At 33.9% G+C, this 72089-nt stretch overlaps 1 protein-coding gene across 3 annotated transcripts; it reads right to left on the reverse strand.

Moving 5' to 3' along the window:
- Positions 1-17653: 17653 nt before the first annotated feature.
- Positions 17654-37531, reverse strand: LOC117908615. 3 transcript variants are annotated; one of them, XM_034822269.1, is made up of 7 exons: positions 37336-37531; positions 34833-34925; positions 31156-31290; positions 30966-31055; positions 28023-28172; positions 19001-20592; positions 17654-18731 (listed from the first exon to the last, which is right to left on the reverse strand). In XM_034822269.1, the coding sequence occupies exons 1-7, from the start codon at positions 37399-37401 to the stop codon at positions 17837-17839; spliced, it is 3021 nt and encodes a 1006-aa protein (XP_034678160.1). In that variant the 5' UTR covers positions 37402-37531; the 3' UTR covers positions 17654-17836. The 3 variants fall into 3 exon arrangements, with proteins under 3 accessions (XP_034678160.1, XP_034678162.1, XP_034678161.1); XM_034822271.1 differs by lacking the exon at positions 34833-34925 and having other exon boundaries at positions 31156-31295; positions 37336-37364; XM_034822270.1 differs by lacking the exon at positions 37336-37531 and having other exon boundaries at positions 31156-31277; positions 34833-34919.
- Positions 37532-72089: the final 34558 nt, after the last annotated feature.

A 72089-nucleotide genomic window follows, 5' to 3' on the forward strand; every position in this document is an offset into this window, starting at 1 on the left:
TTGGGAAGAATTTCCTAAAAATAGTTTTTAGAAAATTTTGGAGGCACACATGTTTTTACCTAAAAAAAAAAAGTGTTTTTTGTTTTAAAAAACTGAAAACTATTTTTGAGAATGGTTACCAAACATGTCCTTGGTCTTTTTATTCTTCTAATATCATAATTGATATACCACTCTTTCTTCCTACAAGGTTAGTTCATAAGGAATAGTTAGCTCTACCTAAACTAGCTTCTATGCAACTAGTTACTATATCTAGATTATTATGTTGAGTCCAAATAATTAGTTGTGTTTGGTCTAAATTGAGAAAGAGAGTGATAAGAAAATAGACATGATATCTAATAACAAAGAAAACAACCATGCATATGACATAATTAAGCATTCAAGGTATAATAATAGTTTAACAAGACTACATATCCTTTGGAAAGGTATCCCAGTATCATAAGAATCATGCCTACGATTGGCAAGTCATGACCTCATTACTATTTAGAGACCCTCTTAGATTGATCACCTTATCTTAACCATAGAAGACACCTTAGGCAAGATCAACATAACTTATAAGTTTAGCCATTGGACTATGCATGTGAGATTGCAGTGGGTGATTCGACCACTTCACATCCATGTTAAATATATAAATATTGTACTTGACATCAATTTCACCAAGTGAAAAACCCCACTGATGGGGTGATTGCTCCTACTATAGACATATCTAATCTTGTCCTAACAGAGAGTCTATATCATTTGGTTCCTAGGGTCCAACTTGTTGATGGGGTGGTGATGAACCCAAATCACAATGGGCTCAACAATGGTGGTAATTAAGAGCATTTTAAAACTTCAGTAATTATCTTGATGAATAAATTATCTACTTTGAGAATTTTCAAAAATATTTATTTCCTAATTGGAAACCTAGTGTAATAAGAGAATGTCAATCATGCAAAATTTAAAATTTTCATGAAATTATTTTTCAAAAAAAAAATAATTTTTGATAAAATAACTACTCTCAAAATTTTAAAATCTATTTTTATAAAAATTCTCCTTTTTTATACAATTTCAATTAATAAATATTTTATCTAGGAAATATTTTCAAAGAAATTTATTTCCATCAAATTGCTAAGTATTTTGGTAATACCCTTTAATGATAAATTATATCTAGTGAAAATTTTCATATTATTTATCCTCCAAATTGGAAACTCTAGTGTTATAAAGAAATTACCAATTTATGAGATTCTGAAAACCTTAAGAGCACTTTATCCATGAAAGAAACTTTAGATCTCATATCCAAAATTCCTCATAAATATACTTTCCTTATTCCTACATTTTTCCAATTTAATAAATATTCTTAGACATGGAAACATCATAATAATTTAGTCCATTAAAAACTACCAAAAACAAAATTTTTAATAATTTCTTAATGGATCAAATATTCTCTATGAAAAACTTTCAAAAATGTTTATTTCCTTAAAAAGAATTAAACAATTCATTTTGAAAAGTATTTTCAAAATATTTTATGCCTCCATCAAATTACTAAAACTTCCAAAGCTATCTTATCATAGATTCTCCATCATGAGATTTTTCAAATCCTTTATTTATTTCTTAAATTAAAACGTTTGTGCTAAAAGAATTGCCTTTAAATTCCTTGTCCTTGAACTATCCTTACCTAATCCTTTTTCTCTTAGGGAAAAGAGCTTAGAAAACCACATATCCCAAAACAAAGGAATGGTTCTAAATGGAATAGTAATCTATCTAGCAATAAATAATTTAAATAAATAATCTTGAAAAAACTTCTCATGAAAATTTTCTAAGAATACCAATTTTTTTTTCTTACTACCATATATGGAATATATAAAAAATATAAAATAAAAACAAGGAAATAATTAAATAAATAATTCCCCATGACCTTTAAGGATCTTGTTATATAATTAGTAACCCAAGAACTTCGATTTCTAATATCCAATCTTACCCAATCAAACTAGCAACAAATATAAGGTTAGAAAATAGACAAAACCCCAAAAGGGTTAACCAACATTTTTTAAAGGATGCTTGAAACAACGGGGCTTAACCCTAACAACATGCATTTAACACTTCATGTTTGGTAACGACATGTTAGAAGTTATGCACTTGGTTGCTTGGTAAAGGATGAGCAAGCAGGTGATTAAAAATGAAAACTTCAAAAATATTATTCTTAAAAACTAAGGTTGTTACAAATGCTACTACCTACTGGATACTTCCCTTACTATCAAGTGTTGGAATCTTCAAGACATATCATTTTTTTTTCCTCTCAAGTCTCTTTATTAAGTGCTTTAGTCTCTATTTGTTGACTTTGAACTCGTTACCAATCTTGGGATTGCAAATTTTGGCTCCAAAGGGCACACCTTTTGTACTAGATAAGGAACAATCCACCTTGATCTTAGCTTCCTTAAAAGAGACGGAACTTTGGATCATACAACACCTTTTGGCTTGGTTCGAACTCTCTCCTCAAGATTATTTTATCATAGTAGAACTTGGTCTTCTCCCTTAATCTTCTTTGGAACTCAAATTGAGGACCCATTCCTTAGAGCTTTCAATTTATTCAAGTCTTAGTTTATCTTCATCCTTACCTCATCATAATCAAAGTTAAACTTTCTTAGTCGCTCAATAAGCTTTATGCTTTATTTCCATGAGTAGATGACAACTCATAAACCAACCTATTATTGGACATATAAACCTAAACTTGTTTTATATGTTGTCCTATAGTCTCACAATGCATCTGAGAATTTGCAAGACCAATGCTTCCTTATGATGTTGAAAACCTTCATTATTATACTCATTATCTTCCTAATGGCCAACTCAACTTGTCAACTTGTTTGGTAATAGTAACATGTAGAGACTTTGTGTTTGACTCTATATTTATGCAAGAAGTTTGTGAAGGGTTTATTACAAAAAAAAAAAAAAGAACGGGATCCTCCATCACTGATGATAGCTTCATGAATCCCAAACTTTGAGAATATATTCTCCTTTGTAGCTTAAGCACTACCTTGTGGTAATTGATTTCGCATGCCACATCCTCTACCCATTTGGAAACATAATCAACCCCTACAAGAATATAGTGGTTTCCAAAAGTTAGTAGAAAAAGCTCCATAAAGTTGATCCAATCCCTAAAATCAATTTTTGTAAATCAAAGACATCAAATAAAACCAACAAAAATTCCAATATCAAATTTAATTTCTTCTAATCATTTTCGTTTAAGTTTGTATATAAGTTCCTTTTGTTTAAAATTTATCATGCCCTTTTGCCCTAGTGTCTATATATGATATGATTATTCTATATGGGCATTGTCCTCATCCATCAATTAGTGAAAAGTTCATTTTCTCCCTATTCATTATTAGAAACCGAGTTAAACTTGGGGTTAGAGGGTTGCTTTTATGCCTTCCTAATAAGTAATCTTTGTCCCTTGTACTAGATCTAGGATGATTAACTATTGCATTGTTTTCGTTTTTGGAATTAGTATGGTTTTCATTTTCTTATTTTCATATTTCCTTTAAAAGTAAATAAAATAAAATAAGTAGCAAATCCAAACCTTCTTCTTAAATAATAATAAAAAAAAGTAAATAAAAGACATTTTCAAATAAATAAAGGGAGTTTAGTCATTGAGTGTGAATGAAAATGAAAATGGTAGGTCTAAAGAGTAATTGTTCTTAAAGTTTTAAGAGATTTAATGTTTGGGCTATAAAAGGACTACCTGCTCACATCCTTAACCAATTCACCTCCAGTAGCTAGTTCTGTTATACAACATCTCAACCTTTCATAATTTAAATTCACCTAATGTAAATTCACCGACATATTAAATATCAATACGTGTAGGCTTGGTAGAATATATGAATTCAATGGTATAGCATACGTACACATCATAATACACAGTTCTCTTTCTAGTGAGACTTCTATATAAAGTTCTCGGTTTCTTTGGAGATATCTAAGAAAAAAGAAAAACAGACACCAATCATCCCCACAAAATGAAAAGATTGACCAGCTTTCTTCTAATGTTTTGCTTTTCCCTATGCATTATTCTCATGTCATTCAGGCAATCTCAGTTCTTCAGTGGCACCACCTACGATGTTCGAGTTGTCAACGGCTTCACGGACAATTCATCGTTGGTATTGGTAATTTGGTGTTCCTCCCAACATAATGATTTAGGCGGACGTGCCCTCCAGGCGGGTGATGATTTTAGTTGGAGTCTGAAAACCAACTTGTGGGCCACCACCCTTTTCCACTGCACCATGAAATGGGATCAACGGAGGACAAGTTTTGAAGCCTTTCACGTTCGGCGAGATAGTCAGCGATGTGGCCCTTTCAGGACCTGCTTTTGGCTGGTGAAAGAGGACGGATTTTATTTCAGCAATGACCAAGTAAACTGGAAGAAGGATTTTTCATGGTCATAGTTGATTCAAGTTAATTAGCCGGTATCTCCTATATATTCCAGTGCTGTTGTATCGAGGGTTGTGAGGAATAGCAACTGTAGTTTTAGATGTGTCATGGTATGACATATTATTTTCTGTTAATTTCTTTTGTTTTTGGTAGAAGTACTACTGCAATTTTGGTTCCATAGACTTTCATATCACAGAAACTCTTTCCACCTGATATTACTTGGAACAGAGAAAAAGCCAAAGTGAATGGGTAGGGTTTAAGATTTTGATTAAATGCCAATTTTTTAAGGCTGCGACTGAATTCAAATGCTGCAAGACAACGATCGATCAAGTTCAAAGATAGAGAACAGTGCAAGCAAAACCAAGCCCTTTTTGCCGCTAGCAAACTAGATTTCTAGTACCATTTCAGTATGATATTATATGATTTAAAATAAGTAAACACCTTCCTGCATGGCCCAGTTGGGACAGAACAAGATATGCTAAGACAAAACCCTCCATAATTTAAAAGAAGGAAATGAAAGAGACTTATCATCAGAAAATCTCAAGTACAAAACAGAAGAGGAAAAAAAAAACTTTTAATTTCTTTATTACTAAAGTTTTCACTTGAAGAACTTTTTTAATCTCAGAAATTAGGTCAACTCTACAGTCTTCCTTCTTATTTTTCTACAAACTTCTGGATAAGTTAGAAAACAAACTATGTGCGAAGATGGGACCCTAATGCAAGGAGAATGATTACTAGCGTCTGAACTCATAGACTAAAAAAGGTATCAATTCGGTGATTGAATATTGTTAACAGAAAGTATGGAAATCTTTTCTTTTAATCCTAAACCCTAATCTGTTTTGAGTCCACACTTTCCTTATCATATCCCTTAAAGATGCATCTTAGCCTCTTTCATTATCAAGCTTTTTCTAGAAGCTTTCTATGAGAAAAAAGCCGCATAACCAGCACAGCCAGAGATCGGGATGATCTACTGTTGATTTTGGGCCATGCAAACTCCTATCTGCGGCAAATCAATAAACTCAACAAAAGTAGTGGTGCTGGAATTGATATAGACTAGTCACTGGTCGACCACCATTGCATGATGCTTATAATGGAAGTATGTCACAGAATAGGTGACATCGACATCATACGTAGAAAAAGGCAAATGCTGCTCATACTTATTGGTATCATGGGTTCAATCTATATCTATATCTATATCTATATCCATATCTATATCTTTTCCTCCTGTCAGATACTAGATTGCATAAACAAAAGCAAGGAAAATTTGTGACATACCAAAACCCATTTATGCAATTTATAATTGTTCCTCAAAAAATATGGAATGCTTTTGCAATTAACCATCTGATTCTAGTGTTTGATAGACTCAAGAACCGTGGTTTGTCGCAAACCCTCAAAGTAATTAGTTTTTCACTAGAAGAATAATTTGTTGATTAGGAGAAGTGGTGGATATATGGTATATATATCAAAAGGTAACAAAGAAAATTCTCTTCAGTTACCTTCATGTGCATTAACAAGGAGGAGCTCACTATAAACCAAAGTTCAGACATATCAGAAACAGTAGTAATCTCTTTCTGCTGTCATAGAGAACAAAAATGGAGATGAGATTCTTTTCTTCGAGTGTTCCATCAACGGCAAACAAAAGAAGATTTCTTTTTTAAGGAAACTTTTTATCTCTAAACTGTTCCACCACTAGTGCTCCCCCATCCCTGTATTTTTATTTTGAAGTCCAGTAACATTCTACTTTATGGCTTCCTCTAATCGTAGGCCAGATCATGCAGTGGGACAGCTTCTGGAAAAGCTTGGGTACGCCATATGACCCCGCATCATTGTCTTTGTGTCCGTCAATTATGTTTCTAAACTTGGACCGGATCCTTTCAAACCGGCCCATTTTCTGATTCAAGTCATATAATTAGCTTGTTTTTCTATTAAACCAGCATTTTTTCTTTTAACTTGAACCGAACCGATTCAAACTGGCCCACTTCTGATTCAAGTCATATAATTAGCTTGTTTTTTCTATTAATTAAACCAATAATTTTCTATTAAATTTGGACCGACCGGTTCAAAGTGGTGAGCAGGCTAGTTTTTAGTTCGGCCCAAAAGGACTCTGAATCACTCTCCACTATGGCCCACATGAGTTATTCTGATGTGATTCCAAATTTAAGTCAAAAAACATATTACATCTCTCTTTTTCCATTATAGGACATTGGAATAGTTGATGTACACTCTCCATTATGGTCCAAAATATTTTTTTTGTAAAATTTTTTTAATGTTAATCATTATCTTTTGACTTGAATATATCTTAAACCTCTATTGATGAATTAACATTTGAATTTAGTGAAGAATACAACAAAAATAAGATAAAGTGATTAATGTCATATTTTGCATAAAATATGGCTAAATATTACATTTTAAGCTTGAATATATCATTAAATGCACCTTTCAACTAGGCAATTGTATGTCATTTTATGTATGCCCAACTTTTTTATATTTTCTTCGAGTTTTTTATGTTTATAGTCATATTTCATGAAGAACGAGTTGAATCGAAAGACTAAATTTGTAAAGATTGAGTTCCTCGATGCTAACCATTTTCAATCAATAAAATGTTTTGAGGTGGTTAAAGGAGCTAGACATTTCCAATCAAGTCGAAAAAAGTTATGTTTGATTCCTTACTTTCCAACTTATATCTGACCAAATTTCAGAATTTTTGGAGGTCATTTTCCTATGGAAAAAAAATGGAGAAACACCAGTGATGTTCCAACTCAAGAAAGTGACACCAAAGGCTCCATAAGGGTGCCACCAAATGCTCCATAAGGGTGCTGCTCCCTAGTGGTGTCTTTATTTTAAGGAGCACATGATTGCAGCCCATAAATAACCTTTTCTAATATTTAAACCCAAGGAAATGGGTTAAACCCAATAGCTTACTAATTTTAAATCATCCTTGGCCTTTTTCACATGAAAATGAGACGTTCTCATATGAGGGAACTTAGGGTTGGATATAAAAGAGGGAATGAGCAACCATTTTAGGGGTGGGGATCTTCTCCCTTATGGGGGAGTTCTTACATATTCTTACTCAATTCTTAGAGTCAACGTTGGGAAAATGAGTGTTAGGACATTGAATCTTGTGTAATTGTTGGCAATTTTGTTTCAATTTATGTTTGGCCATAGAAGTTTTTTTAAATAGTGACTTGCTCTCCATTGAAGATTAAGGGTTATTGTTCGTCCAACCGAGAAGTCATAGGTATGTCTAAAAAGGTTTGGCTTGTGGCATATAAAAAGGTTCGGTATCATTTTTGGACTTAAAATGTTTTTTAAATGATTTTTCAAAAAGCAAGGGACACTCAAGTGGTTAATCTCGCTCAAACGGTCAACCAACTCAAGTGGCATGGAACGCTCAAGCGGCATGGAATGCTCAAGCGGTCCAAGTCCATTCAAGCAGTCATGTCAGTCCTACCAAGTTTAGAAACATATTTTGAATAAATTCCACTCAAACTCTAATTTGGAAACTTAAGATACTAAAACTATTTTAGCTTGTGCCTATATATACCTCTCTAATAACCCCTTTAGGATTAGAGATTTGAGCGAAGAGATTAGTGATCGTAGAGATCTAAGAGTTTAGAGACCTCTCATTCTATAGATGGACTCCTTGAGAGAAAGCCTTATTGCCACATCATTCCCGATTTCTCATTCAATGATTTAGATCTTTGAATTGTTGGTTAAAGACCTAAATCCCTTTAGAGGGACCAAATAATCCACTAGGGAGCAATAGGGAGTTGTTGCATCACGAACGTGGATCAAGTTGTAGGTTTTGAAGAGTAAGTCTTTAAGGTAAAGCGACCAAGTAAATTTGTATAATTTGATTCTGAATAGTGGATTTAGATCGGTAGATCTTACACCTCGTGGTTTGTTTATCTCCATAAGTTTGTGAGGGTTTTCCAAGTAAAAACTTTTATGTCTCATTGTCTATATCTTTATATTTTTTATTATGTTTGAAGTATCTAGATTAGGTTAATTTGATTAATCCTAATATATTGTAGGTTTTCCTAAAAAGTGCATATCTATTTATTCCTACTTATTTTCTAGTTGATGACTTTGAATATCTTGGTTTGATTGGTTAATTAGTTATTAAATTAGTTGATTTGTTATCTTGGTGGTTGTGGTGGTTATACCCATAACCAATTATTAATTAATTTGTTGAGATTATAGTTGAGTTTGTTAGGTTGGTTATTCTGGTGGTTATTATTATTATCTCTAACATATCTCAACATATATTGTTAATCTTTGGATATCAATTAACCATAAAAATCAATTTTTTATTTGGAGCAAAATCTTAAGATAAAGTTTAGACATATTTTATAAATAATTTATTTAAATTTTTTTAAATCACTCATTCACCCCCCATCTTTGTGTTCCCTATTGGATTTCGATTATTATTGGAGTGGTATTTAAGCAATACTCATTTTGCAAGGAGATCTTGGATATCATTTCATTTTTTAGTTTTCTTTATTTTTCTTGTTCTTGCTTTCATTTATTTCCTTTGTCTTGAATTGGTTTTATTTAATGTATAATTGCATCTTTTTATCATCATTGATCATTACAATTTCATATTTGATATGAGGTTTCATGTTCAATTTCTTGCTTTCTATTTTATTCTTTCATTTTAATTTTCATTCAATGTTGATTGAGTAGTTATTTTGGTTGGAGAAAGGGTGTCCTAAGGCTTCCCTTCCTTCCGTTAGAATGACCCTATGCTCATAATGTATGATCATAATTCAAAGTACCTTGTTGTTATATTTCTTTTACTCAATAGAAAACACCATATCTCAATATTTGGCAAATGATGATTATAAGGTCTCAACAGGTATCTTAAGCACTTAATGAGAAAGTCGTTTTGACTTGGGATTGCCTTTATTGAGTTTTTAATGCGGCAATTAGAAAAACATGTGATATATTGAGCTCAATGCAACCATTGCATTATTATGCCCAATTAGAGATTGGAGCCTAGGTAATAGGGTATGGCGAAGCCTTTTTTACTTGGAACAATTGTATATAAGCCTAGGACAACAATTTTCAAATCATTAATACTTTACTTAAAATGAGGTAAACATAGGGGATTTCAATTGATAGGTGAACACCTGTAATAGAATATTAATAACAAGAATCATTTCGTGGTAAGGAAAGGACCCTAGGAATTCCCCTTTCCTTAATTGTTAATTAGTTACAAATTAGTTAAGTCTTTTTAACCAGTTCTTGGTTTTTGCATAACAACTTTTCAAACACTTTCTTGCCTAAAGCAAGAAATCAAAAAAGATTTTTCAACTACCATTTCCTTTGATTCTTTTAATCTTTCCACTTCACCTGCATTCCAAGATCACTTCCCTGAGGTTTGACACTTGACTCACTAGGTTTTTTAAATAATTACAATAGCACCATATGCTTGGGGAACCGCCATTTTATTCATATAGATTTTGGCGCGATCATAAAGTGTTCATGAATATGAGTATCACGACAACCCGAAGATTCAAGAATAATGGAAGCAAGGTGGGGAAGCTTTAATACACAAGGAAATGTGAAAAAGGCAAGAAAATGAGGTGTTATCAAAATTTTAGAGCAAAATTAATACCCAGAGAACCAAATTGACACCACACTAAAGCAAATCAACACATCAACTCCTAGTACTAAAATTTTGCTAGTAATTCCTTAATAGATAAAATATTATTTAAGAAAAACTTCCAAAAATGATTATTTCCTAAAAGGAATCAAACACTCCATTTTGGGAAGTATTTTCAAAATATTTTATTCCTATTAAATTTCTAAAGCTTCCAAAAATATTTTGGTAACCTTTCTTAACAAATTCTCTATTATGAGATTTTCCAAAACCTTTATTTATTACTTGAATTGGAACACTTGTGCTAAATGGAAATTGTTCTTAATTTCCTTGTCCTTGAACTTTCCTTATCCGAACATAATCCTTCTTTTCTCAAGGAGGGGAAAGCTTGAAGGACTTGACACTATCCTCCTTCTTTATGGGGGGGAGAGCTTGGAGGACTATTGTAGGTATTGTTCTCATTTTCTCAAGGGGTGAGAGCCTAAAGAATCACCAATCCCATAATAAGAGGAAAGTTTCAAAAAGAAATAACAACCCAAAAATAGCAACATCCAATTCTAAATAAATAATATTTCGAAAGAACTTCTCATGAAAATTTATTTTTTATAAGAATACCAAAATATTTTATTTTAATCTATATATGCAATCTACAAAAAAACATAAAATAAATAGGAAAATAATTAAATATATATTTCCCTATGATCTTTAATATGCTATAAAAAAATTTGGTAGTCTTAATTTGCAATAACAAGCATTCAAATTTACCAAAATAACAAAAAATAATGTTAGAATATGGATAAACCCTAAAATACCCCAAAATTGGGAATATGTCGTCACCACTGCTTGAGAGGCTAAAATTTTCTACAGGGCGCTTAAAGCTTCTTGAAGTGCTTAAGAATTCTACTTAAGCACTAATCTCAGTGCTCAAGTGTTGCCGCTTGCAATCGCACATTGAGATCAACTTCTTCACTTTTTTTGAACATTTTTCCACTGAAAAACTCACATTCGCAGACTAGTTTCTCCACTAAGGGTGTTTATGAATTATTTAAACCTTCAATCTCCATTTTTAGGCTATTGTAGATGGATAAAGATTTGAATTTTACAATACAAAAAATCCTATGCTCTACCGTAACAAAGCTTACAATCCATCTATGAAAAAAAAAATGATTTTTACATTGAAACCTAAAAATCTTGTACTCCTAACCATAAAGGTTATAACCTAATCTAGAGAAAGAAAAAAATAGATATCATATCCATTCATATTCATATAAAATAACATCCACTCATATAAAGTGCTTGCACCTTAGAAAAGATATAGCATACAAGAACCTAACTTAGAGTTCTAACACTAGTTGTTGGGAACCCCAAATTACTTCGTTCCTTAACCTTGAATCTTGAAAGGTGCATTCATTTTATCCTTGGCTCCTCTAGATCTATCACAGGGAAAATATACAGTATCAAAAATAAATAAATAAATAAATACTAGATCTAGAGATTATGAGTCCATACCTCCAATCTGAATGTTTCCAAATCGAATCCAATTTGACAAAGATGTTGAATTCATAGTAGTCATTGTAGAACTTGTCTACTTAAGGATTATTCACTTGATTTGTCCCTTCGTGGATCCTTACACAAGAGAAAGGTGTGTTTCTCTTCCTCTCTTGAGAGTTGCTAAGGTTTTTCTCAATTAGGTGTCTTGAGTTCTTGTTAATCTCTCTAGAAAATGATGGATAAAATGTAGAAAACCTAAACCCTAAACCCCTAAGAGAGACTTATACAGTTTGGGTTTAAGTAACGTGAGCTTAAATTGGGCTTGGGTTGCCTAATCTGGTCCACTTGGGTCTTAATTAATTAATTATCCTAATAGTGTTTCAATGATAACTTTGGTTTGCACTTTCAATTAAGATTTTCATTACCACACTGAAGGATTTATTCAAGAAGTGTCAACCAAAGAGTAACCATAGATCATTCCAACTTCTTATGCTCCTCAACCTTACAGTGTTGAACCACATTTTTGCTCTATCATTCAAAGTTAGTGGGCAGATGATCTTCATTCTCATGAGATCCAATAACATATTAACATCATGGAAAGTGAAACATATATATTTCCTCCACATTCTTGTTATGTGTGTAGCGGTTCTTGTTATCCATTCCTTTGAAAATGAGTAGTAAGGGTACAATATGAAGCTTGATTATGATATGTTCAATATGCATCACAAAGCCTGATAGAGTTATAGTCCTTAGAGGGTTAAGGTGATTTGGGCTAGCTTGATTGTTTTGATCTTGATTCTCTCCTTCCATGATTGGATTCGAGATTTTTGAATCTGGATCAAATCCCCTTGCTAAATTCCTAACCACTTTGCATGCAAGTTTAGCATAAAAAAGTTAATAACAAAAACAAGACTAAAAATTGAAATAAAAGTAAAAATTAAAATAAAATAAAATAAAATAAAAATTGTAACTCAACTTTCTAATATACTAAAAAGAATTGAATTAATTTTTTTTAAAAAAAGCCATAGTAATGGCAATTTGGTTGATCCCACATAGAATACTATTAAGCACCTAATGATGTAAAGACTCAAGATATTTATCTTAATTAATCTAGAATTCGATTAAATTAAAAATATTGATTTTTTTTGTTTTTTTTTTTTATAAAAAGGTAAATCATATTGTAATGATTGAAAGGTTACCTAATAGGAAATTATCTAGATTTTTAGTTCACTCTTAAGTTTGATGTTCATGAGGATTGGGTACGTGTTGATTATCATAATAATATCACTCTTTTGCATTCATTTCTCATTTGAATAAGCCCTTAACTACTCTTAAATACTAACTTAAGGGTTTCACATAGAATAATTGAACGGATCTTAATGAATTAACCTATTTTAGAAGAATCATTCATTAAATCCAGTAGGTATTAAACATACCTTATTCTGATAGATTTATCTGAGAGTTCTTATTCCTTTTGAAAACATTAAAGTTGTATGAATCTTAGAGTGGAGATTCAACTTACTATATCATGCACACATTCTCGTGTCATTCTCCCTTAAGAGATTCTTCTCATCTGGATAATAAACCACTTTGTTGCTCATACTTTGTTCAACACACACCATTAATTTAGAGAATAATGAAAACACATTAACAAGAAAGAATAGGTATTGTTTTCAATGACCATGTACCTCAAAAAAATTCTACGAAAAGTATTTATTCCTACCTCTTACCTTAAAATCATTAATAGAACACCCAAAATATTCAAACACAAACATAAAAGCCTAATAAACAAAGTCTCGAAATTGAGACGACATAAATGTAACATGTGTGGAATATTTTGATAAATATCACTATGGTGTCAAAATTCAAGTATCCTTCATCCATTTAATTGTTGTATAAAAAATCTAAGTACACGTTGATTTTGGTGTTGAAATTTGTTGTGTCTATATAAGAATTTTTAGCTTCAAAACTACCATTTCCCATGGCCTTCTTCAGTTGCCTGAGGTTTAAACACATTCTAATCAACTTAAAATTCATCCTCAAAACAATATTTGAATGGATCGAAGCTCAAAAATCAATTTTTAAAGTGTTTGTCAAAATTTGGAGCTTATATCAATGTGGTATTGACTCATTTCAATAAAAGAGCAAATTAGATTCTTCTGCTTGAAAAAGATACATGGGTCTGGTATCAATTTGGATATTGAAATTAGAGTCTTGTATCAAGATTGAGTCTAACTCCTATTTTTGCCTTGTATAAAAATTTAAGGTCAAGGTTGAATCAAGCAGTATCGAAATGTGGGGTCTCGTGTCGAAATTTAGTATTGGGTGCACCATTCATTACATTAAATATGTCTTAAAATTTCACACTTGTTAATTTAGACAAACCTTGTCTCTTAATACACTTAAACTTCTTCAATTCCCTTTATTGAATTGGCTATCAAATTTCACACCTTGTATCAAATTGGAAATTAATAAAGGCTTATTCTTTTTGTCTAACAATATTGAATATTCTATCAGTTTTAAAGATTGTGATTTTGATCATTTTAACGGAATAAATAATTATGAAAATTAAATTCTATAAGAATATTTATCAAATTGGAAAAGTATAGGAATAAGAAAAATAAATGTTATAAGGTATTTTGAACATGAGAGTCTAAGCTCTCTTCTTGGATAAGGTGTTCTCAAGATTTTCAAAATATCATAAATTGGTGATTTCCTTATCACACTAGATTTTCCCATTAGAAAATAAATATTTTGAAATTTTTCACTAAAGATAATTTATCATTAAGGGGTATTACCAAAAATATGCTTAGTAAATTGATGGAAATAAATTTATTTGAAAATATTATCTATATAAAATATTTATTAATTGGAATTGTAAGATAAGAAGAATTTTTATGAAAATAGCTTTAAAAATCTGAGAGAAAATATTTTATCACAATTTATTTTTGGACAAAATACTTTCTTGGAAATTTAAATTTTTCTAAAGGGCATTCTCCTATTACACTAGGTTTCCAATTAAGAAATAATTATTTTTGGAAATTCTTAAATAATATAATTTATTAATCAAGATAATTACTAAAGTTTAAAAAACTCTTAATTAACTCAAAAGATTAAGTAGGAGAGGGCCTAGGCAAGCTTACAACCTCAGTTGTTAAGGTCATCTCAATTTAGGTTCATCATCATCTTATCAGTGGGGTTGGGCCTTAAGAATCAAGATATGTGGACTTTTTAATTAGATAAGACTAGAGATGTCTATGATAGGAGTGACCACCCCCATCAATAGGGGTTCTTCACTTAGTGACATTGATATCAAGGACAATGGTTATACACTTAACTTAGATATGAAGTGATCGAATCATCTACCAAGGTCCCACTTACATTGTCTAAGGACCAAACTTTAAGCTATGTTAATCTTGTCTTGGTACCTTCCATGGTTAAAGCAAGAAAATCAATCTAAGAAGGTCTCTAGCTGGTAATAAGGTCATGACCTGCCCATTATAGGTTTGATTGTTATAACACTTAGACACCTTAGAAAAAGATATGTAGTCCTAACTCCTAAGAGCTAGCTCTATATTTTTGCTAAATATTTGTTAACCTTGAATGCTCGATTAGACTAGATGCATAATTGTTTTCTTTGTTATAGATATCATGTTTGTTTGTTATAACTCTCTTTTTCCCAATTACTTAATGGACCAAGCCCAACTATTCTTTTGGACGGAACGAGATATTCTAGATATAGTAACTAACGGCATGAAGCTAATTTAGGTGGAACTAGTCATCCCTTGTGAACAAACCTAGCAAGAAGAAAGAATGGGATGTTGAAGGTGGCATAAAATGAATCAAAAGATCAAAAGTCTCAGACTTAGGTCTTTAAATAATGTGTTGCAATAGCAATGCATGATTTCACTTTTCTTTTGTGTCTCATAAAATGAACTAACTTTTCAAGTATTATTTCTCCATCGTTTTTCTCTTTTCTAGGACATTTTAGATTATTCCCTTCTTCTCCATCTTCTGGTTTTATTTCTCCTTATGTTCTATGATTATGTTAGGATCTCCTTTTTTTTTATTTTTTTTTAGTTTGTTGCTTTGTTTCCTTTGGGTTTTAAACCCCATTCTACATATGAGTTAAACTTATTTCTTGTCTATACTTTTTAGTTTTAACTTGATTAGATATAGATTTTCTTAGTAAAGGAAGTATGTGCCTAATTCAAATAATAGCACGAACCAGGATTAGGGCTTAGTGGATAACCTGATTTAAAAAGAATTATTAGTGGAGTGAATGATTGAGCTTTAAAAAAAATTAGAATTAGAATTAGTGTTATTTTAAGAAGATTTAATTGAGAAAAATAATTAAAATAGTAAAAGAAATTAGAAAGTGTTAAACACCCCATATAAATTCGCATGCATAGTTGCACACACACGAGGACCAAGCCGAGAAATGATACATCCACGACCTTTTATCCCAGTTCTTTGTTTAGGAAAATGCTTTTAAAAATTTCAACTCCAAAGCCATGACTATACTTGGTGAAATAATCCAAACCCATGTCATAGAACCACCAAACCAGTTCAAAAAACCACCGAAGACGTGATGTAGAGATCAGTGACATCGGGCAGGAGCTGGGCGTGGCACTCAGGCTTTTACACGAACCAAATGGCTCGATCTTCTTTGCTCTGTAAAAACACTAGATTTCTCAACCATGCCTCCACACAAGGAAGACTGGGAGAATACAGGGGCTTCTTCTCCGAAAGCTTTTTGAGCCACTCATCTTCTGCAGCAGAGGAGAGCTCTGCGCAAGAGAAGCTTTAGAAAACTAGGGTTAGGGTTTTCCTAGGTTTGGAATTTGGGGGAAAAAACAAGGGCTTATAGCAGAGGATTTTGGCGAAAACAATGTGGCATCAACACTACTGAACTTTGGATACAGAAATGGACATTCTTTTTTGGATTTTTTATTTTGAATAGAAATCTTTCGTGGATTTTCAGAAATATTTTAGTGATTTGGATGGAGCAAAGCTCAATTTGTTATCTTCATCTTTGATATGAAGATAGTCTGGCAAGTTTGTTATATTCATATCAAATATGAAGGTGGCCTGGCAAACAGAAGAACGTTCTAGAACAATAAGACTAAAACAAAGTCGTATTGAGTGGTCTTTTTTATATTATTATTCATCTAACAAGCTTAGAGTACGTTAGATTTTTAAAAACGTTTTTAATATTTAAATGATTAAAATTTTAAGTGTTAAAAATATTAAAAATACTTTCTAAAATCACTGTCGAATTTATATGAAAGTGATTTTAGAAAATGTTTCTAACCTTTTTAATACTTGAATAATACAAGTATTAGAAATATTAAAAACGATTCCTAAAATCAATGGTAACCCACCTAAATACACATCACTTCAAAGTGCATGAAACTCTTATTATTTTGGGATGATAATTTGATATTTAAATTATGGAAAGTTGGGCTTCCATTTTTCTAATATTTCTATACGAGGACATAGGAACCCACCTTTCCCTTATATTTAATAATTACATTTTCAATCAGAAGAATCCATTTTTATATATTTATTTATTTATATTTTTGGGCTAACCATCAGCTATCCCTTTGGACCTTGATAATTTTAAATTCAGCAACTGTTGAGCTGGTTGCATGGTTTGCACATCATGCAACTTCCATATGCCCAATGCTAATTTTTAAAAACATAGACCAATGCTTTTGCCTCAGTATCTTTGGCAGCTCTTCACTGGGGTGCCCGCTTCAAATTCTCCAACTTTTGATCATTGTAAAGCTCTTTCTTAAAGAGGACGGAACAAGCTTGAGGTGAGTGCTGTAAAAGGTAGCCCGTAGCCTGTAGCCTGCATACCTAACAAACAGAGCCCAGTGATCAGATAGATTTGCTTATATGAGTGGGCGTAGAAGCAGCAGACTCATGAGGCGGTGAATATTATGATCTTAGCACAAAATAATTACAACATACTTGGCAGGTGACATTGCACTTCTGACCGGCTCTGTCCATCCCTATTTATGCTTAGGGTTTGAAAACAGAACGATAGGGAGCAGAGAGACATCAAAGAAGATGAGAGATATCGTATGGGAGGCATCAAGTTTGAGGCCCCAGATAAGATTGTATGGGATCTCTCTATAAACCTATGTTCATAGATTTATCAGAAATCCATATCTGCAATTTATAGGTCATCCGAAATCCAAGTCCTCACGCCCAATCTCAATGACTTTGGACACGCAGAGACACTAATCACTGAATCAGAAATATACAATCACTATGCAGTTCAATACACAGTTTTGACTATAGCACCTCAGCAAGTCTCATATTGAACACTACAATTTACCCACTACCAGCAAGGCCTACTAAGTGGTCAATCACATCTTTGAGGCTAGAGTAATGAGCCAGGAACTTGTTGTGAAGTTCCTTCTGGTCAAAGTTATTTTGCTGCCACTCGGAAATACCATCACCCATGACCTTCAGACCATGCTGCAGCATTTCCATTCCTTTGCTAATTCCATCAGGCAGCTTCCTTCTCTTGTTGGCTTGTTTTTCATTGTCAATCTTCATGATTTCACATCCCACAGCTTCTGTATCAACTTTTGATATCTTTAGAACCATTTCTTTCAGCATCAGACCTTCCTTCAAATGCAGCCCCAGCTGCTCAGAGCTAGGTGTAACTGTGAGTGTCATTTCCTTATCAAGAAATGCCTTGAACTCAGATGTAAATCTCTCCTCATTTGCCTCATCTCCTGACTCTAAATCAAATGAAAGAGCTGCATTTTGTGGCACAAATCTCCATAGCTGATCACAAGAAGTACGTCCAGAAAAGTATCCAAAGGCGGTGATTGCCAGATGGACAAATGCCCAGTGACGCTCACTCAGTAACATGCGATACAATTCCCATACAGCAGAGCTCTTGGCATTTTTATCACTTTCTACTATTTTCATGTAAGCAAGGCCGGCCAGGAAAGAAGCCAGATCTGGTTTGCATTCATACAATTGAGTATCTGAAGCTGCTTGCCCTGAGATAAAAAGGTTTTGAAGCTCCAAGATGACTTCTTCCATTGCATCAGATGCATATAGATGCTTCATATTTGAGACAATCCCTAATGTTTCACTCAGAAGCTTACGACAATGATCTTTCATTTGATTGTCCATGGAACTTCTGTACTTTTGAATTATTGCAACTAAAAACCTCAGGGTCTTCGTGTCAATATCAGATGTTTTGACCTCACTACACAATAAACAAGAAAACTTCACTCAGGGTCTGATCTTTGAAAGATATTGATAAATTCATGTAGGATATATTCAGGATTTAGTGTCAGAACTAACTTGAAAATTATGGTAAAACAGTCAACAAGAGAAATCAAATAAAATCAGGTTATTGTCATATGATGCAGGATCTTTTTCATAAGCTTGGTGATTCAATCACAAATGGCATTGAAGAGTCAATTTTCACTTTTAAGCAGATAATATATAGGTGTAAAGGAACATATTACTTACATGGACTGCAAGGCAGCAGACAGAGCAAAAACTGGTAGACCAAAAACACCAGAACTACACGCTTGCAATGTTTTGTCATCAAAACTATCTATGAAGCCAAAATAATCGGTCATGATTCTCCGGGTAGCAATACTCTTCATGCTATCCGATAGTAAATTCAGTGGGAAACCTTCCATGAGCAATGCAATGTGCATTACCAATGACAATTGTGATCTATCATCCCCAACAATGGAACTGTAAACTTGATCTACTATAGACTCTGTACCAGAACTCAGAATTTTGCAGATTGATCTTGCCATTTTTCTCAGAGGATAACTGGGAGCAAGAACTGGTTGTATAGATGCCACTGACTTCAATAATGAGCAAAGTTTATCAATAATGCCCACCACCATTTCTATCTCAGCATGACGCACCATAAAGCACCAAAGTTCCATAACAATCTCCCAGCAAAGGAAATGAGGATGGAAGAAGTTCTGTAGCAGAAAAAACTCAAATTCACTCCACATAGGGCTTGGAGATACCACAATCATAAATGTTTTCAGTGAAAGGATGAGAGTTGAAAACATAGGCTGCCATACTAATTCTAAGGTTTGTCCAGAACCATATAATATAGGAACTTGCAAAACAAGAACAGAAGAATACACCTCTTCATCAACTAAAACATCCAAAAGCCATCCAAGCTTTCTGGCAATTCCAAGTCTTACATCTTCTTCAAGATCACGAGAACTTTTCAGAATATTAAGGAACAAGGCAACCCGACTGAGCAACAATATCCGTGCACCAGGCATAGCTTCACAGCTTATAGTAAAGATTGTATCCATTGAAGCTGTCCAGTAAATAGTGCTAGGGTCTCCAACACTAGAATTTGAATTGTGTTCATCAATGAACAACCAATCCAGAATTTGGAACTTCAGCTCCTGTTTCACTTGAGCTGAGTTTAATAAAGCATTAAGTAAATGAAAATATGTTGGCTCCAATAGTTCTGCTAATACTTCACTTGCAGTTTTGAGATGTTTTTCTATACTTAGAGAAATTCCTAAGGTTGAGATCATCAGAACACAGAGTATTATCTCCCTATATACCAAATATGCTTGGCATGGATATTGGGAGGATATTCTAACAGCATTAATCAGGTAAAATTTTACTGGAAGGAATGTCCTTTTAGCTTCTGCTGCAGTAATGGTTTCTGTCCGTGAAGACCATGCCTCAGCTGCACATCTCAGAGATTCATTGGCTAGTGAAATTAGAGTTAGAATAATATCTGGTACATTCACTTTTACCGCTAAAGCACCCTTTCCAAGTTGAAGCAATGTAACCACACCTTTCCATGACAAATTCAGTATCGTTACTAGATTCCCACCATCATTAGCTGCAAGGATGCCCAATTCACACATTTTTTCAATTATACATTTTATTATGTTAATCACATGTTTTGTACTATTGGCCTCTTCACAGTCTATATCGCTTCTCTCGGTTCTTGAATCACATAACTCCCAGTTTACAGCTTGGGAATACACCCTGCATAGTCTCACCACAGCATCGAGGACCACTTGCACCACCTTCAGTACTTCTGAACCAAATGAATGAGTTCTCTGTTAATGACAATAATGTAGCAATTTAGTGGGAGATACCAATTGCTTTCTTCATCAGCAATGAACAGCACAGGCTCAACATTTTCACCCATTGATCTATGTGTCTCCATTTAACTTCATATAATTGCAACATTTCATGCCCAAAGATATTAAGAAACCTCCACCACCTATGGGCTCTAAGATATCATCAAACACAGTGAACAATAAAAATGGTAAACATCAAATGCATTATACAAGATATTCTTTCAAAAGGGTTCTGGTCAACCAAGAGAAAAAGAAGAAGAATATAAATGGACTAAATTTCCATTCAATAAATAAGTCCATAAGATATTCTTTCAAAAGGGTTCCAATCAGAAAAAAGACTAATTTAAAAGGGTTCTGGTCAACCAAAAAAAAAAAAAGATGAAGAATATAAATGAATTGAATTTCCATTCAATAAATAAGTTCATAAGACATTCTTTTGAAAGGGTTCCAGTCGGCAAACAAACATACATACATACTCATTGCTGCAGAAATCAGTCTTCACGGGACATAATTAAAACTAATTCAATTTTTTCTATGGGAAAGAAAAAGAAAGAAAAACAAATGAACCCTAAAAGAGGGTGCAACCCATGTACATGGCATGTATACAAGGATCCAAAAGATCACTTCTTCTTAGGTGATTTACCTCATATAAGAAAAATATAATTTAGCAAATGAAATGAGAGAAAGAGAGTTGTAGAAATATTAGTGATGGAGATTAAGATATTAAATTACACCTTCATACAAGGAGTATATATATAGGAAGTGATGATATTTTATTTTGTTATTTATTATTTATTTGAGGATTATTTATTATTTATTTTAGTAATAAAGTTTTCTTTAGAGTTAGGACTATTAAAATTAGTTTTTTATTAAAGTGGGATTGTCTATCTATATAAGCCTACTGATTTTAAACATTGGAGACTTTTAATCAATAATATTTGTTGAACTAACAATTTTTCTAAAAGCTTAAGCTTGCACCCTCCCCCACGTGTGGCCCCATACCCGCACGTGGATAGCAAACATAAACAAAGCACTGCAAATTAGGAGAGAATACCAAAGAATTAAGGAAACAAACATGAGAATTGCGGAGAGGCGGCTCAAACACGAGACCTCCCACCAAATCAAGCTCTAATACCATGTTGAATTACCAATTTTCCTAAAAGTTCAAGCTTGCAAGATTTGGGTTCAATATGCATATCATGCTCCTTAATAATATTCATAATTATTCTGAATTTTATCTTCTTCTATTTATCTCCTTTATATTGTTTTCTCTCTCCTATCTTACATCAATTGGTATCGGAGCAAGGTTGATTTTGGATGTGTTTTATGATGAGTATACTTACCACTATACTACAACAATTTGACATTCTTTCCATTAAACTAAAGGCATTAAACTATATTTGAGGTCAATTAGGAACACATTTGGCAATGTGAAATTTTCACCAGTAAACAGGAAGTACTAAACTACAGCCAAAGTCGATTTATACGCTTTGTGTTGTTGGAATCCTCATGTCAATCTAAAGGCTCAATTCCTCTAGTAAGTCTCAAAGGTAATTTTTCTACTCCTTGGAGATTTGTGTTTTTAATTTAGTTCTTTGGTTTAACAAGTAACAGGCTAGGATTCTTACCCTTATTTTCTCAATTGTTTTTTCCAATTACCCTACCAAACAAAAAAAAATGTTAAGCCTTTTATTTACCCTAAGTTATTTCATATCAGTTTCGTATATTGTGTCATTACATATTTCTTTATTTAAGTTTTTATTCCTATTGTGTGTGATCAAGTCTAGAAGTAATTTGGTATTAATTGAAGTAATTCATGTTTTATCTTAGCATTGCCTTTTTTCTCATAATTTAACTTTGTTCCCATTTTTCTTTACTTTTGTTTCCACTTAACATGAAGGTCACTAAATTAAAGCAATCACATCTAGCCCCTCAAGTGGGTGAACAAAACCTCATAACTATTGTCACAACCTCACAAGTCAACCTAAAAGAAATGATAGATATTTAAATAGGTAAAAGAAATGAACTTTTTTTTATATATATAAATAAATAAGCAAATATGTATTAAAAAAGACGCCAAAATAGCAACCTAAGGTATACAAGATCAATACATCAACCACTAAAAAGGCTCAAACAAGAGAAAGATCTACCAAACAAAAGGGCCTACAAACCTCAATAGGAGCCCAACTATTCAAAGAAACTAACTAAAGTCAGAGGACAATCATCTATAAACAACTTAGTCTCTAACCAAAGAAAGCAAACAAAAGAGTTTTTTAGCCGTTGGATTGAAAGCACATCATCATTGAAAGCAATTATATTTCTTGCCTTCTAAACCATCCAAAAGATGCATAAAGGGCCTACACTCCAAATCTTCTTGCGCTTTTTGCCCACAAACAAACCATATCAATCCAAAAGTATCTCTCTAACCAACCAGGGAAGCAACCAAGACATCGTACAAAGAGCAAAGAGCAACTCCCATAAAACCCTAATTTTTTTCACAATGAATAAGGAGGTGATCCATGGATTCTTCATGCAGCTGGCAAAGATAACATCTATTTGCTAAAGACCATCCTCTTCTTTGAACTTGATCCAAGGTTAAAGCTTTTCCTCATGTTACCTCCCACACAAAAAAGTTAACTTTAGGTTGCATCCACAAATTCCAAATGTCTCTCATTAGAAAAGAAACGCCACTACCTGACTTTAAGGCATTGTAAAGAGCCTTAACTATAAACTTTCTTCTCATGCAAACACACCAAAATCTCACAACACAATCCACCTCCCAATTATAGAAAGGTTTAGAGAAGTAAGGATTCCACCCCCACCCTACTTTTTCAATTGAGGGATTCCAAACATCCTCCACCCACCCCTCCTTGGAGTCAGCTAAAGCAAATAGAGAAGGGAATGAAACACTCAAAGAATTGTCCCCACACCACTTATCCTTCCAAAATTTCACCCTCCCTCTGTTACCCACCAAGAAAGAGATTGTATTACTCACAAAGCTTATTGTTTTCCATAACCCAACACCAGACCACCCCCCCCCCCCCCCCCCCCCCCCCTCTCACTTCCTAAGAAAACCACCCCCCTCTTTCATCCCCATACTTCCCACTAATAACTTGATTCCAAAGAGCCCCTCATGCACAAAACGCAAACTCCACTTGCAAAGGAGAGTCTTATTGAGAGTTGAGAGACTCTTAACGCTCAATCCCCTTTTCCTCTTGTCTAAGCAAACAATCACCCATCTTACTAAATGTTGTTGTCGCTCAAGCGTTCCACCTCCCCATAGAAAGTTCCCCCATACCTGCTCTAGCCTCAAAAATATTGCGATCCAATGCGTCATAGACCTAGGTCATTTTTTGAAAGATCTTGGAAAGTGGTCTAAGAGGGAAACTATAGATGAGTCTATAATGGGACAAAACTCTAGCAACAATCCTACAAGTCAATCTAAAAGAAATGAAGGATATTTTAATATGTAAAAGAAAGGAAAAATATGGTGATCAAACTTGTTGTGGACCTAGGTCATTTGTTGAAAGATCCTAGAAAGTGGTATGAGAAGTAAACAACAGATGAGTCTATAATGGGACAAAACTCTAGTCAATCCCCAAATCATGGAAGACTTAAGGATTCCCAAGCAGGTTTGCTACCTACATGTCTAGGAAAGCCACTCATATACAACTATCCACTCAATGGTAAAGCCCTAAATGAGGATGATAATATTTATGAGGATGAAGCTTTTGGTGCTGCAATGTCTATCAATGGAGATTGACAATGAAGGTCCTACAAAACCCTTTAGGCATTGGGGGCCACAAGAAGATAACATAATCGACAACGTTGACCCTCACCATTACAACCGATCTCGATTAATCCATGACTAGATACATTTCTAGTTTAGCTTACACTTCTAAAGTTACTCCTCTATCATATGAATTTAAGGGTGTTATGCCTCAGGACTTACCTGACGAATTGCCACCCATTAGAGACATTCAACATTTTATAAACTTAGCCCCAAGATAACAATTACTTAATCTTCCTCAATATAGGATGAACCCTACAAACAAAGCTGAATTAAATCAAAAAATAGGTCTCATAGCTAAGGGTTTTATTCACCATAACCTTAGTCCTTATGTTGTTCCTATTTTACTCACACTAAAAAAAAATGGATCTTAGAGAATGTGTGTGGATGGTAGAGTTATCAACAAAATCCCAATTAAGTATGAGCTTCCTATTCCAAAATTGGATGATGAGTTGGATGAATTAATAGATTACAGAAAGTCTCAATAAAAGAGTAACATAGTAGGTACCATCAAATGAGAATTAGATCTAGAGATGAATAGAAGATAGCCTTTATAAGGCTTAATTTGTCATTGACGGGGGGTAATAAGATGAATGTGGTGTTTGACTCTACCATTGCTAGGTTCAATCTTAAGCCTAAGCCCCTCCCTTGTCCATTTATACTAGCTTGGTGGATAAAACTTCTTTACTTGTCAAGGAGAAGTATCTAGTTCCACTTAGGTTAGGACCTTATTTGGAAGATATTTACTATGATGTCTTTCCCATGGGTGTCCCTCATATCTTGTTAGGACATCCTTCGCCATGCAATTATGATGTGACGAATTTTAGATAAGACGATACCTATACATTTAGGCATAGAGGTAGGGCAATTGTCTTAAAACCTACTAAGCCAACATCTAACAAGTGCAAGCCTGTCAATAAGCCTACTCATAAGGATCCACTTAATCAAAGAATTCAAATTTTGTCTCTTAGGCATTTTGAGCAAGCAAGATTTAACATTGGATTGGTATATACCCTTGTAGCTAAGGAAGGTTTTCACCTTTCATTTGAATATATTTTAGCTTACCTTTCTGAAGTTACTCCTTTGCCAAATTAATTTAAGGGTGTTACGCCTCAAGACTTACCTGATTAATTGCCACCCATTAGAGACATTCAACTTGTTATAAAGTTAGTCGTAGGATCACAATTACCGAATCTTCCTCAATATAGGATGAACCCCACAAATAAAGCTGAATTGAATCGAAAAATAAGTCTATTAGCCAAGGGTTTTATTCACCATAACCTTAGTCCTTGTGTTGTTCCTCCTTTACTGAAATTTAAAAAAAAAATGGATCCTATAGAATGTGTAGAGTAGAGTTATCAACAAAATCACAGTTAAGTATAAGTTTCCTATTCCTCAACTGGATGATAAATTAGATGAGTTAGTTGGTTCCTAAAAGTTTCGAAGATAAACTAACATAGTAGGTACCATCAAATTAGGATTAGATCTAGAGACGAGTAGAAGATAGTCTTTAAAACTCCAGATGAATTGTATGAGTGTTTAGTGACGTCTTTGGAATGTCTGATACTATGTATTACCAATGGAGTTTATCCTTTACTCTGACCATCAAGCCCTTAGATACCTTAATTCCCAACGGAAGATGAGTGAAATCATGTTGCATAGATTAAATTCCTCTAAGACTACACTTTAGTTCTTAAACATTGTTTTAGGCTAGAAAATAAGGCCACAAAGGCCCTAAGTCACATTGTCACTACTCTCCACTTTATGAGTAATAAAGAGGTAGGGTTTAAGAAAATATGGGACGAGTATCCACCTTATCTAGATTTTGGTATTATTTTTACAAATTTCTTAGATATTCACAATAGACACCATGCCAAGTTTCTCCTTCAACATGGCTATCTTTTCAAGGAAATTAAATTGTGCAGTCCTTGTACTTCACTAAAAGAGTTTTTAGTTTAGGAATCACATGCTCAAGGTCTAGCAAGGCATTTTGGTAGGGGTAAAACTCTAGCTATAGTTGAAAATAGGTTTTATTGACCTTCATTGAAAAGGGATGTTGCTAGAATAATGTCTCAATGTCATACATGTCAACTAAACAAGGCTAAGAAATAAAACACAGGTTTGTACACTCCACTATTTGTTCCACATACACCTTGGTGCTTCACATGAACTTTTGTCTTAGGGTTGCCTAAAACTGCTAGATGTCATGATTCCATTTTACTAGTTGTGTATAAATTCTCTAAGATGGTCTATTTATCCAGTGTTCTAAGACTGGCAAAGCTGTTTTGAATAAAATTGAGAGGTTTTATGGTTTACCTTCTACTATTGTGTCTGATAGGGATCTCATGTTTGTTAACTATTTTTGGATGACCATTGGAAATTGTTTGGAACCACTTTGAAGTATTCCTCTACTTCCCATCCTAAAATAGATGATCAGAAGAGTTAATTATAGTTAGGGTGACTCATTTAGATACCTAGTTGGTAAGAAACCTTGTAATTGGGATCTTGTTTTATCCATCGCTGAGTTTGCTTACAATTACTCAGTCAATCAGTCCACAAGAAAACATCCTTTTGAAGTTGTTAATGATCTTTTGCCTCACCAACCCATTGATTTTGTTCCCTGCTTATTAATTGTCGTCATTCTGATACTGCCAAAGCCTTTGCTGACCATATTTGTGAGTTACATGTTGGGATATGAAGGAAAATTGCTTTGAGTAATGCAAACTATAAACTTCTTGTTGATGCACATCGTAGGTATAAATAGTTCAAAGAAAATTATTACATTATGGTTTGCATTTGTTTTGAGAATTATCTTTAAAATTTCACAAAGAAACTTCACGCCTGCTCACTTGGCCCATTCCTAATCTTTCGAAGACTTGGAACTAATACACTTGTGCTTGATTTTTTATCACACATAGCTAAAAGTCCAATTTTCAATATATCGGATTTATTTCCTTGTCAAGGCACATTTGAACCTCCTTGATACTGTTTCCATGAAGCAATCCTTTAGTCTTACATCCCGTGCTTCCTCTACTTCATCAATGCCAACTAATGTGATTTGGATGTATTGGCAGAGCAGTATGTCACTTCCCCATCTATTGGTGATCAATGCTTCCTCGTTTGACGGAAAAACTGCCCTTCTATTGATGATACTTGGATAACTAATGAGGAGTTTCATCAACTTCTTCCTAACTTTTTAGAACAACATCTTCAATATAACTCACTGGAGTCAAGTTCTTTTTAACCATGGGGAAATGATGGAGATAAAGATATTAAATCATGCAATTATGTAAGGCGTAAATATAGGAAGTGATCATATTTTATTTTGTTATTTATAATTTGTTTTAGGGTTATTATTATATAGTGATAGAGTTTCATTAGAATTAGGATTATTAAAATTAGCTTCCTACTAGAGTTAGAATCTTCTATCTACATATAAGCCCAGTGGTGTTAAACATTGAAGACTTTTGATCAATAATATTCATAATTATTTGGAGTTCTCTCTTCTGATTCTAGTTTTATTATCTGTATTCTTTTCTCTACACACTACATCAATTAGTTCCTTAAAGTAGATGCTCCATGATTAACAAAAGAAAAATAATGAAAGTAATGGTACCTTAACCTCAGATATGGAATCTTTTGCTAGATTTAACTGTTCCAGAATGAATCTTTCAACAATAACTATCAATTCCTTGTCTTCAGAAACAGGATATCTTGCCAAAGCTGAGAAACTAGCAGCGGAGAAGCTAAAGAAGTCCAAAAGCAACTGCAACAGATATAATAAAACATAAGTGATGGCTTTAAAGGACATGTGCCACATTATGTGGTGCAGAAAAATTACATTGAGGCTAGATCTAGATAAAGTTTCAGGAACTAAACAAAATTGGTCCACATTTCTGTGCACCAACAAAATGACAAAAGAAATTCAAGGAAATATTGTTGATGGAAACAGGATCTCCTCCCAAAGCTGAAAAACTAGCAACAGAGAAGCTAAACAAGAATAAAAGCAAATGCAAAAGCTATCTAAGACACATGGTACACTATAAGGCAAAGAAAATCAAATTGAAGTTAGGTTTGATAAAATTTCAAGAATTAAAATAAAATAAAATAAAATAAATACAACGTGAACATTTCTATGCGCAAACAAAAATCAAATAAAATAAAAATCAATGAATAACAGAAGTCCTATTGTGTTTCATTGAGAGAGGAAGAGATACATCAAGGCAAGTAAATCCAAACAAAATGAAGAAGAGTCGAAGGTAAACTTTCAATACACAAAGTATCCAAAAAAAACAGTCACTGCAAATGAATAATATTGGGGGATCTGAGATTCTTTAATAAAATTTGACATCGGAATTCAGTTTTTTCCACTGATTTTGCACTTTAAATGACTTTCTTGCCTTGCCTTTTAGTACAAGATTAATAACCCCTCACTTGAAAACTTGGTTTGACAAACATTAATAGTAGATATTTTGGAATAACGATAAATATGTACACAGTTTAAAGCTAAGCAACTAAACATAAGTAGTGAGAAAACTGACACAATTAGATACATAAAGGATGAAAACATCTACAATATCTCCAATATTTCCCAAGAAGTATTTGTAATTTAAAGGTATCAATATTGAAAGAGGAGATATAGATATTTCACTGATATTTAACTATCCTCGTTCACAAATGTCATATAGAATTTTGAATATAGGATAAAGGGAAATTCCATAGTTTTAAAATGCGCAAGGCGCACCTAAGGCGCAAAAGTCTCCTATAGCTTAAGCGCAATGCGCAACACAATTCGAGCGCCTGAGTGAAGTGAAATGCGACCTAGGATACACATCAATTTTGTAAAATATGATTCAAAATCTAATCCGATCAATAAAAAATTTAAGATTCAAAACATTTAAAAGAAGCATTCAATAAAAAAGTAATGAAATTATATAAATTTCAGCATATAATTAAAAGTGTTTAAAAGGAAGAGTAAAGCTAACAAGGTGCGCCTTTTCAATGAGGTGCATATCTTGGCAACCAAGGCGCTATAACTAGGGAGTGGTGGCGCCTTGAGCTTAGGCGCGCTTAAACTATGGGAAATTCAAATAAGCTTCCATTCATGATAAGCTTTGGGAAGAAATCAAAAAAAGTATGTTTGGCCATAGAGACTATTTCATGGCATCGATGTTTGCACCTATTCTTTTGTTGTCCAAGGTTACTATACCATACTTATATTGCTTCCTTAAAAAAAAATGTTCTAAAACATGTATTATTAATTGTTTTATCATTTGTTAAAGTTTCATAAAAAAAATTTCATATATTTTAGTCATTTTTACTAACTTCTTTAAATTTTATGGAAATTTCCATTGATATTGATATTTCCATAAAATTGAACCATCAATATCTCCATCAACACTGATATTTTCCATCATTATACATAAGTACTAATGAAACTGACACAAGTTGGTACCACATATAGATTTGTCTTGTGATAAAACAACATCATGAAACTTGTTTGATTGTGGTCATGCCCATTTGTATCAATGTGTTAACAATTTTGAAATGTTGAAACCCATATTGTCAAGCTACAAAGTACATAATATTACAGTTATTCAAAAAACTTGGACAAATACTCAAGCCAAATGTTCCAAAAAGGTCCAATTTTAATAACGAAAAATAACTTGAAATATAGGTATGTACAAAAATGCCACGTTGCAGCTATATATTGCATGATTGACCATTCAGGAAGGGAGAAAAAGAAGAAGACAAAGATAAACAGATTTGACCCCCTTTACTTTCCATCAATAAAGATAATGTCCAATGAAAAGTAAAATTAATGACCAAATCCCCTAAGACTCCATAAGGATCGCGAAAATTTCAGTATGAAGGAAAGGAAATAATAAAGAAGAAAAGAAAAAATAAATAAGTTCAAGTTCAAACCATGGTTGTCCAATTGTATTCCTCTATTAAAGAGTGAATGGAGAATTTAAAAATATATAAGCTTTAAAATAATTTAGTCATATTTTGATTTCTTTTGTATAATCCATAGACAATGGATTATACAAATCATAGATTTTGAGTCTTTTCACAATCTATTTTGACTTCTTTTGTATAATCCATAGTCATATTTTCATTTCTTTTGATTCATGCATATCTAGGTATTAACAAGAAATGTTTAGTTTTGAATCTTTTCACATAAATCATAGATTTTGAGTTTTCATAAGTAGTGTCATTTGTAAAACAAAATCTTAAAAGATTATACTAATATGCATGAATTAGCTTCAGAATTAGCTGCAGAATTAGCTTCTTGAATATAAGTTTAACATCTTCGTTTGAAGCAGAAAATAAACAATTTTGGCATTTCTCTTAGAAATACTAACCAAGGATCCTTAGCCCTTGCTCAAGGAAATCCATCATATTAGCATCTAAGTCAAACATAATCAAGAAGCAATCTAAATAAGCCGCTTCTTGTTTAAAAGAGGAAATCTTCTGTTGCAATAGAAGCAAAGTAGATACAAATTATTCAAATTCTTATAAGAGACTAAGAGTCCGTGTCATATCAAATATCAATTACCTGAAAAAAGAGAGTGCAATGTTCTTCCTCTTGGGACTCCTGGATTGATAAAAGTGTCATCTTCAGATGCTTTCCACACCACATGCTTGCCTAATACAAAATGCTCAAGATATTATACAATACGCTTCCATTGTAAGTAAGAAACCAAACAGTACTGAATAAGGTGAATATTGCATAAATTATAATATACCTTGGTCCCAAGGGCGAGAAATGAACCTAGACATCCTGATATGTCTGAGTCTATGTATTTTGCAGCCACATTCAAAATGGTTTTGTTTAACAAGCATTGGGTTACATCCAAACAAGTGAAGTCTTCCCAATAAGTCCACACTGTTGTTAAGGAAAGCACAGAGTAATATCACTTAAATAGCATGTAAGAGAAATTAAACATCAAGTCAAGGCCATTTGACAACCAAACATTATGGTGCATATTTACCAAATAACCTATAGGTCTATGTGTGTGATGAAAAACCATTGAATAACTATGCAATCAGGTCTTCAAGCACACAAGATTTTAACTAACAATTTGATCTGTAGAAAGCACTCAAAGGACAAAAAACACCAAGTTATAAGAGTGCCACTACAAAGGCCTTAGGAAGTTTTTCACTAAGAATTTTCTCCCACTGATCCTAAATGAAAACGTGTTCTTAATATATGAAACCACTTAGAGGGGGTTAAGTAGGTAATCCAAACTAGTTCTGACATCTTTTAAATCTTTCCCTTTGTTCAACTATAATCATTATGCTCAAATCAATGTGATCAAAAAATAAATAAAGGAAAAGAACAATACATGGGGGCTACCGAAGGGACTTTCAAGCTTTGACTTAAAAGATTTTGAGAGTTTAAGATTTAGGGCAAAATAGTAGCAAAATAACCTTTTCCTGCACCTGCATATTAATGAAAAATCTTCAGCTATTTATAGGCATTAAAACCTAGTTGGACAAGCTTACCAAGTCTTATAAGATTTTTGGAAGTGGAGATCAATCATAAAATCAAATTTTTTTTAAATTTGAAATTATTATTTTCACGTTTCCTGAGGAGTGCTTGAGCAACCTCTAGTGGCGCTTGAATGCCTCTATCAGGTATTTAAGTGGTCCTCTTTCCACTTGTTCTTTTTGCATGTTTTAAGGCGGCTCAAGCACTCCTTTGAGCATTCAAGTATCCCCTTAACACTATTTGACTATTTTTAAGGGTCCAAGTTATACTTTAATCCCACCATTACTCTGACCAATATCTAAACTACATACTTACCTTGTCATGCCTCACAACCATGCCCTGGAGCTAATATGTCCCATTGGAAGTACATAGCATTGAACGAATGCCTTTTTAGAACAAAATTGCCTACCTAATTGATTACTACTCAAAAAGTGTTATTTCATAGCTTGTGATTAACTCTTTTAAACACTTTTGAGTAGTAGTTATCACCTTTTAACCCAATTAACATATTAAGGACCCTTGCAATCAATTCTAATCAAATTGTGTTAAGTTTTGGTGTTTTGATAGCTTTTTGATCACCAAAGCAATCCGAGATTGAGGAGAGTTCTTTGGAATCCATGGCAAAGATGTCCGAACAGGGCGTCCGGACACACCATCGGAGGGCGGCGGAACGTGGGCTGTAGCAAGGCTCGCTCACTCACTTTAGTCAATGTTTTCCATCTGGACAACATATCCGGATAGTATATGCTATCGTCCAGATGGAGCTGCGCCGGATAGCATTGCGCCGCCTTTTCCTCTTAGGGAGTCCGGATAGCATTGCGGTGCATGTCCTCTTGGGAAATCCGGATGGAGTTGATCCGGATAGCCTTGCGCACTCCGTGTCATCCGGGAGAAAGATCCCTACACCTTGCACACGTAGACGGTCCCCCTTGCGCAGCATAGCTCAGTCCACCCGGGGAGGAATTCCATGCGCCGACATTTTACATCCGGATATCTCACAACCGGATGGGAGAGGAGGACGTTTCAACTTCTCCGGATAGACATATTCGGATCCTCTGATAGCGCTTACCCTGAGAGTTTTTCTCTCAGTATACAGTGTTGCGGTGTTCTCCTGAAGCTTCCTGATATTTCCGACCGACATCTTGAGATATTTTGCTTTAGATATTTGTTGTCTAAATCCCCAAACTCTCGTTGTAATCCACCTATCATAGAATTCCTTAGTCTTTAAGTAAGTACAAAGGGTGAATAACCTCATATATATAGTTTGTAATTTTCTTTACAAAGATATCTAGTATGTAATCGACAGAAAGAAGAAATATATTTTGCAGAGCACTTGCTCTGTTTTTCCTTGAAATATTTGTTTTTTCGATAGTTTTCTTTCTAGCCAAACAAGCTCTGAGGAAGTTTCCTCAGAGAATGAGTGGCTAGACTTTTAGTTCCTTGGAGTTAAGGTTGTCGGGAAAGGTTCCAAGTGCAAGAATTAGTAGCTTTGTGGTTTCAGCCATTAATTAAGAGAAAGTGTGATCCTTTAATGATTTCTATGTTTTTAGTTAACTTAGAACATCTTCAATTCACTTGAGCCAACACTTGGTAAGGCCAGTGATCTCCGTCCATGGAGATGCACTTGTTTTTCTTGCCAACACTTGGTAAGCTTTTGGACTCCAAGGAGACATCCATTAGTTATCTCTTACGAGCTTTTGACGGGTAATCCAAAGTTAAAGATCACCTTGACTGGCAAATGCTAGGTGAGAGGCACGAGCCATTGCAAGTTGCATCAATGAGAGGGAATTAGAGCTGAAATCCATTTAAAGGATACATCTGTACAACACTGGTTAGAGAATCGACTATATGTTAATCCTCTAATGCGAGGAAATGAACCAAATGACCAGAGCTCTGTTTTTGCATAAGGAACCTCCCCTATGAACCTAAACCTCCAAGGAATGATTTTTCTTCATAAGTAATTTCCATTACTTTCTTTTTAGTTAGCTTTAAACAAACCTCATTTAAACAAAGTTTGTGTTTTATTTCTTAAGCTAACCTTGAAATGAAAAGGCACCAATTTACTTTGAATTGGTATCAGTTGAGAGTTGAAAACCTTCCAGTGAACGATCCTAGAGCCACTATGCTATATTAGCTAAGCTAACCTAATGCATGATGATTACTCTCTCAATCAAAGAGCACCAGCTGGACATGAATCAGCTGAGACACCAATTGGGAACGAATCACTAATCTAGCTATATGAGTATATTAACACTAAACATGCACCAAATGAAAATAAAATGTTGCTTACCACATTAGCCAACAAAGATCTATATGATTAGTCTTCTTGTGGTACATTTGTTTGCTTGCAGTAAAGATTGTTTCCAGATTAAAAAGAATTCCATCAACGACAAAAACAAAATATTGCCCGTGTATATTTAACCATATGATTTGTCTTCTTGTATTATTGGTCACGCTCCAGACATCTTATGGTTGATTACCCAAAAGTACAAATGGTTTGAGCATATGGGAATCACTGAATTGAATTATGAAAACACTTGAAACCTAATATCTAAATCTTAACTCTGTTTAATTTATGTTTATGTTAATTCATTTACATAATGCAACAATTCTACAAAATAAATGTTGGCATATCATATAAGCAATAGCTAAAACTCTATTCTTCCTGTTTTAACCATAACTAATAAATCATATACTTCTTTCTTTTTATAGGTATATCTTTTTTACATGGAACCAAACTTTAAACCTCCCAACCCCTTGCCATATGAGCATAACTAACCCATGATTAACAAATTCACTATAAATGAATTGATGCTGTTTATGAAGACCATTAAAGGGTCAGATGTTTGTAACTGCACATCCCTTCAGTTTTAGACACAAAGGAATAAATGGTATGGTTAAAGGAAAATGTAAAGACAGCAGACTGGATACTGTGAGGCATTCAACAAGTGTAGCCAAGTCAGATTTCTCAGATAAATTTGAATCCCCAAGCTTGGAAAGCAACCGAATACGGGTCTCAACAACCTGTAACAAATAAAGTTCAAGTTATGGACTACAACAACTCGGGAATGCAACTCTGGAGATGCAACTTAGCCAAATTAAGTCCTGCATTCCCCATGAAAAAAGTTGAGAAGTATGACAAGAAAAAACCAGCAGAAAATAAATTAAGCTTTTAATCAAAGAGCACCAAGTATCAAATTTTAGACTTATATATCGATAAAAAGAGGCACCAGATATTTCTTCTTTAACACTACTATGCTCACAATCTGAGGATAGTATAACCTGATAAGCATTGTGAACAAATATGAAAGATTATCACCTGTAGAAAATTTCAGATTAAGATGGAAAAATCATTCCATAATCTCCTTTGATAGTTGGCTCTGCCTTTCCATTAAGAATGATTACAAAATAGCTTCATTTAGAGGCACTGGGTTTCATCATGTGATGCAGAATTATTATGCTAATCAAATTCAGCATAAGAATTCAAAATAGAGGGCCTTAGTGTATATTGAAAAGAAATTACAGAAACGAAACAAAGGATTTTATCTTAGTATAACAGCAGTTAAGCAGGTTTCCTTTACTATAAGGTCAGAATGAATAATAGTTACTAATGCCCATTTCTGTTGCTGCTTGAAAGAGAAAAGAAAGTTTTTCTTCGAGATACTTTTGTCCATGTGTGTTTCTAGGAAAATTTGAGGGAAAATGAGAGGGAAAAAAAATAAAGAGAAGTAGAAGGAAAATAAAAAATAGATTTAAAATCAATAACTATTTTTTATAATCAATGAATTATTTTTATATGTTACTTCAAACTTCTTTCACTTACTTCAACTCTTCTATATAAAGATTAAATAATTTGAAAATGCAGAAGTTTCTAACTAATTTTAATTAGATTTGATTTCTTTCGTATTTCTTATAGTAAAACCAAATATGAGAAAATCATTTTCCTTATAATTTTTTTCTTTCCTTAGTACTTTCGTGAAACCAAACATGGCACTAGTGTTTAGCTTATATTTGAAATTTAAATAATTGGAATGGAAGCAAAACAACTTGTACATAGACAGACCATACAAACTTCTCAAAGAAATATAGACAAGTTAATAAAAATTTCACAAGTGTCCCATCATAACAAACTTATTCCAGGGAATCACTTTTTTGCCTTTTTTTAATTATTAATCATGATGCTCCTTTTGTAATGTTCAGCATAAGGTGTAGTGGTACACTGAAGCTTAATGCAAAAGTGAGATTAGGGCATTTTCATTATAAAATTTCAATAACTTTCAGGTTAAAAGGAATATTCCACTAGTCTTACTTTACTTGAAACTGTAGGATATTTTCATATTTCTTTATGTATCAAGTACAATAGGTGTTAGTTAATATTTTTTTTCTCCTTGTTTGAGCTGATGTATCTTGGTTGTCTGATATGAAAGCTTCTGATTCTCTGTGTTAGGGTACCTATCAACCAGTTATTTAGCTAGACAGAACCAAAGGATCCAATATACATAACAAGATCATCTTTAACTGCTATCGATTTTCATTTATTCAACTCCAACCATCTTAACTACCACAGTCTTCCTCACACCAAAGTTGTACTTAATTTTTGAGGAGCAAAGGAAAATTGCCAAATTGGACCTCTCATGGAAACCATTTGAGACCCTGATTCTCTAAAAATCCAAATAAGAAACCAAAGGAAAGCTATAATTCAGCATTTGGACCAGTATGGCAGGGAAAAAAAATCAGAAGATAAGGCCCTATAACCCTAATGCATGAAAAACTAAAATTGAGCCATTCAAATTACATTTTTCTGAACTTGTCATACTTGCAAATTAAGCCTATTTGGGTGCTGAAAAAATGCAGCAAATTGACTTAGTTAAGCAACGTTCTACTTTTCTCCCACTCTTCTAGATAGAAAACACTTGAAACATTGGACTCGCATCTCATTTTCCTTCCATTCCACTTTTTTAAGAAACCAAAGAGAGCATGAAGCAATTACAAGTGTTTTTTGTAAATTGTTAAGTTTTAACAATAAAAACCATGTGACAAAAAATTGATCTCCACAACCTGCAGGCTGCAACTCTCATCGGTAGCTCAGAAAATAGAGGAAATGAAAGAAGAAAACAAAATTTCCAAATATCATATCGGGTACTCAAAAAAAAAAAACCTCCGTTGAAATGCATACAAACTTCTTAGCTTAATTGTTTCAATTTCTGAAGACATACACAAACTACTTCATTAGATTCAAAATTTTCTCCTCTCTTCAATTCTTTTACTCGGATTTATCAACATCCAAGCAGATCATGAAGTTGATTAGCATCAAAACCCTAAAATTTATCTTCAATAATAAATAGAGAGTGAAGAGATAACAGAAGCAAAATTTCTAATGGAAATTCAAAATCAAGTAATTGAAATTTGGAAATGAGGTAGCGAAGAAGCTTACATCTGAAGATTTGAGAGCTTCTAATATACTCTGCCAGTCTCCACTACCACACCTCTCTCCCTCCATCTCCCCTCTCTCTCCCTCCGAAACTCTTCGGTTTCCCGCCTTCAACAGAGGGGTAAATTCAATTTATATTTTCGAATTTATATTTGGTAAAACGCAATTTAGATTTTCGCCCTTAACCTTTGTATATTTCCGCTAGTTGCTTCGGGTCCTAACTCACTGAGTCACTCTCGGTAGTTTAACCAGCGGCTACACGGGCCAAACCACACCCACACTTACAAGGTTTTCTACAATATTACGTCATCTTTTTTTTTAAATATTTATTAAAATATTGTCGCATTTAAACTATTTCTAAAACTACCGTAGTTTGGGGTGAGTGGGATTCCACGTAGACCTTATTTGTTGAAAAAACAAGTTTAGTGTAAAATGAGAACTCGTCAGTTGAAAATACGAGTTCAGTATAAAATTCAAATTCATCTATTGAAAATATGAGTTCAATGTAAAATTAGAACTCATCTTTTTAACAGGCGAGTTTAGTTTAAATTTAGAACTTGTCTTTTCAATAAACGAGGTCAGTGTAAAATTTATATATAACATATGAGTTCAATTCAAATTTAGAACTTGTCTTTTCAACAAACGAGTTTAGTGTAAAATTCATATATATACCTTTGAACATATGGGTTTTAATTCAAAACTCATTTGTTGAACAGATGAGTTCAGTTTAAATTTAGAACTCATCCTTTCAACAGACAAGTTCAATGTAAAATTCATATACTCAATAGTTTTGAACATATGGGTTTTAATTCAAAACTCGTTTGTTGAATATATGAGTTCAATGTAAAAGTCAAAACTCGTTTGTTCAACAAACGAGTTCAATGTAAAATTCATGGCTATAGTCAAATATCTTTCACTTAAATTGGTGCTTTTGTTTTATGGGTTAAAAGACTTGGAATGAAATGAAACAAAAGGGAGAGAAATGAATGTGTTCCAAAATTATCATAATGGGTTTCGACTCAAATAAAATCAATTTTAAATAAAATTGGAGATAGGTTGTTTTAAAGATTGTTCATGATCTTAATCTAGATTGGCTGACACTAGGCTTTTTACATGAATGTTAATAAAAATAAAAAAAAAAGGATCAACCTCACATCATGTCCTCTAAATCATTGCCCATTGCAAATCACTCCCAAAAACATATTGCAATCCAGGTTCTAACATGAAGTAATGATTCATGAACTAAAATAGAACATGGCCAGATATTGGAAGACAACCAAAAACTCATACAAATCCTCGTGCTTCTCCTATTTCAACCATTGATTAGATAGGGTAATGTCTTTTCTCTTCCCTCGTGTTTGAATTCCCATAATATATCAAATATATGATTAATTTCTTTTAGAAGTGTAAATAGTACACATACTAAAAAATTACATGAAGGTGCACTTATCCAAGAGTATTCAAATATGGTATGTTCACCATGGATATTGAGAAGTAGAAACCACCAATGAATCACACTAAAATAATTAGACAATGGAAGGCATATCAAACAAAGCAGCTTTTGCATATGTAGCTAAAATTTTTAAGATATCAACTAACTAGTCAATGTACATAAACAATGAGCAATTATTCAAGGTAGTCATTTGGAGCAAAATTTAATAATCTAGTAACTTCTAAATGATATAAAATAAATAAATAAATAAGGCATGCACAAGCAAAGTGTAAAGAAAACTTAGGTGAAACATCATTGATATTCCATACAATTGCATAGTTTATTTCACAGGCTTGTTTTCACTTGTCATGCATTCCAAATGCAACATTGCTAACATGCTTAATGCAATATGTCATTACATTAAGCAAACCAGATCACATTATGTTGCTTGAGTACATTATTGCTCACTATTCCACCCAATTGCTTGACTCAATAAAGCTTTACCAACTACTTGAAATATACCAATTTATCTAGGCATAAAATAAAACTATACCATAGTGGCTAATCTGTTATTTTGCTTAACCAACATTAGAGAGGGGAGTACTCACAACTTGGAAAGGTTAAGTTATGGAGTAAATGAGAAGAAAAAATTCACAATATAATCATGCTTTTAAATGTCATAGCTCCAGCAAGGCTGCTATCAACAAGTGATCGAATGAAAACAAAAACAGAACTTGTTCACATTTGACAATGCTTAGAATTATAACGCAATGTCAATACCAATTAAGCAACAATAAACCTTACAACTCATTTCCACAATGTCAATACGAATTATCAAAAAATAGGATTTAGAACCATCTCATAGCAATCTTGAGAGAACACAACACAAGAATTCCATGTTGGCTAGAACATGATTTAATCCCAATTGGAATAAACTAGAATCTGTACATATGAAGAACACCATAGTTTCAATTTTAGTGTAAGGTTTTTGCAGTCTCATTGGTTTAGGTTAATTCTTTATATTTAGTATCTATAAACCGGTATTGGTCAATGCCAAACCCCTTATTTCACCATGTAGGTTAATGAAACATAAAGGAAAAAGAATAAAATAACTAACAACTTAAAAAAATAGTCTTCAATGAGATATAATTACCAAGACAAGAATTGAACTGTTATACCAGTAGTTATGGAATTTGACACTCCACCAAATAGTCTCCACAAAGGGATGCTCATGCTATTAGCAACGACATCAAAATCAATATGCATAAAACAAACATTGCCAGCAAAGCATTACAAAAAACACTTACAACCTACCTAAATAGGAAAATGAATATGTTGACCAACAGAAGCAAATGATGTTTCCTCAGGACAAGTACTCTTTAGACGACAATTGGGAAAGATGTAATTAGCCTCTTATGATCCCTTGTAAAAATAGAATGACATTAGCAACTACCATCTTAATAAGGAAATAAACTATGAAAAAACCATCAAAGTGCCTAAGAAATAATCCACTTACTGTTAATAGTCAAACAAAAGAGAACTTGACAAAACCTTGAGCTATCTAAAAAGAAAAAGTTAACATATGATTATTATGAAACTACACCTAACACTATCTACTAAGCACCATAGGCAACATTTACAATACAATCATCAATTGGAGGGATCAAGTGCCACATGGAAGGGCTCTTCTCTTACGTCTTGGACATCTCTAGTAAGTCGCATTAATAGAAGCATGGACATCAAATGTAATGTGGACATCAAAAGGAACATCATAACCAGGCTGAACCTCAGAAGCAACCGAAACATCTGAAGCAATAGAAACATTTATATCAATTAGAACATCGGAAGCAATTAGAACATCATAAGCAACTAGAACATCTAGAGCAATCGAAACATCAAAAACAATTGGAATATCAGTAGCATTTGGAACATCAAAAACGACATTGGTATCCTCTACATCATCGATAAGGTCTACTATGGCATCATCAAGAGGAAAATCAATAACATGAGAAACTAATCCATCATGCTTTATATATGCACTCCCTCGTCCTCAACATCGTACTTGACCTTGGCCTCTATGAGGTGTTATTGGAGTTAAAATAGATAAGGATGATATTATGACTGATGTTGATTGTTGATGATACGTTGTTGGGGTGCTATAAGGCTAAACAAGTGTCTAACATGATGTGGATGGTTGATTCTCTATAGGAATCTGCTCCTTGCTAATAGGTGCTATAGGAGTCTGAGAGTGTTGATGCTGCTCCATAACATGTCCTCTACATCTTTCTCTTTTCCCTTCTCTCCTAACTCATCGTGAAGATAACTGTGAGATTGTGGTAAGGAGACTAATATGTAATCGACTCATCTCATCCATTGTTTGCAATGTCTTATAAGACAATGAATGTATATCTTCTTTGTTGTTGGTGGAGTATTTGACCTTGACAACTCATTTATTCATTCAAAGTATAAAATGTTACTTACAATGGAAGGAAAACCAAAAAAGAATGAATGAAAAAGTAATATTCTTGAAATTACCATAAGCTCATAGAATGATCTCTGCTTAGTGATAGATTGACGTGTGGTTGAAAGATACCATTGCATATAAGGATCATAATATGAAATATCCTTAGATACTAACTCACTACTAACTACATGATCACGACAATGGCTCCATATCTCTATGTACTCTTGATGCTCAACCCTCCAATCAAAATCATGTTGACCTTTATGTCAATGCTATGTAGTTTAATGCTAGTATCACATGACTCTAGTATATGCTGACTCATTCCAAATTGGCGTAGAACCTTGTCTCGCCTATGCCACTCAACAATATGGAAACAAATAAGTGGTGACACAGTACACCAAATGTCATTTCCAACATTACAATAGTTTGGCAATGTAGATATAATATCAGACGTATAAGGATGCCATATAATGTGACTTAACCTTTGTATATCAAAGGTAAATCTATATTAGCCAAGGACATGCGTGGATGCCTCTATGATAGAGAAAACATCTTTCCACCTAATATAAAGTAATAACATGTTAGTTGAGAACAAATGTGAGTGAAGTTCTCAATGAAAGTTTTACAAGTTCTCAATCAATTGTTGTATATACCATGTACCCAATGGAGGTGGCGGGAATGGAATGCATTATCACCAACGATATTGTGTGGAAATACCTCCAATCTTTGAGGGGCAATACATGGAAATCTCTCCCATGCCCATAGTTGTAATAATATAAGTAGGCTAGTTACATCACATGTCTGAACATGGGATGCTCGACATATCTCCCTATAGAGCTAAGCTAAGTAAGCACTACCCCATTTATACCCATCAACAACCCTAAAATCTGATAGCAATGGAAGAAGCATGAGATGCACAAAACAACCAGACTTGTTTGCAAATAAACATCCTCCAATAAGTTGCAAGATATATGCTCTGGCATAACGATGAATAGCAACGTCACTAGCATCAAGGGATAGAGTGGGAAATTTCATTGCTAACCATGTCATATTAAGTGGTGATCCATCCAAGCCATCTTCCTCAGGTGTGTGTCCTAACAAAGACTCACATAGCTTAGGCCACTCTTGCAACGTCAAATCAATAAGGGCAAGTCCATCAACTGGTAGTCCAAGGATAATAATGACATCTTGTAGAGTAATCGTCATCTCTCCATGTGGCATGTGGAATGTATGTGTCTTAGGGCGCCATCTCTCAACCAAGGCGGTGACCAAGTGCCAATCTAATGTAACAAACCCATGTCGCGCTATGCCATAAAAGCCCGTTTGCTGCAAATATGGAATAATTCTTCGATCTAGTGACATTGTACAATGAAATATAGCCTCACGTCATCTACAATGAAGAATTTGTGGCATGGCTACCTCTATATCCCATAAAATGCGTGATCGATGTACATGTTGTGAAGACAGCATTGATGAATCATAAGATTGAAGATCCATGAGACCTATAAAACAAGGTTTCTTATTATATGTTTTTTGATATTTTAAAAGTTCATACATCGTTAAGAGTTTACATTGGTAAGAGTTCATACATTACCAAAAGTTCATACATCATTAAGAGTTACATTGGTAAGAGTTCATGCATTATCAAAAGTTCATACATCACCAAAAGTTCATACATAATTACTTATTTCAAAAGTAATTCAAAAAGGATGTTAGAGGATTGTCCTTGATCTTTGTTATGACACTTAAGTCGATTATGACCCTTTTTCTTGCATGCTCCACATTTGACCTTTACACTAGGTTCTTTCCAATCCATCTTATTTCGTATGCGTGATGATCTAGGTCACCCTTGTTCTCGTAGCATTGTTGGATTAGGATGCAAAATTGGGAAATTTGGTTGAGGCCAATAGTCTTCATGTGGTATTGGACTAAATTTTGGGGCATAACAATCTGCATATTTTTCCATCCTATAATAGGAATCCACAAAGTGCTTGTGGACCCATGTTTTTCACATGCGTCTCCACTCAATGGCGAAACTCGCTTTTATTTTAATGGTGAAAAATTAGTTTTGGAAAAGTTGGAGTCACCACTTATTTTATTTTATTTTAAAAGGGAAAATAAAATAAGAAAGAAAACCCTAAAGAAGTGACCTCATAGTTTTGGAAAAACGTGTCTTTGAAAACTCAAGTCTAGGTCCAAGGATCAAGTTACTTATTAGGAAGGTACCTCAAATAGGTAACACCCCTTTAAGCCCTAAAGAGGTCTCTACTGGCTAAGTCGATGGATAAATGACAATTAATCAATTGATTGAAGGTACTTAGGTATGCTAAGGTGATTTCAAAACTAGCATTCCAAAAAAGAAATCAAATCACAATCACAAAAGAAAGGTTAGGATGTGTACTTGGACTATTTCTCAAGCGCAATCATAAGACATTAAAGTTTGCATAGAAATATAGCACACGACATGTATTTTATCATAGCAAATCAAATAGACATCTAGGCACCCAATGATGGAATCAAACATGGATATGGCTCACAACAACATGCATGTTCATAAAATTTTGGAAAGTAGGTAATAGAGAGCATACCTGGATAGCATGTGTGATTTATAAGGTTTTTCCAAAAATGCTAGAGTGGTTAGGATAAGTATAAATTATATAACATCTTCACTATGTCTAATATACAATACCAAAACCATAATTGAGCCAAGATGAGTCAAATGACTCCAAAAATAAATAACAAATTCAAGCAAAGTACAAGATCATCAGTATGCAATTAGAAAATGGAGCATCATAAAACAATTTCTAAAAAAAAATATCTTGTAGTGGAATTTAATTACAAAAAAATTTAGGAAACAACTCCTACACATTTGGAACAACATACCAAAAACCAAATACTCATTCAAATGACAGATTGCAGCAAAGACACCCAAAAGTTCTAGAAAGTCTAGATTAGGTAAAAAAAAAAGTGGCATGCATAAACGTTTTTTTTAAAAAATAATAATAAGAGATCACATAAAATCATACAAAAAATCACACTCATCGTTCAAAGTGTCTATATGAAAAAAAAATCTAGGGTCAAGTAGTACTCAAAAATATTTTAAAAACACTCAAACTAATAAGATGTCTAGAATCCATCATGTACAGTAGGTATGATTTTGAAAAATCATATCTTCCTCAAGAAAGCATATTTTTTAGTATTTTATGTATCAAATTTCAATTTCAAGAAGTCAAGAATCTGGGAAAAATATTCATTTAAGTTAAAAATATCAGAAAGATATTTAATTTTGTAAAGTTCTCTCGAGTATGCAGAAGTACGTCTAAACAGAAAAAGCTAAAAGTGATTATCATAACTCGACTTTAAGAAAGGATTTATGACTCAAATAACATTCTAAAATCAAGTTCAAAAAGTGAGGAAAAACATACAAGTTTTGAAAAAAAAATTAAAAAATTTTGAAGTTGTTGAAATGAATTTTAAATCTAAAGGGTCAGTGGTTGAGTGAAAATTGACAACAAGAAAGAATTTTGAAAAAAATTCTTATGTAGGGTTCCATCAAGTTTTTGTTCATGCAATGTAAACAAATTCTCCACTACTATACCCCTCTGCGTATTTGAACCTATGCATTTATGCATTTGGGCAATTTAATCAATGGTCGTGCATGGCCTATGCGAAAAGGCACGTGGTAAGGGAGTGGATAGGTGCAGAAAGTGAATTTTAGATATGGCCTTCAAGTAAATGCACGAAGATCAAATGAATACCAATATTCAAGCCCTTGCTTCATCTTGGGAGAAGGGATATCCGACGAGATAGGATATGGTTCACCAGAAAAGAAGAAACCCTAAACTTTGTAGTGCATAACTTATATCCAAGTTGGCATCTTTAGGTTGCAAAACTACAATTTTGGAATTATTGTCAGCCCATTCTGCCATAAACTTCATAAGACTCCTTTCGTTTCTCAAACTTCGATATCTCTAATTAGGATAATAGAGGAACTTCCGTCTAGGTCATCAATTTCCAGTTGTTGTACCACAACTAAAGCCTTGTTCTAGAGCAAAGTGAGTCACTCTGAACTCATTCCAGTCTACAATTATTTGATGGGGTTTTCGAGAGGTGGCATCATTTGGCTTGTTATCTTTAGAAAATTCCTGACATGGATCAACATTTAAAGAATAGAATAACTCTATAATAGATGAAACTGAACCCAAAATAAAACCTAAGGAAATTATAATTTCCAATCTAAACCCAAATGATCTTCGAGTTCATTGAAAATAGGGATTAGCTCACATGCTTGCTGCCAATGATTTTTTTGAAATGACAAGGACAATAAGACAAATGGGGCATGAACCATGTTTAGATTCTGGAGGACTTCGCTGCATCATCATGGGACCATCTTAGCCCTCAAATTCTTGCTTATGCTAAAGGTGAGGGGCATCTACTAAGCATTATTCAATAACAATTTAGCGAATGGGTGACCCACCAAAATATGACACTATCAAGTAGGCACTGCTAACTGTTCTCAATATGGAGCTACCACATCTAAAATATGGTCCTGACTGCAACTATCCAACACGTTACTAGAGACGTGGGGTGGTGACTAGATCAAATAACAACAACCCAAATCTGAATCTTTCCACATTACATGCCGAAGTAACATTAACAATGGAAAGGTTGTCAACTCTAGTGGGATCATCATGATATCCATGAATACTAAAAGATTGGAAAACCGACATTGAAGTGGAGATCTTCATAATTCACATGACCAAACATGTTTACGAAGTTCACATTGTGGTCTTTAACAGCTTTAACCACACCGTCCTTGAGCTTATGTTTCTCACCTCACTCAAATCAACGTTAAAGCTTTATTTAAGGGCAACTATTTGATCTGATTCTTAGGCTAATCAAGTAATCTGCCATTGAAAAGTTTCTTATTTCCCGTTTTAAATCTCATTTGTAAATTGACTTTAGAAAGTCTTCCGAAACATCTTCCTTTACAACCCCCCACTTGAGACCGCATATCAACCTCGCCAATTGCAAAGTAATGACTGGATACCCACATTCTTTCATCGGAATAAAAAAAAAAAATAATTGTTCCACAACTCTTTATTCACAATCTGAATTTTGTTATGCTTAGCCTATGAGATTTCTGAAGAGGTAGTTTACACTTCATTGACACTATTTGAGTGGCTTCTTAAGCTCTTTGTTGATTTTCAAGGTAAACATTGCTTGCCATTGTGGAAGTATCAGTTTTGGACGTAAGGACCCGTACTCTTGTTGCATTAATGCCAAGGTGTAGACCTTCCATTTTGTCCTCCTAGCACATGTCCTATTAGATATTTGTTATGTATTTTACAACAATTACTTGGTGGCCCATCACTACTCACGTAGCCTATCTTTTCTAAGACACCTTAGGGACTTTGGTTGAGGGATTCATTTAACCCCATTGTGACTCTTAGCGGCCCTAATTTAAACTTAGGGTCACTTAGGCACCCTAGGTCCATTCAGACACCCTAGGCCCATTCAGGCACCTTAGGCACCCTAGGCCCATTCAGGCACCCTAGGCCCATTCAGGCACCTTAGGCACCCTAGGCCCATTTAGGCACCTTAGGCCAACTTAGACACCTTAGGCCCACTTAGGCACCTTAGACTCACTTAGGTACCCTAGGTCCATTTAAATCATTTTTTTTTTTTTTTGCATGGATGCATGGTTTACATGGCAAGTAGGGTTGTATGGCTTGTATGACTAGCACATGTTTTATTTTTATTTTATTTATCTTATCTTATTTATTTTTTATTATTATTTTATTTATTTTTATTTTTTAATCTTTCTATTATTATTTCATGCATTTAATAATTATATTTATTTTGTTTTATTTATTTATTTATTTGCTTAATTAATAGAAAATTGCTTGAATTGCTTTGACTTTAAATATGCATGTAGTTGCATTATTAAATCATAGAATTACGTAATTTAGTCTTCTTTTGTTTTATTCTTTTATCTTATTTATCAATCTCACAATTTTCAGAGTTTTTTTTTTTTTTTTTTTTTTTTTTTTTTTTTACTTTTAAGTTTATTTTATTTTGTTTTGCATGAGGAAACGATTACATATTTAGGAATGGGAAATCAAGGTCAGATTTTTTTTTTTTTTTAAGGTCAATGGGCTATGTATTTTTTGGAATGAAAAATTAGGATGGGAAGAAGAGTGTCTTTTAAAGGCATCTATGGATTTGGAAGAGCTGGAGGAAATCTGCAAGGAAGGTCCACATGCAACCACCATTGAAAAGTGATGCAGGGGACTTAAAAATGGACAACACATATTCACCATGAGGGTAAAGGGTGATTCAGCAGCATGTGAAAGAGGGATCTCCAGCGTTCTGGTCAATGAATGAAGTCGGTTTTATGGAAAAATACAAGGGACAGTTGGGAGAACATCATGCACATGGATGAAGGAAATAGTGAGCGTTACATGAAAAGAAGACTTACCATTCCAGGGGGGAGGAGAACAAGACGATGATGAGCACATTAGTGGAGGATTTTTTGATTTGAGTGAGAGCTCAAAGATAGATTCAGAGACATCTTAGGGAGATTTTGAACACGATTATGGAGGAATTTTGGTTGATTTTTTAAAGAGATTCAGAAGAAAATTATAGACATGGAGATCACGTTTCCAGGTGGAGCTTTTAGAAGATGCACAGGCTGATTCGAGGACTCTTTGTGGGGGAGGAACACACAAGCCAGATCGGAGCAGCAGGCACAACTAGACTGAGAAGGAAAAGTGATACATCCATGAAATAGGGTAGCCGCAAGTAAGGTTAGTGTTCTTTGACTTTGTTTTGTTGGATTTAAAATGCAAATGAATGTGAATATATGGTCAGTCCTGATGTGAATGATGCCATTGGCATGTTTTATTTATTTGTTAAATGAAATGGAATGAAATCATGGCTGGTTAAAATAGGATTTAATGTCTTCCGGTGAGTGTTTGTGGAGACATAAAGATTAGTGGAGGTGTGTTTGGATAGGATAAAAAAAAATAATGAGTGAGGTGCGGCCTGTGGAGTGTGTTTGGTAGTTTGGGTGTTTCTTGAATAAAGAAAAGAAATGGAATGGAATGGATATGTGAGTGGCATGTTGTTTGTTTTGTAAAAAGAAAATCTAATGGATTTATATGAGATATGTTAATGATTGTTTGAATAAAATATAAATCAAGTTAGGATTTTTAGTTGTTAGTTTTTGAATATTTTTTTTCTTTTTTATTTTATCTTAGTTATCATTATTATTATTTCTAATCTCATGTTAATTTTTGTAAGTATTTGTCTTGGATAGCTCGGGATGATAGTTTAAAGATCAGATGTTTTATTTGTTTTGGATAATTTTGTGATGTTTATGGAAAGTTAGAATATTTTGTAAGTTTTTAGTTTTCAATAATTTGGATATTAATGAAAAGTTATATTATGCTTAATTTTTAGTTTTGGATAATTCTTAATGATAATGGAAAAGTTAGAATTTTTAAGTGTTTGGATAATTTTTTATGATAGCTTTGCTCAAATAAAAAATCGTAATATTTAATTTATTTTAAACATTTTTTTTCTTGGATTAAAATATAAAATAATTGTTTATCTTATTTATAAAATTGGTTATGTTTAAAAATAATAATAACAGTAATTTCTTTGCTTTCTAAATAAAGAGTTGTGGAAATCATCCTTTTGTAAATAAAATGAAGTCTAAAAAAGAAAAATTTAAATTATAAAAGATATTTTTACATTTATAAAATATTTTTAAATGGTGGAATAATTTTTTTTATATGAGGTATTATTATTATTATTATTATTATTATTATTTATTTTTTATTTTTTTGGCATTTTCTTCCTAGGAAATTCTTTCCTTTATAAATGAAGTAGAATCATTCATGGTATTTTTTATATGAGGTTTTAACACTGAACTGTTTCACGTGGGAATCATGGTATTTTTTTTTTTTTTTTTTGTAAATAAAATTTTGAAAGCATTTTCTTTAAATGAAATCAAAGCATTTTTTATTTAAATTAATCAAAACCTTCTTTTATAAATAAAATTCATTAAAACTATGGAATTAATTATTATTATTATTATTTTATACTCATGAAATATTTCCTTTATAAAAGTGATAACATTTATTTTCTTGTGAATAAACTTTTTTTAAAAAATATTTTCTTTGCATGAAATTAAAAGCCTTTTTATTTAAGTAAATTAAAATTTCCTTTTATAAAATTCATTAAAACTATGGAATCAATTATTTTTTATACTCATGAAATATTTCCTTTATAAAAGTGATAACATTTATTTTCTTGTAAATAAACTTTTTTAAAAATATTTTCTTTGCATGAAATTAAAGCCTTTTTATTTAAGTAAATTAAAACTTCCTTCTATAAAATTCATTAAAACTATGGAATCAATTATTTTTTATACTCATGAAATATTTCCTTTATAAAAGTGATGACATTTATTTTCTTGTGAATAAACTTTTTTTAAAAATATTTTCTTTGCATGAAATTAAAGCCTTTTTATTTAAGTAAATTAAAACTTCCTTTTATAAAATTCCTTAAAACTATGGAATCAATTATTTTTTATACTCATGAAATATTTCCTTTATAAAAGTGATAACATTTATTTTCTTGTGAATAAACTTTTTTTAAAATATTTTCTTTGCATGAAATTAAAGCCTTTTTATTTAAGTAAATTAAAACTTCCTTTTATAAAATTCATTAAAACTATGGAATCAATTATTTTTTGTACTCATGAAATATTTCCTTTACAAAAGTGATAACATTTATTTTCTTGTAAATAAACCTTTTTTTAAAAAAAATTCTTTGCATGAAATTAAAGCCTTTTTATTTAAGTAAATCAAAACTTCCTTTTATAAATAATATTCATTAAAACGATTGAATAAATAATAATAATTATTTTTTTAATACTTATGAATTTTTTTATTTTTTATTTATTTTTTATTCTTTTATAAAAGTAATAACATTTATTTTCTTGTAAATAAATTTTCAAAAGCATTTTCTTTAAATGAAGTTAAAGCATTTTTTTTTAATTCAAAACTTTCTTTTATAAATAAAATTTATTAAAACTATCGAATTGGAAATTAATTTCTTTATAGATCAACACTCATGAAATCTTTCGAAAATGTGTCATATTGTGGAAATCAAACTTTTTTTTTAGGAATTATATACAAGATGTGTGCGATAATTGATGATTTCGTATACTTTGATTATTTTTGTTATGCTAATTAGATAACAAGCTGTGGACCCCGCATTTTTACTCATGCGCTCCCACTCGATGGCGAACTCGCTTTTTATTTGAAAATGATTTATTTATTAAGAAAATGACTTGAAGTTGTCACTTATTTTTGTTTTATTTTTAAAAGAAAAACAAAATAAGAAAGAAAAACCCTAAGTGTGACTCTTGATGTGGAAAAACGTGGTCTGTGAAAAACCAAATCTAGGCTCGGGGGTCAGGTTACTTATCAGGAAGGTACGGTAAAGATCGTAACACCCCTCTAAGTCCCTAAAAATATTAATAAGATGAAGTGAATATGACAATTAATTGATTAAATATGAACACCAAACAGTGATCAAATGTGTGAAAGCTAGACATGCATGATAATAAATAAATCAATAAACACAACTGGGTATAAGGCGTACCTTAGTCACAAACTGAGCGTTATCATAAGAGACAAGGTTAGTGCACAAATACAGAATAATTGCATTCATGTCATAAAGTGAGGCAAACCAATCAAGCATAACAATCAATCAATTAATGAGAAAATCACATATGTTGGGTCCCACCAAAACCCAATTTATCTTGCATGAATTAGTCTCACGAATTCCATTGTTTTAGAATTATGAAGAAGTCATTCTTGCTTATGTAAAATCAAGAGAAACAGAAGATTATTTGAAAACCAGAATGGAATTAAAACTGTTCGAGAGAAAATCGGATTTTTAAAATTTATTTGAAAATTTGCATATCGTAAATTATTTGAAAATTGGAGTATTGGGAATTAAATTTAAGAATTTGAATTTTGGAAATTAAATTTAAGAATTGGAGTTAAGAAAATTAAATTATGAAAATTGGAAACTTAGAAATTATTTAAAAAAGGAAGTTTTGAAGATTGGAATTTTGGAAATTTTTTGAAGAATTGGTGTTTTGGAAATTAAATTTAAGAATTGGAATTCTGAAGAATTATTTAAAAATGGAATTTTAAAAGTAAATAAATAAATAAAATAATAATAATAACAAAAATAATATGATTAAATAAATAAATGTGAAAAATGGAATTTTAGAAATTGGAAATTAAAATTGGAAATCGGAATTTTGGGGAATTATTTAAATGGAATTTTAAATAAATAATAATAATAATAATAATAATAATAATAATAATAATAATAATAATAATAATAATAATGATTAAATAAATAAATGTGAAAAATGAAATTTTGGGAATTGGAAATTAAATTCGGAAATCGGAATTTTGAAGAAATTATTTAAAGATGGAATTTTTAAAAATAAATAAACAAATGAAATAATAATAATAACGAAAATAATAATGATTAAATAAATAAATATGAAAATTGAGATTTTGGAAATTGGAAATTAAATTTGAAAATTGGAATTTTGAAGAATTATTTCAAGATGGAATTTTTAAAAATAAATTTTGAAAATAATTAAAGTTTGGGAAGTCAAAGTTTTGAAAACTAAATATTTAAAAATGGGAGTTTTTGAAAAATTAAATTAAAATCGGAGCTTTGAGAAATTAAATTAAAACCGGAGTCTTAGAAAATTAACTTACAATTAAAATTTTGAAAATGAAATCTTTGGCATCAAAAGTAGGAGAGAGCTAAGAAAATAATAACAAAAAAGAAATGACCTTAGCATGGCCAAACGTGCACAACATGTCCTTAAGGAATAAATAAATAATAAAAAAAAAGGCACTACAAACCCATTTCCATTAAATCTTTCAAATGCCCAGGAGCTCCATGGTAATGCTAACACCAGACTTCAAGGAATTTACTTGGGGTCCTTAGGAAGTTCCTCTGATCCTCCTTGTAGCCATGCCGAAATCTTAGCTTGCAGTATATATACCTAGAAATCTCTTTCATTATTCGTTCCCTAATGTGAAGCCACCAAGTGTTGAAGATGTCAAGATAGAGAACAAGCATGCCTACGGACTGCATACGGGCTGCATGGGCATGGGAGGGAATGGAAGGGAGTTTGAGTGAGGAAGGATGACTTGGTGGTGGAGTGAGTGGGAGCCATGGATGTAATGGATATTGGGGGATAAAAATGGAAATGGTGGCGGGTTTGATGAAGCATGAAGGTTGGATGGGAAGGTGGTGAGATAGTGGGTATGATGGGTAAGAAATGTGAGAGAAACGGGTATGAGGGCATTTAAAAAAAAATGATGATATGGATATGGAGGTAAGTGGGACGGGTATAGAGATGGGTGTGAAGATTGAAAATGGAGTGAGATGGAATGAGTGTATATGCATGTTGTGGATACGGGAAAGGCGAAGGATGGGGAGTGAGATAGATTCGGTGGGTTTGAGAATATGGGTTGGGTGGTGCGTGCATGGGGCTTTCATGTATGTGAGAAATGGTGATGTAGGGTTTCATGAAGGTGGTGATATACGTGGGATAAAAAAATGGGTATGCATGGAAGAGAGGTTGAAGAGATGGATGAAGATCTAAGTGCATGGTGGATAGAGAAAGAATAAAGGTTAGGTAGTGAAAGAAATGGAGATGTAAGATGGCCATGCATGCATGAGGATAAACGGAAAAGGAAATGTACAAGGAAGTGAATGAAAAAAAATGAATGAGAAAAGTATTGAAGGAAATGGGTTTAATGGGTATGAATGGAGCTTTAGAGAGAGAGGTGGGTTTAAACATAGGTATGGAGGGTATAGAGAGAGGAAGGTGGTGACGGGTACGATTAGTGGGGTATGAAGTTGGAGATGAGTAGTGAGTGGGATGAAAATGTAGAAAAAGAGAGAGAAAAATGGTATATGGCAGTGAGAGAAATGGGTTAGAGATGGGCATGGAAATAGCAACAATCCAAGTTCAAAATTTTCCAGATTCAATTTCATATTAGAATATTTTAACTCTCTTGCATCATTCTTTAGATCAAACATGAACTTCACCGCTTGTTATCACCACTGAAGTCTAGTTCCAGCTCTGAAGATGAAACTTCCTATTCTCTGATGGGCATAAAATACCCAGAAAATGAGGGATAAGCACCAAATACTACCATTGATCCACCCGAGGCAGAACCTATAGTGTTAACAGCTTCATCAACCTAAACCGCCCAAACAATCTCATCTGTATTCTTTGTCTAGGTACCTCCCAACGGCTCTGATGTTGAGCTTCCTTAGAAGCACCCCAATCCAGATGACCAACCCAAGTATGATATTCTCTCCAAAAAAAAGAAAAAAAGAATGCCCAAAATGGAGGATATAGTGAAGGGAAAACAGAACTTGCACAAAAGGAAGTAAGGCTGTTATATTTAGCTCTATCTCGTGCTGATCAGTGAGCTGAATATAGGTGGAAGAATTTCAAGAAGTGAGAACAGGATTTCTATTTATCAAACTCAGGGAGAGATTAATACATCAAGTGTTTTCCAAAGGGAAACAAAGACATCGGAACGTGAGGTCCTAACAGAGCATGCACATAAAAAACAGGCACAGCAAAGCAAATAAGTGGCCTGTGACGTCCACACCAAATCATCCAATGAACCCAGAAACTATTAGGAAACAAGATAGAACACTTTGAAATGAGAAAATACAAAGGAGTGCCAAAATCATACTTGGATCGGACTGACAAGCTCCTCTCCCGCTCTTTCTTCAATTTCTTTCTAAGGCTCCTCACTGGTTCACTCTTAATCTCACTCTGAAAAAAATCTCCCTCCCCTTCAAGCTCACCCCATATCTTCCTGCAACAACCAAATGAAGATCTTTTTCTCTCTTTCCCTCGCCCAAAAAAATATATTTTATCTTTAAATCCTCTAGTTAGCTTGCAAAACAAGCCCCTTTGTCCCCCCAAGCTATCCCTACCCCCCTCTATTTCTAGTCAGTTTTTTGTTCGACTCAGTCTCTTCTAAGAAAACAAAAAAAAAAAAAACTCTCTGTCATCCCTCCATATTCTCCACAAGCTATCTATATCCCTGACACAACCCACAAAAATGTCTTTCTTGTCATGTAGCCCCATTTTTTATTCAGTTTTGTCTTCTTTCTTCAAATGGCTATGTTCCCCATTTTTCAAACAACTCACCCATCAGCCCCCTTTCGTTGCCAGTCCTGTCCAGTCGCCTCATACAGCTTATTCCCGGGTTGATGAAGAAGGAGAAAATAAAACAAAAGAAATGTCCCCCATTCAAGGGGGTCTACATAAGCATTCTAGGATTTGAATGTCTTGATATATATATATATATATATATATATATATATATATATATATATATATATATATATATATATATATATGTGTGTGTGTGTGTGTGTGTGTGTGTGTGTGTGTGTGTGTGTTTCATTGTTTGATTATTTCTAATACAACGCATGTTGGGTGATATACTATTTGAACTAACCATTGATGTCTTGTGATAGCGCTTAAGATGCAACTCAGGTATGCACCATTTGACTATCTTTTATGATCATGATTTGACTTTTTGGCTTAATATGTTAATTCTAAAATCACCCCAGCCTACTTAGGTATCCATGATCAACCAATTAATTGCCAAGTTTCCCACAATTTAGTTAGTAGAGGCCTTTCTAAGGCTTAGAGCGGTGCTACATCTTAGAGGTACCTTCCCAATAGGTAACTTGATCTCCTGAACTAGACTCGGGTTTTTTAAAGACACGATTTTCCAAAAACTATGGAGTCATTTTTAGGTCTTTATTTTTTATTTTATTTTCCCTTTAAAATAAAATAAAATAAGTGGCGACTCTGACTTTTCCAAATTTAATTTTTCACCAATAAAAGTGAGTCTCACTGATCAAGTGGGGGCGCATGTGAGAAATATAGGTCCACAAATTGACGACTCCACTAGGGATTTTGAGGATCAAGCTTGAACACTAGTTGATGAAAATGTGGCGTTTAATTGGTTGATTAGAGGGTACCTCCTATTTTTTAGGTAAGGTGATTTTAGTTTGTTTGCTATCTCAACATGTTTGATTGTCTTGAATGATCACTTGATTGCTTGCTCACTTTAGCATGATTCACTCTCACATATGACATATGTTAGATAGGACTTTGATTGTTTGATATTTATCTACTTCGCTTGATTTCTTATTGCATGACAACCATCTCTCTTGCATGATTGCACGATTGCTTGTCTTTATTCACTATCTCACTTTTGACCTTTGGTTTTTCGGATTCATCCACATCTTTCACTATGCACTTTAGATTATCCATGAGTGTTGAGAGATGAGAAAGCCTTCATTATTAAGAAACCCCCTAGGAATGTGATGAAGTGCATGTGTGGAGGTGATGACCACCTTGCATGGAAGCACCCCGTCTCCTTGGAGGAGTGCAGAGGGTTGCGTACGACCGAAGGGTACGATCACTTCTGCTAGGGATCCTTTAACCCACCTATTTTATCTTATAGAGCCACCTCAACCTTGTAGGTTAGCCTAGACCCAATTAGGATTTCATTCCTACACGTGGGTGCATCTGTGGACCTTCAGAGCTGCATTGGTTACAATTGGGTTCGGTTACCCTCTCCATAGTCTCATTTTGGTATGATCAGATATGAGTATCAGTTTGAGTATACATGGGCTATATGCTTGATTACCTTTTAGTCAGTTCCTACAAAGCTACCATTGTACAACGTCTCATCTAGTGTTTCCGTGTTTATAGGAGTATTTTTGGTGCCCAATCTGGATTCGCCTTCATGGACTAGAGTTACAGGCAGGTTGACCAAAGTATCAGATCAGCCAAACCAGAGAGTAGATCAGAGAGATATGGACTCCCAGGTAGTCACGGTTGACCAGTTTGTCATGGCCATGGCTTTGATTCAGGAGGCTATAGCCGACCTCGACCAGAAGATAGATGGGTAGTAGGCCCTGATTACCTTGCGGATTGGGTTATCCAAATGAGCAGTATTTTTTGTGCACTTTGAGATGTGCTTTTAGATGAGTTGCGATACACACTCCGAGATTTACATTTTAAGGTTTGTCACTAGAGCTGCTTGTGAAACATAGAGAGTTCTTTTAGTTCAGATTTTTCAGAGGTTTGTCATGATGCATTGGTTTCTGACTCATTGATTTTAGCGGATGATTGGTTTATTGGTTGTTTCAGCAGTGTGAGCACCTTGGATACTAGGGCATATTTCTCTTCCTAATTTCAGTAGTCTGACCCTTGGCATTTTGAGTATACGGCTTTAAGCCTATTTGCTTCTTATCCACCTTCGAGTTGGTCTTCATTTCTTTTCCACTTAGAGCCCAGAGTTCTCGACCCAGAGTCATTTTTCATTTATGAACCAGAGTCATTTCTTTTCCATTTAGAGCCCGGAGCTTTTGACCTAGAGTCGTATTTCATTTATGACCTAGAGTAATTTCTTTTCCATTTAGAGCCTAGAACTCTCGACCCAAAGTCGTCTTTCATTTATGATCCAGAGTCATTTCTTTTTCATTTAGAGCCCAAAGCTCTCGACCCAAAGTCATCTTTCATTTATGACCCAGAGTCATTTCTTTTCCATTTAGAGCCCAGAGCTCTCGACTTAGAGTCGTCTTTCATTTATAACCCAGAGTCATTTCATTTTCATTTAGAGCCCAGAACTCTCGACCTAGAGTCGATTTTCATTTATGACCCAAAGTCATTTATTTTCATTTAAAGCTTAAAGCTCTCGACCCAAAGTCATTTCTTTTCCATTTAGAGCCCAGAGCTCTCGACCCAAAGTCATTTCTTTTCCATTTAGAGCCCAGAGCTCTTGACCCAAAGTTGTTTTTCATTTATGACCTAGATTCATTTCTTTTCCATTTAGAGCCCGGAGCTCTCGACCTAGAGTCATATTTCATTTATGACCCAGAGTAATTTCTTTTTCATTTAGAGCTTAGAGCTCTCGACCTAGAGTTGTTTTTCATTTATGACCCAGAGTAATTTCTTTTTCAGTTAGAACCCAAAGCTCTTAACCTAGAGTCAATTTTCATTTATGACCCAGAGTTATTTCTTTTTCATTTAGAGCCCAGAGCTCTCGACCCAAAGTCGATTTTCATTTATGGCCCAAAGTCATTTCTTTTCCATTTAGAGCCTAGAGCTCTCGACCCAGAGTCGTTTTTCATTTATGACCCAAAGTCATTTCTTTTCCATTTAGAGCCCGGAGCTCTCGACCTAAAGTCGTTTTTTATTTATGACCTAAAGTAATTTTTTTTTCATTTAGAGCTTAGAGCTCTCGACCTAGAATTGTTTTTCATTTATGACCTAGAGTAATTTCTTTTCCATTTAGAGCCTAGAGCTCTCAACCCAGAGTTGTTTTCTCATCTATGGCCCAGAGTTATTCTTTCCACATAGAGCTTTAAGCTCATGACATAGAGTAGTTCTATTTTTTGTGATTGAGATCCCATGTTCTGAGCTTACTCTCGTCATGTGCTAAGACAAAATCTCTGGTTTTTTTTTTTAGTTCTTCGATATAATTCACTTCGTTCCACTCATTGTTTGTATTTTACTCACATTTCCTACACTTGTGATCTCTACCGATGAGGGGCATATTTGTAAACCCTCAATTTTGTCCTCCTAGCACATGTCCTATTAGGTATTTGTTCAATACTTTTCAACAATTCTCTGGTGGCCCATTACTACTCGTATAGCCTATCTTTTCTAAGCCACTTTGAGGACCTTGGTTGAGGGATTTACCTAACCCTATTGTGACTCTTGATAGCCCTATTTAGGCACCTTATGCACCACCTTAGGTCCACTTAGGCCCATTAGGCACTCTAGGCCCACTTAGGCACCTTAGGCATATTAGGCACCATAAACCCATTTAGATACACATGACCCATCAGGCACCACCTTAGGTCCACTTAGGCACCTTAGGAACTTTAGGCACCACCCTAGGTCCACTTAGGCCCATTAAGCACCATAGGCCCATTTAGATACACATGACCTATTAGGCATCACCTTAGACCCACTTAGGCACCTTAGGCGCCACCTTAGGGCCACTTAGGCACCTTAGGCTCATTAGGCACCACCTTAGGCCCACTTAGGCACCCTAGGCCCACTTAGGCACCTTAGGCCCATTAGGCACCCTAGGCCCATTTAGATACACTTGGCCCATTAGGCACCACCTTAGGCCCACTTAGGCACCTTGGGCCCATTTAGATATACTTGGCCCATTAGGAACCACCTTAGGCCCATTTAGGCACCTTAGGCCCATTTAGATACATTTAGCCCATTAGGCATCACCTTAGGCCCACTTAGGCACCTTAGACCCATTTAGATATACTTGGCCCATTAGGAACCACCTTAGGCCCACTTAGGCACCTTAGACCCATTTAGATATACTTGGCCCATTATGAACCACCTTAGGCCCATTTAGATACACATGACCCATTAGGCACCATAGGCCCATTTAAATACACATGGCCCATCAGGCACCACCTTAGGTCCACTTAGGCACCTTAGGCCCATTATGCACCACCCTAGGCTCACTTAGGTTCACTTAGACCCACCTAGCCTCACTTGGGCCCATTATGGCACACCTTGGCCCACTTAGGATTATCTAGTTTTGATTAGGTCACCTCTTTGGCATATCTTGCATGCCTCGCATGGCTTGCATGACTGGAATTTTTATTTATTTTATTTTTGTTCATTTATTATCTTGTCTATTTCTTCCATTATTTTATTTTCTTATTGTTTTGTCACTTTTTCGTAATACTTGTTCTTACTTAACTATTTTAATTTAATAATTTTGTTGAAATGTTTCTTATTATTATTATTATTACTCATTTTTATCATTGTTATTATTATTATTTTATTTAGTCTATTAACTTTGACATTTTATAGGAAAGTCCACCAAAGATCAAAAGAAATCATACACGGCTGCATCTTGGTGGGATATTCAGAGTGCATACATTGGAAGTGGCAGTCGAATATAGGAAGAAATTCAAGGAGGGACCACCCATAAAGAAAGAAAAGAGAATGCAGTTGTTGTGATTTTTTTAAATGGTAAATTACCAAAGCTATTAGGCAAGTGAAAAAGAGGAATCCAACGTGTATGTGGATGGAATGAGGGCTGTGTTTAAAAGGAAAATTCTTAGCGTGCATAAAAAAGGCATGGAGAGGCGGGTAAAAGGGGAGGACGCTTATGGGAAGGTAGTCGGTTGGTGATGACAAAGAAGAAGAAGAATCTGAAGAGAAAAAAGAATTCATTACGGGAGAAAAAATGTGACTAGGAAGGAAAGACGCAGGCTGGTGGTTTGAAAAAGGGAGGACATAAACATTATTGGAAAAAAAAAAATTTAAGAGCCGACTGTGTGGATAGATAAAAAAGGATAATTTAGCCAAAGAAGGAATGAAGGGAATTTTGGGAGAGGAGCGGACACTGATTTTGATCGTGAAAAGGTGCAGTTGCACCATTGGAAAAAAAAAAAAAAAAGGAAAAAGGTGCAGTCGAAGGAAGAAAGAAAAAGGAAAAATAAAAGAACTGTTAATCTAGGAGGAGGAGAGACTTTTTTTTTAAAGAGAGTGCTAGGGTGCCCTAGGCGGGTGAAAGGTGTTTGTTGAAGGTGTCTGCTATGACCTGAACGAATTCACGTTTCCACTTTTTGGCTTGGCCTAGCTTAGCCCATTGTCATCTGAAAGACTTCACGTAGAAACCTCCAATTCTCTAAGGTTTGCCGACAGCAGCAACAGTAGTAGAAGTCTCCATCTATCCACTCAAAAGGACGTTGCTCCCTCTCATTCATCTGTGGAAGCTCAAGCACCGTATCTTTGCTGCAATCTGTCCTTTGAATGAGAGTTTGGCCTTCGGTAAGTTGATCTAGATCTGTAAGAGTTGTTTCTTGAATTTTTTTCTTAATTAAATTCCACTATAAGCCATTTTTTAGAAATTGTTTTTTTGATGATCCATTTTCTAATTGCATGCTGATGGTTTCATACTTTACTTGAAATTGTTATTGTTTTTGGAGTCATTTGATTTAACTTAGCTCAATTTTGGCTTTGGTAATGTATATTAGACATAATAAAGATGTTATATGATATATACTTGTCTTAACCACTCTAGCCTTTTTTGAGGAATCTTATAAATTATGCATGCTATCCAGGTACGCTTTCTATCCCTTACTTTTCAGAATTCCATGAACATGCATGTTGTTATGAGCCTTATTTATGTTTGATGTGATCCTTAGGTGCTTAGATGTATGCTTGATTGCCTTAATATGTTTGATCGTTTGATTTGCCCTTATTAGAACAAATGTTGTGTGCTATATTTCTATCCTAACCTTGATGTTTTATGATAGCGCTTGAGAAGTAGTTCAAGTACACGCCCTAAATCTTCTTTATGATTATGATTGGTTTTTCTTGTTTGACATGCAATTTTTGGAATCACCCAGCCTACTTAGGTATCCATGATCAACCAATTAATTGCCCCAATTAGGAATGGCAACAGGCGGGTTTGGGACGGGTCACCCCTATCCCATTCCCGTCCCAAACTTGGGGCTGGGCGGGGCGGGGCATTCCCATCCCCGTTATATAGTTAAAATTAAAATCCCATCCCTGGCCCGTCCAGACCCGGGTATGTGTTGTCAGGGCAAGGCAGGACGGGGTGGGGCGGGGCAGGGCTGGGCTGGGCTGGGGTTATTGATTAAACCAAATAGTTGTCAAATATCTTTCTTTAACAAGAACAATTGTAAAGCATTTGAAGATACCCGTTAACACCAATGTCCTCCATGTTCTGAATGCACCCACTACAAAGGCAATGAACAGCCCAATAACAATAAAGAGCTCCAAAGCAAGTAAATTGCCAATAAAAGGCTTGATGATGATGAACAAAAAACCAAATGCCCATTACAAGCTCTTCAAATCCAGATTATTTCTGGAAGCAAGTTCAAGGAATAATACAAAAATTTAGAAGTATGGCATCCACCTTAGCCTGTTCTCAAACATTGATGTGGTCCTAAAACATTCATGTATAGACACCCCAGAAGTAGAAGCATCCACAGCTCCAGAAACATTGCTTTGGATAGATTGCGACATTGTACTTTGAATTATGCACCGATCAGTGTTCCCATTGAACTCCAAAGGCAACACAGATGATTCCATTCTTTCACAAATTTGATCAATTGGAGCCTAATAGAGCAGGCATCACCTCTACTTCATACCTGTTGATCATAAATCCTAACCATGAAATAATGACACTAGCTTAGCACTGAAATGAGTTCCATTGCCATTCATAAATATCAGCAAGCTTTTCCTGTTGGTATTAACCCATAAAATACCTTAAAGAACCACAGTAGATATAACCCTCATTACCTTAAAAACCAGAGCCCTAGGTAGCCCACTTTTATTTGGTTGTAGAAAACTACTTATAAGTGATGTTTTTATTAGTTTCTAATGTTTCAACTTTGATGGTAAAAACTATCATTCCTTTACTTGATTTTGCATTAGCATTTTTTAGCTAATTTGTTGCATGAAAACCCAGCTACGGACTATATTCCCAATACAAATTCCAAACAGCCAGACTAAGGAAAATTAAACATAAAAAAAGAACACAATTATTAGCTGCAGCAATTGTACTAATTTTGAAAGGAGAGGCTCATGAATATTTAACTTACTGGGACATATAGAAATAGCAGATATTAGAGGACCATATCTTCCTCTCTTAGGAATACATGTTGTCCATTTCCCAACCCAATACAAGCGGATCTCTAAGGTATTATTCGTCACAGTCACATTAGTTTGTTTAATGACTTCTTTACCAATTCCATTTGCCTCTTCCATGATATTGAAATCCTCCCACACCAACTTGCCCTGAAGTAAAATGTCCCAATCAATAATTCCCCTTAAAATAGATAAATATGTTCTTATGATATAGTAACTGGCTACTTGAATATGTTGCAAGCTTTCTCATTGGTGCAGTCCGTAGCAATGTGGCCTGGCTTGTAGCAGTTGTTGCAGAGTCTCGCATCATGAGCAGGTAGACCTGGGCATGAGCAATCCCGAGCCAGGTGACCCATTTTGCCACACATATGGCACATTGGATCATTAGGACATTGGCTTGCATGATGTCCAGACTCTTTACAGTTCCAACAAATGGTTGTTGAGTTACACTCAGCAGCTATGTGGCTACAAAGGAGAACATATTAAATCAGGTTTTTGCCAGAAATCAGTTTGGTGGGCGAATCAGGGTTTAAACTATCTTGAGGAACCACCATACATGATACATCAACCAAGTATTGACATATTTTAATTCTAGAAATTATTCTCTCATAAAACATGAAATGTTCTAGAGAAACTAGAAGGGGAGGAATTCATCTTACCCAGGAAGGCCATAGTTGTTGCATACAGTCACATTTGGGCAATCTCTGGCAAAATGCCTTGGTCTCTTACATTTATTGCACAGATAATCTTGCTTGGAAATTAACAATATAATTGGTTATGAATTGTGATAATTTAAACCAAAAGACAGCAGCAGCTAAAAGATCTTGGTTTTAACAAAGGTAGAGTCCACACATCAAGGAGACCACTTTTGAGAGGAACACATTTAGAAAATCAACATATTGAAGATAGCAACCTCCAATGCTGCAGGCTTGGACTACCACGGACAATGTTAATGTGTTTACAAGTAGATGTTCAATAGAATTCCAGAGGAGATTTCTTTCTCAATTTTATCTATTACAGCAGCCCTTCCAAATTGTTTAAGAAAATAATATATTTGTTAGAAAATAACCATACATTGATTTAGGTAATCACTCCAAAGCAAGACTCGAGGATCACATGCCCTATCCAAGTTATTCTCATCTATGGTATTTTCAATTTCTTCATATTCATGTATCCTTTTTTATTTTTTACTTTTGCATGAAATTTTGAAGTTACAACAAGAAAGCATCCACCCAATTTTAAGCCATCTACATATGCATACACATTAAGTTCCTATATATGGTGTTTTCCAGAACTAGATAAGGACACTGCAATTTTTCAATAGTTGTAGAGAAATTAGTCTCTTCATGTCACCAATCTGAGGCAGACATACACAATGTGAATACATGATAAATGCATAAGTTTTATCTTTTAGCACTACAAGCACCCGAACATAAGTGATTCCTAGTAATAAGCAAGGCCTAAGAAGAAAGAAATAAGGAAAATTGTATCTAAGAACAAGTGAGAAATGGAACAGACAAAAGAACATAATCATCACTAAGAGCACACTTTTCAAACAAGAATCGCAACATGTAACTATAACATTTATGCAACATGGGCTATAAGTGTGTGTGTGTATAGATAAAAGGAATAACAGTTAGATTTTGCTGAATTGATAAAGGAGCAAACCGGTGAACTCGATGATGCCTTAGGTAAGGTGTGTCTCGGTAAGAAGCACGGTCACTGCTACGAAGCCTCTTGGCTCGTGGTGGGCTTCTACTTCTATCTAGAGTCATACTGGAAACCTGTAAGTAAACTTTCTCAAATATATGACAAAATGAAAGATAAAACACAACACTATCAGGCCCAGGAATTGCCAACTCCGGCCCACCAAAAGTATCTGCTGCCTGCCTATATCACCACACAGCCCAAACCACAAACATAATCTAAGTCAACATCTAAGAACTCCAGCCCAAATTACATTGAACACACTCTTAAATTCAAAATAATAATAATAATAATAATACATGCACATAAAAGCATTATATTAAAAGGCAATGCCATGACAGCAGAGGAAAAAGAGGAGAAGGGGCACAAGCAAGACACAAGAAATGAAAAAAAAAAAAAAGATGAATCAATAATATTTTGTTCTCCACAACACGAGGAAACTAAAAAAAAAAAAAAACTTAGATAACTGAGGAACCCAAAAGAAACTTATGTTTTTATATTTCATTTACTTCATTTAGCATTACAAACTGAATTGTTTTTATATGTAAGCTCAAAATTTGCCTCACTTGAGTTGGAAACTAAACAATTAACATTATTGTTCACTGGTTATATCTAGAACTTACGACAAATCTTAAAGAGAAGAAAAAAGTCTTACAAGTTGTACTTCTGAGATGAGCTTTGGTAGCGATTTATATTTCTAATTCACATGATGAAAAATCATGTCAGGGAAGTTAAGCAGTAACTATATTGAATGCTACGCTTATGAATACATCTACTTACTGAATTTCTTGGCAATCAACCGGCCAAGTAAAATTATTATAGGAAATATCACTGTGAGAAGAAACAAAATGAATATCAGATTCCAGACAATGGGAATAAATGGAATGCAGAAAAGTTAATGAGATTAGAAGACTAAATCAGTATGACATTCAAAATTAACATAACTGAAATATTTGTAAAAAAAAAAAAGGTACTTTCATAGAAGCTAATAACAATTGATGTTTCTCTTTCAAGAAGTGGACATATTTTTCTTTATATCTTAAAATTTAAAGATTCTTTAGCAACTTATCCAAAATTTGCTTTAAAGGATAGAAATTTTAAACAGGACTAAAAGGATGTTTCAAAGAATTACTTCCAATAAAAAACTAAAGATGATAGATTCTAGAGGCCCAAGCAGAATCTGAAAGAGAACATATGAAACATATGGGATAAATGCATAGATTCCATCAAAACTAGAGGTATTATTATAAAATTCCTTCGCTAACTATTATCTGGCATTAAGAAAAAGATAAAGGGAATTTTCCATTTAGTATCAGAATATCAGCATAAAAGAAAGTTCTTTTAAGCACCGGTTCAAGTTCAAAAAGGTAAAACTCATGCCATAAAAGGTTTAATGTGCACCAACTTCTGCCAATACATAGCTACCTACTTGTTTATCTAAGAAAGATCTTATTATTTAAAAAGAAAATAATAATAAAAATGATGATGATGCATGTGTATTCCAGCTAAATTGATCATCTATATCCAATCATTAGGTCTAGGGTATTTGCTTTCTCTCTTTCACAACTGCATTAAAAAGAACAAAGCAGGTCCATCCAGCCAATTTATGTCATCTATATGAAATAAATAGATTGTAGCATGCAGTAATAATTCCCCTGCTTGGCAAAAAAGGAAAAATAAAAATAAAAACCATTGACGCAAAAAGTAAATGAAAAAAACAAGCAGGGTATTTTTCATTTTTAAAGATCACTACTGATTACTAAACCTTATAGGCAACCTAATTTCAAATAATAGATGCCAAAGAATAAAAACATTAATATCAGAGCCTTAATCAATGTACATATATTACCTTCAACCCTTGGTAACCATAAATTTTGCCATCTTCTTCAAAAAAGCTATTCAAATCAACTGGATCAATACAGAAACTGTCTGATGCACCAACTTCATCTTTTTTAGAAACTGCAATACCAACAAACAAGCAATACACCATACTGAAAAGGACATTCCTCGTCCTAAATGAAGTGATAGAGAACTATGACAATGGACAAGCGCAATAGCATATGCCCATACACAACATACTGAAAATTAGAGTATTGAGGTTAAGCACATTCAGCAGTAGCATAAATTACTGGGATACAGTGAACCAATCTTTTGAACTAAATAACTACCAAAGATAAATTTCAAATATATGACAATTTTCCAAGGACTTCAGTCATTGCAGCTACCTAGTGAACAACAGTAAAAACACTTGAAACCCAAGCATAAACTTGGGCCCATACCAACCACCAACATCCCCAAATTGAAAGGGAAAAAAAAAAAAAACTAATTCAACTAGAGACAACCCATTTGCTCTTACTATTGACAGTTGAAGCAAATTAACAAATTTAACAATTGGGAACATAAGTTTCATAAAATTGGCTCAACATTCCAACTTTCCAGCGCCAGCAAAATGGGTCAAATGCCAAAAGAATAAAAAATCAAACGGAAAATAAACTAGTTTAATGTGCTAAAATCCCATTCATATCGCTTCTTGAAGAATACCTCTAACCATCTCCACACAAGGGAATGAGCATTGCATGACTGATTTAATTCTCTATTTCCAGGAACCCCAAGCATCAGATTCAGTGCAGCAGCTATTGACATAGCCAATTTCTCAGGATTAACAACAGCAGTTATTATTGCCTGCAGAATGTGCTTAAAAGCTCGTACTATCATCTCATGAATACAAAGTGACTGCAGTTACAATAAAAAGAAATAATGAACTGTTTATTCAGGCATAGGAGATGAACTCTTACAGTGTGGAATGACACATTATCCTTGCCCATAAACTGGTACAAATCCACATTTTCAGGGTTCTTCCACCACTTTTCCCACTCAGGTGTATAGCATGCAGTGATTGAGACATAAAATGTGGTCACAACATAAGTATATACAGAATGCACTTCCTTTTCTTCAATGCATTGACAGTATATGCAATATATGGACATGATAAGAGAAAAAAATGATAGGTGGATGAATGAAAAATCATAGCATGAGATTGTTTGCAACTTAAAAGGTTAGAGCATAAGGTATACATACATAAATTAATATAATCTGAAAATCAATTACCTCTAACATATTAGCAGAGAAATTGAATACTGTGGGTAGTGCTCTGCCTCCTATATATGCTTCTGCATCCACTATTATATGCTCAAACCGAACTTCAATGATTGGAATATCAAGTCCAACTCTGTTTTAGGCAATTAGAAACCAACATAAATACATGATACAAAAAGGCTTCATAGAAAATAAGAAAAATTAAATAGCTCAGAATTCCTAAATCCCCTTTAACCAAGCTGGACTTAGAAGGCCTGTTAATGGCCTTTGGACTAGACTGACCAGACCCACTTCCTATAACACAGGGTGTCAATCTAAAATAAAAGACCAGGTTCATTTGAGAATTTGTACATTCCTTCTCAATGCATTGTTGGCTTCAATTAGCATATGTTCCTGCACCCACATTTCCTTTCAAGGACTCTACCTTGCAAGTCTTGAACTTGATTGTAAAGAATGTGGTTCTTAGTTTACAACCATGGTAATTAACATCATATAAGACATGCCAAAATATAATATCCAAAATTAAAATATATCCATAAGCTTAACAACATTGAAAAAAAATAAAAAAAGACATTACAAAGAAATTGTTAGCAAAAAAGAAAGAAAAATGTCTTGATACCACCCTTGTGAGTTGGGGCTATGAGTCATGAATTGATGAATCACCTAGTAAAAAAAAAACACCAAAAAAAATATTAGAAAACTTTACTAAATATTTTAATAAAAAACAATTTATAAAATTGATAATTATGTAAATCGGTTACCTTCTTTTTCCTTCCATAACCAACTTTGAGCACACATTAAGGCCTCCAAAGTATCTGGATGAAGCCTACTGCGATGTTTTGATACCACCCTACCACCCGTGCTAAAGGCTGACTTAGATGCAACTGTAGATACCGGAATAGCATAGATATCACGAACAATCATCTGCAAAGTCGGATACTTTATACCATTTGTCTTCCACCAACTTAAAACATCAAAATTTGAATTCCTTGGCAGAATAGACTCCTCTAAGTAATAATCTAACTCCGACTTTGTATGACTTTCTCCAATGGTACTATGAACAAATAAGTCAAACTTTGAAAGAGGATCTTGTTCATCATAGTTTAACTTCAAAAGAGTTGAACTTGATGAAGTACCATAGGATTAAGTTTTTTGCCCCAAATTAGACTTTGATTGATACTCAGAAAGCAACTCATAACACATTCCACAGATTTTTTCTATCTCATTTGAAGCTTCAGACCCATACATTAGTGGAAAGTAAAACTCTAAAATCTTTATCTTGTATCTTGGGTCAAATATAGCTGCTATTGCCATCACAATATGACACCCACTCCAATACTTGTCAACTTTTGCAACATACTTGATGCATCGTTTTCACAACATCATTTGAGCATATCAACCAATCATACAATGCCTCTTTGATTTCACACACTTTAATGAAGAAAGTATTTGCAGTGGGATAATTTTGTCCTGAGAACAACTCTGTTATGTTGTAAAACAATTTCAATCTTCCACATATTTCTTTTGCCATATCCATTCTTCCTCTGATGGCACAACCATGTAGTATTTTCACGTTGCTTCAAACGTGGGAACACATCTTTATATGTTATAGCAATTGATAACATCAAGTATGTGGAATTCCATCGTGTCTTACAATCAAGACTTAACTTCTTATTGCATGGAATACACAATTGGCGAGCTGCATCTTCAAACTTTTCCATTCTTGATGGGGTTGCTGACCAATATGCAACACTCTCATGAATTATTTCAATTTCTACTTCAATGACATCCAAACCTTCCTTAACAATTAAGTTCAACTCATGTGCCGCACATCGCATGTGGAAAATTTTTCCATTCAATAAGAGTGAATCGCTCAAAGATAATTTCTCCACCAAGATATTGATCATTACGTCATTACTTGAGCAATTATCCACATGACTGTAGAAACTTTCTATCCATATTCCAATCCAACAAGAAATCCATTAATACATCTGAAAGAACTTCTTTGTGTGTGGAGGAGGCACATAAACAAACCTAAATTAAGAATAAAAAATATCATTAACACAAACAATATCATTAAAGGATCAAATAAAAAAACACTTGGAAGTTAAAAAAAAAAACATAACTAACCTTACAATATGATGGTGTAGTAACCAAGACTCATCAATGTAATGTACAGTGATAGCCATGTAGCCTTTCTTTTGATTTGATGTCCACATATCAGTTGTGATAGCAACTCTATTTGAAGTTTCTCTAAGTAGCTAATATCTTATCTTTCTCAACCTCATAAATCTTCATTATATCACCCTTAATGTATTGCGGGAAACCATCTTAAATAAGGTTGGAGACTAGTAGCAAATTCTCTAAACCCCACATGGTTAAGATTGAAAGTGGGTACTCATGCAATATAATTGCACGTGCAAGCTTCTTCTTGAGATTTCTTGATCAAAGGTAAAACCACCAATTTGAACTTTTCCATGACCTTTTTTCTCTACTGCCAATAATTGTTGCCTAATATCAACATTTCTTCGTTTCATGCACCTATCTATGTGTACATGTAAGTGTTTTGTCCCATTCTTGCTATCGACCTTAAGCTTTCCTTTACAGTGCTTACAAATAGCATAATCTTGTCCATCTTCTATGATTTTATCAAATCATTCCAAACAACCGAAGTCAACTTTCTTCTTTTAGATACCAAGTTCCATCAGTAGTTGAAGTACTGCCTGTAATTGGAGTTGAACCCGCACTTGGCATGGAAAAGTTTTCCCCTTCTTCTGATGTCATTTTTCTTAATATAAAATAAAGTCTATAAGTAAAACATTCAAACCTAAATTAATAACCTAAAGCTTGGATAGGGCTTGAAGCAAGGGTTTAAAAGGCAAGATTGTATTTAGGTTAACCTCCAAGAATTGCAAGATGTCAACATAGTTTCCATTAATAGGAAAATAAATGTAATAGAAAAGCATCGAGGGCAGTGCAACCGAAAGACACATGCAATTTATATGGACAGCCCACAGGAAGTGAGAAGAAAATAAGAAAAAAAAACAGAAAACAAAGCAAACAAAGAATATTCTAAAAAGTAATAACCAGAAAACAAAACAAAACCTTGAAATTAGGAAAATTTAACCAATATCAAAACTATTAACGGACAAAATTTGCAAATCAAATTCTCTAAAAACAAAAGAATTTTAGGGAAGAATAATTCTATACTGAATGGCACAATATGGAGACTACTAGCACAAAACACATACAGCTGAAAAATATTGAATAGGATTTAACATGGAAGCAAAAGTGGCAGTTTCATAAAAATTAAACAAGAGCAAATGACTCATTTGTAATAGTTACTAGTAAAAAGCACATGAATATTAGTGTCATTAGATTGTATCTTAGTGTGATACGCACTAGAAATGGGTTCATTGATGGAATGCATAGTAGATGTTCAAAGAAAAAAGAAGCACTAATTAGAGAAAACAGGATTCTTTTTCCCTATTCTCAAGTTTAATGAATTTATCAATTGGTTTGCAGGATGCACTTAGAGAACTCTAGAGCTTAGCTTATCCTAGTAGGGAGCTCCCCTCTCTTAAGTCAGAGCTTTGGAAGGAGATGGGTTGGCAAGGTACTGATCCTTCAACAGATTTTAAGTGGGTAGAGGACTATATATAAACATCTGGTATTTACAGATTTCTCTCATGTTCATGTGTATTAATGTGAATTTGGTCAAACACATTTTAGAGGTGGCGGATTTATATCATTGGAGAATCTTATCTTTTTTGCCAAGAAGTATCCGGTTTGTTCATGTTCTTTCTTTCCTTTTCCTTCAATGACATCACTTGAATTTTTTTCCCCCTCATTTTAAGTCACGAGTATTTAGAGAACAGTTTGAGTGGTTCAGTAGTTGAGTAGGTAGAATAAAGTTTCTTTGTGCAGTTGCAATGCCCTAGTCCATGTTCCAAAAGGTGTGGCTATGATCTTGGAAAAATCAAATATGGACTGGTTGAATATAAATTAGTCACTGTTACAAAAGTAGATTAGTGAGAGCTTTAAAATTCAAAATTGCATAAAAATGCACATAGATTTGGTTCTTTTTATGTTTTGCATAATATAAAACTTTTGGAGCGTACTTTGAGATGACTAACATTCCAAGAATCATTCCTAGGTGTTATGGCAGGAGTGAGTATCATGTGGAACACAAAGCTGTTTCATAAGTCTATCAAACTACCATAATCCTACTAATAGAAAAATAATAGCAAATACTAGATGCAGAAATTTTTATCCTTCTGAAACAACCACTCAATGCTTTCATCCATGTCATGACATATCATATCATAGCTTCAAATTTTTGGATGCTCTAGTTTTGTTCACAACTAGATGGCCAAAAGAGTTAAGCTAAGAACTTCAATGAATAACTGCATATTTGGTATTTAGGGATACTTATGTACTTCGTTATTCTGCTATTAATATGAAACCCTAGAAAATTTTTACAATAAGATCTGTTTCTCAATATGAAGGGAGTGGAAGCATTTGACAATAAGATCTGCTTAGTTCCTATTAAGATTCGCAAGAAACGGATTCAAAACCCTAAATAGCAACCCGAAAACTAATAGAAAAAAAAAATCCTTCAATAATCTGAAACTGGAAATGGAAAAATCCTAAATCTCGTATCTCTTTCCCGAATTAGAAACGGACTACAACGCCAAATCAAGGCATCATTCAACCAAAAAACCAACAAAAAATCTTACGGTTTGTAGATACGTGAAGATAATAGTTGTGATTCTTGATATCTTGTGAATATGGGATAAACAAGGATGAATCGAATGGATTATCTGATGGATTTCTCCATTGAGTGGGAGGAAAAACCCTAGCGTCGACAGGAACGAGAACTGAGATAAGAAGACCTAAAATGACGAGATGAGGCTAATATTTATAAGTGGGGGGTAAAGTTGTAATTTCATATTCGGGGCGGGGCGGGACGGGTCAAATTATAACTACACCCGACCCCACCCCGAACCCGATTCGGGTTTTTAAAAAAAACTTGAACCCAACTCATCCCCGATTGCCATGTTCCTATACCCGTCCCAATAGAGGCGGGTCGGGGCGGGTGACCCGGGAAACCCACGAAATTGCCATTCCTAGGTGAATTGGGTTTTTAAAATCTTTTCAATCACAAAAAATTCAAACACAATATAAGCAAAATAAAGAGATAGAGTTTAGATAATTCA

The sequence above is a fragment of the Vitis riparia genome, chromosome 19, assembly GCF_004353265.1.
Source record: "Vitis riparia cultivar Riparia Gloire de Montpellier isolate 1030 chromosome 19, EGFV_Vit.rip_1.0, whole genome shotgun sequence".
Lineage (NCBI taxonomy): Eukaryota > Viridiplantae > Streptophyta > Magnoliopsida > Vitales > Vitaceae > Vitis > Vitis riparia.

Coding starts and splice junctions, on each gene's coding strand:
- LOC117908615 (XM_034822269.1), bottom strand. CDS start 37,401: ATGGAGGGAGAGAGGTGTGGTAGTGGAGACTGGCAGAGTATATTAGAA. Junction 28,173..30,965: donor ATTGCACTCTCTTTTTTCAG/GTAATTGATATT, acceptor TATCTGTTGCAG/TTGCTTTTGGACTTCTTTAG. Junction 20,593..28,022: donor ATTCCATATCTGAGGTTAAG/GTACCATTACTT, acceptor TGTCATTAACAG/AGAACTCATTCATTTGGTTC.